The sequence below is a fragment of the Emys orbicularis genome, chromosome 21 (genome assembly GCF_028017835.1).
Source record: "Emys orbicularis isolate rEmyOrb1 chromosome 21, rEmyOrb1.hap1, whole genome shotgun sequence".
Lineage (NCBI taxonomy): Eukaryota > Metazoa > Chordata > Testudines > Emydidae > Emys > Emys orbicularis.
The window spans coordinates 15,071,493-15,142,643 of record NC_088703.1 but is presented as its reverse complement, the minus strand read 5'-3'; the positions used below and the strand labels follow the sequence as shown (position 1 = coordinate 15,142,643).

Genomic DNA, 71,151 nt, shown 5'->3' with positions numbered 1-71,151 from the left:
GAGGATGAAGATAATGGAGAGAGCTCACAGCAGCAAGGAAGCGGAGAAACCTGTTTCCCCAACAGCCAGGATGTGTTTATCACCCTGGACCTGGAACCAGTAACTCCCGAACTCACGCAAGGCGTGCTTCCAGACCCTGAGGGCACAGAGGGGACCTCTGGTGAGTGTACCTTTGTAAATATTACACATTGTTTAAAATCAAGCGTGTTTAATGATTAATGATTAATTTGCCCTGGCAGTCACGGCCAGTACAGCTACTGGAAAAGTCTGTTAACGTGTATGGGGATGGAGCGGAAATCCTCCAGGGACATCTCCAGAAAGCTCTCCTTCATCTACTCCCAAAGCCTTTGCAAAAGGTTTCTGGGGAGGGTTGCCTTATCCTGTCCGCCATGGTAGGACACTTTACCACGCCAAGCCAGTAGCACATAGTCTGGAATCATTGCATAACAAAGCATGGCAGCGTATGGTCCCAGTGTTTGCTGGCATGCAGACAACATCCATTCCTTATTGCTCTTTGTTATCCTCAGGAGAGTGATATCATTCGCGGTCACCTGGTTGAAATGGGGTGATTTTATTAAGGGGACATTCAGAGTTGCCCGTTCCTGCTGTGCTGAACAAAAATGTTCCCCACTGTTAGCCACGCGGTGGGGGGGAGGGGTGAAGTGATCATCCCAGAGACTTGGGTGTGTGTTTGTGGGGGGGGAGGGGTACTAGGGTGTGTGCTGCATGTTAACCTGGAAACCGCAGCCCCTCCTTTTACATTGCAAACCCATTTTAAATGGCCAACCCAACGGGTGCTTGGTATGGGAAATGAGGGCGCTACTGTTTGAAAGCATCCCCACATGTTAAGAAGGTTAAAAAAGCCAAAAGACTGAGGCTTACCATGGCTGCCTGCAAACCGAAATCTGTTGCCTGGCACTGCGTGAGTGATCTCTCACAACAAACCGGCAGGCCCTCAATATAAGAGGAAAAATGCGACCTTGTAACGAAAGCACATGTGCTGTGTAATGTGAACATCAAAATGTAACGTGAAAGAGCGTACCCATTGTTCTCTAAAATGTGTCTTTTTTTAACCACCTCTCCCTTCTCCTCCACCAGTTGCAAATGTTTCTCCTTCGCAGAGGCTAGCGAAGATTAGAAGGAGAAAACAGCGGACTCGGGATGATATGTTCTCGGAGCTCCAGATGTCCTCCCACGCTGACAGAGCAGAGCAGAATGTGTGGAGGCAGTCAATGTCAGACTACAGAAAAGTACAATATGAACGAGAGGAGAGGTGGCGGGCTGAATCGCGGGATGAACAGAGCAAGTGGCGGGCTGAAGAGAATAGGTGGCGTCAGCTTGCATACAGAACTCAAGAGTCGATGCTCCGGCTGCTGGAGCATCAAACTGATATGCTCCAGCGTATGGTTAGCTGCAGGAAAGTAAGCAGGAGCAGAGACCGCCGTTACAGCCCCTGTCTAACCAACAGCCCTCCTCCCCAAGTCCCATTGCCTCCTCACCCAGATGCCCAAGAACATGGTGGGGGGGCCTCCGGCCACCCAGTCACTCCACCCCAGATTATTGCCCGAGCACGGGAAGGCTGGCCTTCAATAAGTGCTAAAGTTTTAAACTGTAGTGTGTCCTTTTCCTTCCCTCTTCCCCCACCCATCCCGGGGTACCCTGGCAATTATCCCCCTAGTTGTGTGATAAATTAATAAAGATTACATGAATGAGAAGTAACAATGACTTTATTGCCTCTGCAAGCGGTGCTCGAAGGGGGGAGGGGAGGGTGGTTGGTTTACAGGGAAGTAGAGTTAACCAGGTGGGGGGGGGGGAAGGTTTCATCAAGGAGAAACAAACAGAAGTTTCACACCGTAGCCTGGCCAGTCACAAAACTCGTTTTCAAAGCTTCTCTGATGCGCACCGCGCTCTGCTGTGCTCTTCTAACTGCCCTGGTATCTGGCTGCGTGTAATCAGCGGACAGGCGATTTGCCTCAACCTCCCACCCCGCCATAAATGTCTCCCCCTTACTCTCACAGGTATTGTGGAGCGCACAGCAAGTAGCAATAACAATGGGGATATTCTTTTCGCTGAGGTCTGAGCGAGTCAGTAAGCTGCGCCAGCGCGCTTTTAAACGGCCAAATGCACATTCCACCACCATTCGGCACTTGCTCAGCCTGTAGTTGAACAGCTCCTGACTACTGTCCAGGCTGCCTGTGTATGGCTTCATAAGCCATGGCATTAAGGGGTAGGCTGGGTCCCCAAGGATCACGATAGGCATTTCAACATCCCCAACGGTTATTTTCTGGTCTGGGAAGAAAGTCCCTTCCTCCAGCTTTCGAAACAGATCAGAGTGCCTGAAGATGCGAGCATCATGTACCTTTCCCGGCCATCCGGAAGTCGACGCTTGCCTCGGTACTGTGGACGCGGTCCGCCAACTAGAGCACTTAGAGCATTTTATGTGGGGACACACACAATCGGCTGTATACAACCGATTTCTATAAAACCGGCTTCTATAAATTCGACGTAATTTCGTAGTGTAGGCATACCCTAAGTAAAGTTTAGATTTAAGTAAAAGCAGTCTTGTGTTGTCCTGTTTGTGCCAGCCATCTATCGGTTGGACGGCCGTGTCTCCCCTGATTTATTTCCTAATAGCACCTCGCACAGAGTAAAAGTTACCGAGAACTTTGGGTTGAAAGAACTCCAGGTAACACTGGGGGCTGGACTTGATGACATCTTGAGGTCCCTTCCAGCGAGACAATTCTATGATGTTCCCATCTCCCAGCTGCCAGGGGTGAGCAGTCTGAGCTGAGATGAGTGAAACGTGGGGTGGGGGAGGCAGGGGCAGTTCCCTGTGACAAACTTTGAACAAAGACAGGTTTCAGAGTAGCAGCCGTGTTAGTCTGTATCCGCAAAAATAACAGGAGTACTTGTGGCACCTTAGAGACTAACAAATTTATTAGAGCATAAGCTTTCGTGGGCTACAACCCACTTCTTCGGATGCAAATTTGTTAGTCTCTAAGGTGCCACAAGTACTCCTGTTATTTTTGAACAAAGAGATTTTATTAGAAATTTTTGCTTTCGGATTTTGAAAATCGATGACTTTCAGCATTTGGATTTTCAGAGGGGTTTCATTTAATTGTTGTTCTCACTGTGCCATTCACACACACACACACACACACACACACACACACACACACACACACACACACACACACACTGCCTGTCGTATGATGCTTAGTTGCTGGGCAGGGCTGAGCTGGGACACAGACACAGACACACACACACATCCCTTACCAGTGAGGCTGGGGTGCTGGGCAGGGCTGAACTGGGATTTGGTCACCTGGTTGTCGCTGTCCTTAATCTTGTACCCACAGGAGTAATTCCTGGAGCTGCCCCTGGACACTGCATGGTGATAGTTGTAGATGACTTTGTTCTCCAAGCCCTTCTGGGACGAAACCTCCTCCCAGTCCTGAGAGAAGATGACGCGGGTGGCCCAGAGCTGGGAGAACACGGAGCACTGGAGCAACACGGAGTCCCTCTCTCGGGCAGACGTCTGGCTCAGGTAGAGGGAAGGGCCATGGAGAGCACCTGGGAAGGGAAATGGGTCAGAGCTGTCAGTGGGGCAGGAGGTAAACAGTGAGTGGGTCTGTGCCACGTCTCAAATGGAGGCTCTGATTCCAGTCCAGCTGGGCTGATGGGGGGACAAAGCTTTCTCTGGTGACCGGAAGCTTTATTAAGTGGGATGATTTGGGTTGTGTAAGAGCCTAAGGGCTCAGTCAGGCTGGGCTGGGCTGGGCTGGGCTGGGCTGGGCTGGGCTGGGCTCCCATTGTCGGCGGTGCTGTCCACTCTCCTAGAACAAGAGGCCTGGCGTGGGCACCCCGCTGACCCAGAAAGGCGAGGGGTTGGGATCTGGGACCATGGGAAAGTAACTCCCTTGGGGTCAGAGCCATGGCATTCTCTGCTTCGCAGGGACAGTGCCCTGGGGGTGAGATGGGCCAAGGACGTGTCACACTGGCACCAGGTCAGTGCACAGCTGAGAGGTAGCAGGCCAAGTAGCAGTCAGGTGGGAAACTTGCATACCCCACTCGGGGCTCACACAGCCCCGTCCGCCTTCCTGTGCCATTGCCAGTCCCCTGCCCTTGTGTGTAAGCTGTGCCCTGCACGGGCACTGGGAGGTCACTGCCAAGATGGTGGCTGTGGCTGTGTGATGCCTGAGGCCATACAGCCACACCTCGGGGCCACACGCTGCTGACTCCGGGGAGGTGGCACTGTCCAGTCCCCAGGTGTTAGGGGAGCTGGGCTCCATTCCTCTCTGCTGCTCCCTCATGGGGATGCTTAGGGCAGCCAGTGCCCCCCTGTACAGCCCCCCTTGGCGACAGGCTCTGAGCTCTAGGGCTGACAATGCTACATCAGAGCTGAGCCCACAGCCCAGGGCGCCAGTGACTTGGGGCTATTCACCTAAAGTTCCCACCTCCCACAAACACTCCCTCATCACGTCCCTCCCCCTTCTAACGCTGGGAACAGGCTGAGCCTTGGGGAGCCTGGTCCCAGCTGACGCCAGACAAGTCCCAGTGAGAACTGAGGGGCCAATTTCTATCCAGGCGAGTGATTAACCCTGGGACAAACCACCCAGGGCAGGGGGGATTCTCCATCCCCTGACGGTGTTAGAGCCAGGCTGGAGCCTTCCTGGGAGAGGCTTTGGTCCCACATGAGCTATTGGCTCAATGCAGGGGGTGGGGGGAGTCTCTGCGCTGAGTAATGTCCCTTCTGGCCCTGGAAGCCAACGCACAGGGGCTGTTTGTGTCTCTCCCACCCTGCAGGGGATATTGTTGTAGCCAGATGCTATGGGACTGGAGAACGACTGGCTGCTGCTCAGAAGAGGGAAGGGAGAGGAAAGTCAGTGCCATGAGCAGTGACTCTCTGCACACACAGTCCAGCTGCACCTGCAGGATGAGCCAACAGGGCCCTGAACATCTGCAGAGTCCCCTGTGCAGATGCCTCTTTCCTGGCCCAGCAGTGAGCTCTCCCCAGCCTGACGCCAAGCTAGCAGTGCAGCGGGGCGGGGGTGGGGGGGTGTCACAGGCTGTGATGTGGGATTGAAGAACCTCTCACGCTGTGATATTTCTGGCCCAGCCGGTATCTCTGTGGCTCCTTCTCTCCGTCTCTTACATTCTCCAGGGGAGCCTGGCTCTGAAGTCCAGGAGCCGGGGGTCTTAGCAGGGAAAGTGAGCAAGTCCCACCGGGCTCAGACCAAAAGCCCCTGGGCGTCTCCTGTTGTTATGACACCTGAAAAGGATAAAACATGAGGTGTTTGTGGACTTTAGGAAAGTAAACCCTATCCCTAGCCTCACCCATACCTCACCCCCCGGATAGGGGACCTGCTATAGGCACCGACTCTGTGGGTGCTCCGGGGCTGGAGCACCCACAGAAAAAAATTAGTGGGTGCTTACTGCTTAGCACCCATTGGCAGCCAACTTCTCCCTTTCCCCCAGTATCTCCTGCCCGCCGGTGGCCCCATCGATTAACTCCTCCCTCTCCCTCCCAGTGCCTCCAGTCCGCCACAATCGGTTGTTTTGTGGCATGCAGAAGGCTCTGGAAGGGAGGGGGAGGAGCAGGGACCGGGGTGCGCTTGGGGGAGGGGGTGGGAAGAGGCAGGGAAGAGATGGAGCGGGGGTGGGGACTTGGGTGAAGGGGTGGGGTGGGGGGTGGGGCTTGGGGAGGAGCAGGGACGGTAAGAGGGGGAACAGGGATGGGGACTTGAGGGAAGGTATCGGGTGGGGGCAGGGCCTGGGGCAGAGCGTGGGGGTTGAGCACCCTCCAAGCCCAGAGGAAGCCAGCACCTAGGGGACCTACTGGATTGTTGGGGGGTGCAAAATTTCTAAGCCCTCTGGACTTGACTCATGGGTATTGGCAAATTCCCTGGCATGCTGATGCCCAAGAAAAATCACCTTTTATAGTGGAATCTGCCAGCTGTACAGGGCCGGGGTCTGTAAATCACCAGGTCCCCTTGGGCTGTGAGGCACTAATCCCTAATAACAACCAGCTCACTGTGATTATCCCTGCACCAGCACCCTGGGGGAATTGCCTTTTGTCCTACATGAGGCCCCTGCGACCTCCGGGGTTAACGGGTGTTGGCCAGACAGGCTGTGAGAACTTTTCCCCTCTGTCCAGGAGGATGCTGGATTCCCAGTGACACTTGGGAGGAACCTTGAACTGCTGTTCTGGGGGCAGATACGGATGGAGGCAGGTGTACATGGGGCCCCATGGGATGCTCACTCTCTGGGCTGTGTGCTGGCCACAGATCAATTTGTAAAGAGATCCCAGCGCCTCTGTTCCCTGTAAGCTGCGTGCTTGGGTGGCCGCCCAGGAGAGAGTCAAGTGCCGTGCAGTTGATTAGCAGCACATCCAGCCGGCAGCGTGTGTTCAGGTGCCCCTCCCCCCCCAGTGCTTTGCAGCCACCCTGCTCCTGCAGCTGCTCCTGGAACCCTCCTGCTGGCTGTGCAGAGTAGGGGGTTGGGGAGTGCTGATGTCAGGGTGTCCCCCTGCCCCTCCCCCAGCCCCTGTACCCCATCTCCACAAAGCAGGAGAGAAGGGACAGGGTTAAGGACTTGCAGCGGCTCTGAGGTCTGAACAAGCCTTCAGATGAGTGAATGCCTTAAAGAGACAGCCCATGGTCTCTCAGAGACTTCCCCAGCAGCCAGCACACTCTGTCTCTGTCTGTCTGTCTGTGTCTCTCTCTTTCTCTCTCTCTCTCTCTCTCTCTCTCACACACACACACACAGTGTCACACACTTCCCAACACTGTTGTTGTTGTTACTTCTTGGTATTTCCTTCAATGCACATATATTCTCTGTAATTTTATTCTTTCAAAGTGCTGTTATTTTAGTTTTTTGACTGGTCTGTGCATTTCATAATTTTTATTTCTCTCTTACACTTAAAGTTAATTCTTTGAGTAGTGAGTTCTAAAATGGCTCACTTGCTCTGGTTGGGGTATATTATATCTAGTTTTTTTTGTTTCTACTGGTGGTGCACATCCGCACATTACCTTGGTGCACATAACAAAATTTATTCCGCACATGGGTGGAAAAAATTAGAGGGAACATTGTCCAGCGCTCCCACTGGCTGACCCCCAGAGCCAGGCGAGGTCCTGCAGAGCCTCCTTGGATGGTTCAGATGCTTCATTCCCCCCCCCCCCATTTCCCCAACAAAAAGAACAGGAGTACTTGTGGCACCTTAGAGACTAACAAATTTATTAGAGCATAAGCTTTCGTGGGCTACAGTTCACTTCTTCGGATGCATAGAATGGAACACACAGACAGAAGATATTTATACATACAGAGAACATGAAAAGGTGGAAGTAGCCATACCAACTGTAAGAGGCCAATCAATTGAGATGAGCTATCAGCAGCAGAGGAAAAAGCACCTTTGAAGTGATAATCGAGATGACCCATAGAAGGTGTGAGGAGAACTTAACATGGGGAAAAAAATTCAATTAGTGTAATGACCCAACCATTCCCAGTCTCTGTTTAAACCTAAGTTAATTGTATCTAATTTGCATATTAATTAGAGTTCAGCAGTCTCTCTCTGGAGTCTGGTTTTGAAGTTTTTTTGTTGCAAGATTGTTACCTTCAAGTCTGTCACTGAGTGGTTAGAGAGGTTGAAGTGTTCTCCCACTGGTTTTTGAATGTTATGATTCCTGATGTCAGATTTGTGTCCATTTATTCTTTTGCATAGAGACTGTCCGGTTTGGCCAATGTACATGGAAGAGGGGCATTGCTGGCACATATATCACGTTGGTAGATGTGCAGGTGAACGAGCCCCTGATCATGTGGCTGATGTGGTTAGGTCCTATGATGGTGTCACTTGAATAGATATGGGGACAAAGCTGGCATCGGGCTTTGTTGCAAGGATAGGTTCCTGGGTTAGTGTTTATATTGTATGGTGTGCGGTTGCTGGTGAGTATTTGCTTCAGGTTGGGAGGCTGTCTGTAAGTGAGGACTGGTCTGTCTCCCAAGATCTGTGAGAGTGAGGGATCTTCTTTCAGGATAGGTTGTAGATCTTTGATGATGCGCTGGAGAGGTTTTAGTTGGGGGCTAAAGGTGATGGCTAGTGGCGTTCTGTTATTTTCTTAGTTGGGCCTGTCCTGTAGTAGGTGGCTTCTGGGTACTCTTCTGGCTCTGTCAATCTGTTTTTTGACTTCAGCAGGTGGGTATTGTAGTTTTAAGAATGCTTGATAGAGATCCTGTAGGTGTTTGTCTCTGTCTGAGGGATTGGAGCAAATGCGGTTGTATCTTAGAGCTTGGCTGTAGACAGTGGATCGTGTGGTGTGTCCTGGATGGAAGCTGGAGGCATGTAGGTAAGTATAGCGGTCAGTGGGTTTCCGGTATAGGGTGGTGTTTATGTGACCATCGCTTATTAGCACAGTAGTGTCTAGGAAATGGAACGCTTGTGTGGATTGGTCTAGGCTGAGGTTGATGGTGGGATGGAAATTGTTAAAATCATGGTGGAATTCCTTGAGAGCTTCTTTTCCATGGGTCCAGATGATGAAGATGTCATCAGTGTAGCGCAAGTAGAGTAGGGGCGTTAGGGGACGAGAGCTAAGGAAGAGTTGTTCTAAGTCAGCCATAAAGATGTTGGCATACTGTGGGGCCATGTGGGTACCCATAGCAGTGCCGCTGACTTGAAGGTATATATTGTCCCCAAATGTGAAATAGTTGTGGGTGAGAACAAAGTCACAAAGTTCAGCCACCAGGTTAGCCATGATATTATTGGGGATACTATTCCTGATGGCTTGTAGTCCATCTTTGTGTGGAATGTTGGTGTAGAGGGATTCTACATCCATAGTGGTCAGGATGGTGTTTTCTGGAAGATCACCGATGGATTGTAGTTTCCTGAGGAAGTCAGTGGTGTCTCGAAGATAGCTGGGAGTGCTGGTAGCGTAGGGCCTGAGGAGAGAGTCCACATAGCCAGACAATCCTGCTGTTAAGGTGCCAATGCTTGAGATGATGGGGCGTCCAGGATTTCCAGGTTTATGGATCTTGGGTAGCAAATAGAATACACCTGGTCAGGGTTCTAGGCATGTGTCTGTACAGATCTGTTCCTGTGCTTTCTCAGGGAGTTTCTTGAGCAGATGGTGTAGTTTCTTTTGGTAGTCATCAGTGGGATCAGAGGATAATGGCCTGTAGAATGTGGAGTTAGAGAGCTAGCAGCCTCTTGTTCATATTCCAACTTATTCATGATGACGACAGCACCTCCTTTGTCAGTCTTTTTGATTATGATGTCAGAGTTGTTTCTGAGGCTGTTGATGGCATTGTGTTCAGCATGGCTTAGGTTATGGGGCAAGTGATGCTGCTTTTCCACTATTTCAGCCCGTGCACATTGACGGAAGCAATCTATGTAGAAGTCCAGTCTATTGTTTCGACCTTCAGGAGGAGTCTATGCAGAATCCTTCTTTTTGTAGTGTTGGTAGGAAGGATTCTGTGGGTTAGTATGTTGTTCAGAGGTGTGTTGGAAGTATTCTTTGAGTCGGAGATGGCAAAAGTAGGATTCTAGGTCACTGCAGAACTGTATCATGTTCGTGGGTCTGGAAGGACAAAAGGAAAGGCCCCGAGATAGGACAGATTCTTCTGCTGGACTAAGAGAATAGCAACAGTCACCCAGAGACATGGAACCACCCCAGAGGCATATGACCAGCAGGTTCAGGGAGCCGGAGGGGGCCTGACACACACAGGGAACCCAGCTCCCTTGGCATCACTCCTGCTGCTGCCTTCAGGGCCGAACATGAGAACAAGGGGAGAAACAAATTTCCAGATTTTTTTGTTTTCATAGCCCAAATCAACACCAACCATTGTTCTGGGCTGGAATTTCCTGTTGAAATGTTGAAAGTGTTTCTTCAAAGAAAAGAAAAAAACCCAAAGTCCCCCCCCCCCCATTTCTGATAAGCCTCCACTTTTCAGCAGGGATATTATTCCTGGGGCAAAGCCTTTGGAGAAACTCTTCCCATGAGCCTCTGGGGTGAGTGCCTGGACCGGACACAGGTGACCTTGGATACAGGCCATATGGTGCTGATGGTCATGAGAGGAGTTTTGGAGGATGTGATGGGTTTTCCCAGGGTGCAACCTGGACTGTGTGCCACTGAGCCTTCTGTCCCACCAACCTGGGTTATCCCTCTCACACTGTGATGCTGTGACAAGCTACAACTTTCTGGCAGATACTGCACGTACACAGCCTTCCACAGGTAAGGGCACACCCAGCTGTGTTACATGAATGCTTCTCCCAGCCATTCATGAACCAACAATAGAGAGGCTCAAGCCAATTCCCCCCAGCTCCATAGGCGCAGACTCCATGGGTGCTCTGGGGCTGGAGCACACATGGAAAAAAATAGTGGGTGCTCAGCACCCACCAGCAGCCCCATGGATCAGCCCCCCCCAGCTCCTTCCACCCACCGTGATCAGCTGTTCAGCAGCATGCAGGAGAGGCTGGTAGGAAGGGGGGGTAGAGCGGGAGCAAGACAAGACAGGGGAGGGGGCAGAATGGGGCAGGAAGGTGTAGGAAGGGATAGAGCAGGGGCAGGAAGAGTCGGGGTGGGGGCAAGGGCTTGGGGGAAGGGATGGAGTGGGAGTGGGGCCTGGGGTAGCGCTGGGGGTCAAGCACCCCCCTGGAACTGGAGAAGTCAGCATCTCTGCCCAGCTCCCCAGCCTTGCACCCCCAGAATATACCATTTTGTCCTCATCAGAAGCCTGAACAGTGTAAACTTATTACCCAGTCTACCCCTCCCTTGATGTGGAGAGGACACACACCAGCCTTTGTTAACTGAGCTGAGATTTCCCAAGCACTTTGAGCAAAACACACTGTTTTAGGTAAAATATAAAACAGATTTAATAACTACAGAAAGATAGAAGTTAAGTGACTATAAGTAGTGAGCATAGAGATCAAAGTTGGTTACCCAAGAAATAACAGTAAAATCGCAATCTGAGTTCTACAAACTAAACAGGATTTGAATCAAGCAGTAGATGGTACAAACAGGTCACAGTGATGATGTCACTTCCCCTCCTTAATAGGGGATGCTTCCCCTCCTTAATAGGGGATGCTTGTGACATCATCCCAAGGGGTGTCCGCCCCCATTGGTCAAGCAGTCTCCATTGTCTATGTGCCCTCTCTGAGAAGTCTTCTGGGATGTTCATTGGGAGTGTGGATTCCTCTTAATGGGCCATCAGCACATCTGGCTCCTCCATTGTTGCACCTGAAAGGCTGGTTGTGGGTGTTCCCAACCTCACAACATATTTCAGTAACACACACATAGCAAAACTTCCTAACCTCACATACAGTCATAGCACACATAATCCAACAAGATATTAATGTTCAACAGACCAAGCCTTTTAAAATGATACCTCACAAAGCAGACTTTGTACAAAACATACCATAATTATATAACAGTGGTGAATATAGGGGTTACAGGGTGCTGCTTTGAGGTACAGAGTGCCACAGAGGGGAAAGAGGGGGAGTTGCTCCCCCAAACTTTATACGTTGGTGGAGTTGCAGCTAGCAATGGCCCCTGTCTAGGGCCAGAGGATCCCAGCACCCCGGCAGGTGGCAGAGGGCACAGCAGGGCCACCGGGCAGTGGGCAGAGGGTGAGGAGAAGAGGCTGCCCCCAGAAGCAGCAGCTCCCAGGGCAGCTAGAGGGTTTGCAGCCATTCTCCCTCTGAGCTGCTGCCTCCTATGATCCATGGCTGTTGGGCCCCCTGGAGGATCATAACCTCACATACAGTCATAGCACACACAATCCAACAGGATATTAATGTTCAACAGACCAAGCCTTTTAAAATGATACCTCACAAGGCATACTTTGTACAAAACATACCATAATGTGGTCCCCCAGGGACCTGGGCTGAGCAGTGCCGCTCTAAGAACAGGAGTACTTGTGGCACCTTAGAGACTAACAAATTTATTAGAGCATAAGCTTTCGTGGGCTACAACCCACTTCTTCGGATGCATTCTGGACAGCGCCGTGATCAGGGCTGTGAAGGTGATGGCCAGGCTTGGCCTGAGCTCCTGCCTCTGCCTATCACTGGCAGCCCCCGAGCCCTTCCCTTGTTCCTGGGCAGCGGGTGCCTGTGAGGCGTGCCAGGATTCTGGGTGTGTGACTGGGGCAGGGCTGCCAGGTGATGAGCTCAAGGCACTCAGTGGGCTGCTGAGGTAGAGGGTGTCAGCGGGGGCTGGCTGTAGCACCTGCCTGGATCTTTCACCCTCTCACTGGCTCTGGTCCCTGCGGAGGCGAGGGGTCGCACATGCCCCATGATGCTCCTCTCCCTGACGGACATGTGGTGGCCTGGGGAGGCCTGGCTGTGTGCTTGGCAGCCCCTTGCCTGGTTTCCCATTTGATCAGCCTGAGGTGACGATGGCTCACCTGCCTGGTGGGAGAGGTGCCAGGGGCCCTATCAAACTGTGTACATTGATAGGGGGCACAATTTAAAGGTTTGGATGCCCCCAAACAGCTCCAGTGTTGGCCCCCACTGGGCAGGCCCCCCCAAGCTTACACTCTGTCTCCCCTCCTGTAGTGCCCATCTGTTGTTCCTGCCTTTCCCCGTGGGGTGCAGCTCGCAGCTTGCACAGTCTCAGAGGTCATTTGACTGGCTTGGCTCTGTAGGGAGGGGGCCTAGCGGCACCATATTGTGACCAAGTGTGGGGCTGGGTTTGAGTCAACAGGAAACCCATCTGCAGGAGTGGGGCAGTCCTGGCCCCGCCCTAAGCCCCTGGACACTGGGTGGTTTCCAGCTGTGGCTTCCAAGGCCTTCCTGTCTGGGGGCTCCTGCGCATGAGAAACCCTGTGGCCCTGGTCCCTGTGTGAGACCTGAACAAACACCAGGGCAAGCGCCCAGCCCCATGGACCAGCAGTTGTGTTCCCTCTAAGGTGTGCACCTGCATGGCTGCACACGAGGCCATCAAGGGCTACACACAAGCCGTGCAGGCATGCACACAATTGAGTGTGGAGAAAGTGGAGGGTGGGGCAGTGGGTGAGGTGATGTGGGTTTGGGGGAGCTTAGGGCATCCAGGGCTGGGGGAGGAGAGGTGCCTCTCTCCCCTGGCCCCAGCTCCAGCTATGGCTACAGCAGGGATGGGAGAGACGTGCCTCTTTCCCCCGGCCCCAGCTATGACCGGGTCTGTGATGGAGACGGGAGAAACACCTCTATCCTCAAGCCCCATTGGCTGCAGTGGCCGGGGAGAGATGCCTCTCCCCCAGCCTCGGGGCTGCAGAGGGGAGATGTGTGTGTGTGTGTCTCTCTCTCTCACACACACTGTCTCACACACACACATATAAATTGTCTCTGTGTCTCACACACATACAAACTGTCTTTTTGTCTCTCACACACTCACTGTCTCTGTGTCTCACACACATACCCTTTGTGGCTCTCTCACACACATACATGCACAGTCTTCCACACTCACCACATAGTGTATTATTGTTATTTCTTGATACTTCCTGCAATGCACATATATTCTCTGTAATTTTATTCTTTTAAAGTGCTATTTTATTTTTTTGACCAGTCACAATTTCACAATTTTTATTTCTCTCTTGCACTTAAATTTAATTCTTTGAGTAGTGAGTTCTAAAATACCTAACTTATCCTGGCTGGATTAATGATCCCTACTGTAACTTAAAAAATATATATATTCTATCTAGGTTTTTTGTTTCTACCTTTGGTGCACATCTCATTACCTCGGTATTGGTACACATAACAAAATTCATTCCGCACTTGGGTGAAAAAAATAGAGGGAACATTGGCCAGCAGTTACCCCATGTCAGGCCCAGCCCTGGAAGCCTTGGGCAGGTGCAGAATTTGCCCCCCACGTGTGGCCCTGTTGGCCTGGCTGGAGCTGCCTCCCCAAATATAGAAGTCAAACTGATGCCTTTGCTGATGGGGCCTGGAAGGAGCCTTCCTTGGAGGGTGGATCCAGCCTGGAAGGAGCTGAAGGGAGATGGGGGCAAAGTGGGAATGGCCCTGCAACTCCTCCTACCGCCCCCTAAATGTGTCCAGCTCCTACTGGTTTCATTGTATCCGCTAGTTGCACTGGGAGAGGCTGGGGTGTTGGCTGCTGTTCCTGGGAACACAGAACAGCCCAACTTGGGTGATCTCTCTCCAGCGCTTGGTGGAACGCCTGCTGGGCTGGGAGTAGCCTGAGCAGAGCATGTCAGACTGGATAGATAGACAGGGCATATTTCCTGCCCTGCCAGCTCCCCGCAAACAGACAGCAGCTGGGGGCATTTCCCCATCACTGCTCTCCCATTTCAGCTCCTGCTCAGGTCTAGTGACAGAGGCAGCAGGGCACCAATTCCAGCTTATCAGAAATCGGGGCTGGGCTGAGCAGCAGTTGGGGGCAAGAGAAGCTGCCCCAGGGGTGCCGTAGGGTGAAGGATGGAAGGGGAGATGGTCAGTGCCATTGAGGAAGGGGCCATAGACGTTCTCTCTCTTTAGCTGTGGAAAGACGCTCAGACTCCAGAGTTAGTGGCTGGGGTTAGAATCTGGTGGACAATTGTTCCAGTGGAAAATCAGGTTTCTCTGAATTCAGGATTTGCCGATGGTAGCTGGGATTGATCCTGTGGGAGAATTCCCGAGTGTGAGAAAGTGGGGAACACAAAACGCTGCCACCCCTTCTTCCTGAGACAGCTAGAAACCAGTAACCAAAGTGTGAGAAAGTCATTATGCCCCCACCTCCCGGAGTAATATGGAGAGTCCAGTGGGAACATCTCACATGAGAATTGTTCCTGAAAAAAATTTCCCAGGAAAATTCCCCTTTCCTGGCAGCCCTCACCGAGTTATTGCACAAACATTGTGTTATGATTATAACAGCTGGCTGCTCCTCTGTGCCCTCTCTGAGTGAACCCTCAGGCCTTCCCCTCTCTCAGACCAGCCCTGGGCTACAACCCCCAGTGGACTGGCCATGCTGAGCCCCAGCAGGTCTGACTGGACTCAATACCTGCAGTTCTACCACCAGGAGCTGTGACCAGCCATGACTGCAGTAACCCAAACACCTTCTTAGACAAAGTCTTGTTTGATCTCCATAGCATGAGCCAGGCACAGCCAGAGAACAGGGTTGCCCACAGTAAAAGGGTTCCCTGCACATCTATCTCATCCCTAGAGCTAGGCAGCCTGTCCTACCCCAGGCCCTCACCTCTGGGGCTGGGGCCATCTGGTCCCCACAGTCTCTGCCTGCCCCCTCCCCCATCCTTCAGGGCATCTGTCAGTGCAGTCCAAGGTCTCTGTTCCCTCCTGTATCCCTGAGCCTTGTTAATGGCGGGGTGGCTCAGCAAGTGGCATCACAGCAGATGGCTCTGCAGTGTCTCTTAACACTTTCAGTGTTGGGGGGGGCACAGCCAATCCCCCACTTGAATTAACCCCTTGTGGCATGGGCAGTGGTGTAATAGGCCATGGGAGGCTAAGCCTCCCTGGTGCAGCCAATGCCAACCTGCCGCTGGTCACCTGGGCCGTGGTGGCCCCTCCTGCACTCCGCCTCTTCCCATCCCTGCTCTGCCCCTTCCCTGAGGCCCCCATCACCCGCCACTGCCTGGCTGAGTCCCTCCTCTCCCCTCCTCCACTCCACCCCCCCTTCTCCAGAGGGCCCCGCCGCAGCCCTCCTCTTCTCCACCTCCCGAGACTGCACCACTGACTGTGTCCCTCCTCATCCCTCCGCTCTTGCAGGGGAGGAGGTAGAGGAAAGGTGGGACATGGAGAGAGTGAGCAGTGGGGGCCTCACAGAGGAGGGGGGTGGAGGAGGAGGGATGCAGTGAGCGGCTGCAAGGGTGCTGAATGGGGACAGGGCCAAGTGGGGGAGAGGCGGGGCCTGGGGTGGAGCAGGGGTGGAGTGTGGGTGCTGCCGTGGGCAGAAGAGGTGGGACAGACAGCTAGCATCCCCCAGGGGAAGCTTCACTCGCCAGCCATGCCCTGTGGTCATGCAGCGACCCCTGCAGAAGAGTCAGTCAAATAGAGCAGACAAAGTTCAGAGGTTATTACAGGGCAGCTCCAAACTCATAACACCCAGTGATTGTCATTTCTTCCCCAAACATCCATCTGCCCCTCCCCACGCCCACCCATGGCAGCCAGTGTCCTGCCTGCGCTGGGAAGCTGATTGCCGGCTGCTACCAGGGTGGAAATGGCTGGTTTGGCTGCTGCCTGCACCAGAAGAAAGGTGTTTTCACACATAACACCTCCCTGGGGTTCACCTCCACCAGCTACAGGCAGGTAAAATGCCCATGGCACCGAGGTGGCCCAGTCTCCGCTAGGATCTGATGGTGAGAGCGCTGTCTGGTCCAGCCAACTCATTGCACTCACACCTTTCACCTATTGTAGATTCAGCTTCTTTGGGCAGTGCTGCCCAGGGCTCCCTGCCCCCCATTCACTGCTAGGTCCCATCACAACCTGCAGTAAACTGACAGTCAGGCCATAGGGTTTAAATGCAGCACACCAAGCAGCAAAGCTAGACACGGTGCACAGAGGCATTGAGGTCACACTTTACAGCTCCACACCACAGCCACAGGCTAGAAACTTACTTTTATTTGTTTTAAACCAAAGCTGAGATTCTCCCACAATCCCAGGACTCCAGGAGCTGGGGCTTTATCGTGGGCCTTGGCAATGCTGCCACTGGCAGCCTGTTCCCCTCCTGCACCACACCCCCCCTCACTACAATTTCCAACCGTGTCTGAACTTCCCCACGTCCTTGTTCCATGAGAAGCTTCTGCAGCATTGTCCATCGTCCCTGCTCCCAGTGAGACCAGCCAGCCCTGCTAGAGCCCAGGGGAGGACTCCGGGTTTGGGCAGGGGGCGGGGTTCAGCCCTCGGGGTGCTGCTCAGTGTGAAGCTATCACAATCCAGTCTGATACACAGATTCTGTCATTCACTTGCACTACCTGAGGCTGGCAGGAGCAGTGTGTGTGTGTCTGCAATGGGAGTGAGTCAGTGCCACTGTGAGACCCTTCCCCTCTGCATCCCCCGACCGACCAGTGTGTTTTGAATTTCCTACATTTAACAAAAAGAACAGGAGTACTTGTGGCACCTTAGAAACTAACAAATTTATTAGAGCATAAGCTTTCGTGGGCTACAACCCACTTCTTCGGTCCGAATTGCATCCGAAGAAGTGGGCTGTAGCCCACGAAAGCTTATGCTCTAATAAATTTGTTAGTCTCTAAGGTGCCACAAGTACTCCTGTTCTTTTTGCGGATACAGACTAACACGGCTACTACTCTGAAACCTACATTTAACAGTCCTGTTAACGCAGTTCCCACCAATTAGCACATTCTGATTTAACAAGGGATTGGTTTAAAGCATTATCATGAATTGCTATGGTTCTCTTTTGAGTTTGGGGTGGGGAGGAAACATCTGACGTGTTGCCATTTCCCCACTTTCCCATTAGAGCGAGGTTCTTTCCCAGGTGTCAGCATTTGTGTCTGATTCCCCCAATGTATTTCCTGGCCCTTGTATGCCTGGGAGACGAGTCAGCTCCAGAGACCCTTCTGGAGTCAAGTTCTTGGTGTTTTTCTTTCATGATTCCCTTTGCCCCATGGGAGGAGTTCGGCAGGTGGGTTTCAGACCTGGGGTGTTTGGCTGTTCTTTTTCCCCTTCTGTCTGGGAGGTGTTTCCAGTTGTTGATGCACCTGCTCTGTTTCATCCCCCGTCCTCGTGGGCAGGAGCTTTTGGAAATATTCTCCCACAGATGGCCTTGCCCTGTTTTTTTTCACTTCCTTGTCTCCAGGGGCTGGGTGCTGTCCAGGCGATGGGGCTGTTTTTCCTGTGGCAAGTAGTTCTGTGTTGTTTTCTGCCTCTTTCCTGTCATTCGGGGCAGAGGTCTGTGCAGGGGCTCTGGAATCTCCCTGACTAACAGACCCACTAACTCTTAATTTCTGGGGGAAATCCCAGTCGCTGCAGGGGCAGATGCTGAGGGGTTTCCCCTGGTCCTTCCCCACAGCGAGACCAGGGCTGAGGAACGGGAACAATCTCTCAGAACCTTCTACAGGAATCTTCAGAATAAGGGCCATTGAATTGACACTATAAAATGAGAGACTCTCCTCTTCTAGATCCAGATAGACCCCAACCACTGTCGGTGTCACACCCAAGTTCTGGATCACATTATTGGCCTCGCTGGGGTGATACTGCACCCCAGATCTCCCCAGAGCCCAGAACCCCCCCTCAGGGGGTTTCTCCAGCCTCTCCTGTCTCACTCTGCCCCTCACAGTCTTACTCAGCACCCCCAGCTCCCACTCCGGGCTGTTCCCCACCTCCACCTCCCAGTACCCCTGGCAAGCCCCTCCCTCCCCATCATGAACCTTCCTGGCCACAAACCCCTCCTGCCCCACAGCAACCAGGGCCCCAGGGGGGGTAGCCAGCCCTAGGGAGGCAGGGTCGTGTTGGATTATTCGGCCATCCTTAGAGATGGTGAGCTCGGGGTGTTTGAAATCTGGATCCAGGGTGATGGGAACTGGGGAGAGAAAGCAGAATATCCCCATTAGCCATGGGTCAGTGGGGGACCCCACGATCCGACAGAAGAGAGATTCCAGCCAGCACAGCTGGAAAGAAGGACAGCCTAAGGGTTGGGGTGGCTAGTGGGACTGGCACCGCTAGCCTGGATCCAGCCTTGGGCTCCAGAGAGTTCCAGGGTTGTGATTGGGCCTGACCCCTGAGCTGGTGGAGAGGTGTGGAGAGCTGGAGTGAGGGATTGGACTTCTTGTATACTCTCACTCCCCCCTGCACAGGATCTGTGCATGAGAGGGGTTAGGGATTCTGGGCAAAGTTCCCTCTAAGCTGCGTGACTGCGCAACAGGCGATCAAGGGCTGGGCAGGTGGGGGAAAGGCACCTCTCCCCCAGCCCAGCCCAGCCCAGCCCCGGAGCTGCCATGGCCTGGGAGAGGTGCTTCTCCCCCTGCCGGGAGCTGCTGTGGCAAGAGAGGGGTGGGGGGAGTCCTCTCTCCCTGCTGCAGCCCCGGGGCAGCCTGCACCCCAAACCCCTCATCCTCATCCCCAGCCCCACCCAGAACCCTCACCCCCAGCCGGAGCCCTCACCCCCCGCACCGCAACCCCCTGCCCCAGCCCTGAACCCCTTCCCACACTCTAAGCCCCTCATCCCTGGCCCCACCCAGCACCTGCACCCCTAGCCAGAGCCTTCACACACACACCCCGCAACCCAACCCTCTGCCCCAGCCCTGAGCCCCGTCCCACACTCTGAACCCCTCGGCCTCACCCCCGCCGCACATCACCTCCATATTGGTGCACATAACAAAATTCATTCTGTACATGGATGTAAAACATTAGAGGGAACATTGCTCCTGGGGGCCTATGGATTGTGTCCAGGGGGGGTGAAGACTCTGCAGGTTGCAGAAGGAGGGCTGAGTGGGGCTGTCGAGGGAGCTGACAGGGTAGGGATGGATCATCACTGACAGGCCAATGGGAGATGGGGTGAGGTCAATAGGACTAAGGGGTAGATTGTGAGGGAGCTGCCCGGGTGTGAGACTTACAGTTCAGGGCAGCATGTTCAGGATCATTCACGGCATCCAGCCCCATGGCTCTGCAGCCAGCGCACGCCCTGCCCCACCTGATGCACCTGCCCCATGGGGACTGCACACCTCTGACAGCTCAGTGACATACCCCAGCACAGAATCTGCTCAGCCCCTCGCAGCCCCACTCACCCATGTAGCTCCGAGCCCTCCTGAAATCTGAAAGGGAAGAGGAACAAACATGGTCAGGGGCACGGCAAATGCAGGGAACTCGCTCCCACAGGAGATGCCATTCTGGGAGAGGGGTCATTGGCAGATATCAAGGAAACGTGTGATGTGAAATGTGACATGACAACACGTCCTCTTACCTAGCTCTCTGCCCGCTTTGTCTGAAATGGAAAGAGATGGAGTTATTCCCTGTCATTTAGGCAGAGGACTCAGTTCTGGGTGCTGCTCTGTGACGATGTGATCACTTTATACATTGTTCATGGTCCCTCACTGCCAAAGGAGAAATGTCCCAGTTCATCCCAGGGACCAGAGATTTCTGGTAATTTCAATGCCCATCTCTCAGAGATGTCTTTATATTGTATCTTAGTATCAGGGACTGGAACAAATGTTGTTCTCAGTGATGCTGCTGTAAATCCAAAATAACTGCATGTGCTTTACTGGAACGAATCTGGATTTACACAGGTGTCACTCAGAGCAGAACTCAGGCCTGTAAGAAGCTGTGGTGGCTTCCAGCAGACTGGGGATTTTAAAGGCAGACTGACTGGATAAAATTCCTGGGTGGGACTTGCAAAGCATCCAACCTTGATGGAAGGTGCGTGTCTGGAGACCTCTATGGCTTTGACATTGTCCACTCTTCCATCTCAGGAGAATTTTTTTCCTGTGTTACTAACAGCCCTTTGGAGCATCACTACTACACACTCCAGCTGTAACTAGGGGATAGACATGCAGATGATTGGAGCTTAGAGCTAGGATTTCGTCTTGGCAACAAAGCATGGAAACGTGAGCCACGTTGTGGGAAATGGCCTAGAAGAGCCTACACTCCAGCAGTCATCTATAGAAAGCGGCTGGCTCCCTCCTGCTGCATCATAACAATGTGATTGGCATTGGATGGTAAAGGCAAGGTGACACCTGTCTGTTTAACCTAGGGTGACCATATTTCCCAAAGGGAAAACAGGACACCGTGTGGGGCTGGCCCAAGGTCTCCTCCCCACAGGGCAGGCCTCAGCTGCTTGCCTGAGGCATTCCTCCCCCCCACCCAAGACTGTCACTGGTTGCTTGAACCCTGTCTGCCCCCTACTCAAGGCTGCCACTGGTCACTGGAACCCTACTTGCCCCCCCACGCACTGGAACCCTTCCTCCCCCCTCCCTGCTCGGGGCTGGCATCTCTGTTCACCCCCCCCCCACCACATGTTCCTCTGCACCACACCACACTTTTCTGACAAAAATGGGCATTTGTCCCGTTTGCTCTTCCCAACTGATCAAGTTGGCAAGAGCAAACGGGACAAATGTCCTCTTTTGCCAAAAAAGTCAGGATGGCTGGGACAGGGCTTAAAAAAGGGATTGTCCCAGCCAAAACGGGACGTATGGTCACCCTAGTCTAACCAGGCACAAGGACTGGTAACCCTGTGTCTGCTGCAGAGCTCACAGTGATGCCGTGGGACTGGAGTGACTAATGTGACTCAGATTCAGTATGGGTCGTTCCAAACAGAGTGACATGGGGCTGTTCCAAACAGTGGGTACATCTACACTGCAGCTGGGAGTGAGCTTCCCCGTTTGGGCAGGCAGACACATGCTAGTTCAGCTGAAGCTAGTGAGCTAAAAGCAGCCGGGTACCTCAGGTGGTGACTTGGGCTAGTACAAATCTGCCCGGATCCTCTGTGTATATACTTGGATGGTTACACTGAGCCGCTGCACCTGCTATCCGTAACCACACTGCTATTGTTAGCATTACCTCAAGCAGAACTAGCCTGTTGTCTGGCTACCCAAGCTGGGAAGGTTGCTCCCAGCTGCATTCAGGGTGGATTTAGGGGGCAGCGACCCAGGTGACCACCTGAGGTGCTGGGATTGGGGGGGGGCACCAAGTTTGGGGTGTTGTTTTTGTTGTTAGCAACAAAAGGGAAAATAGAATGTTTGAAGTAACATGTTTCAGGTATTCCGTATGAGGATTCATTTTTCACTAACCTACTAGAATGTTCTAGACCTTTGTAGAATCTTGTGGAACCTTCCAGACTTTCTGAGAACTACATTTATCTTGAACCTTCTAGAATCTTGTCAGCCATGCCCCCACAGGCATATAAAGGAGGGGGTGTCACCAGTCAGTCAGTGAGATATAAGAATGAACTGAAGTGAAGTGAGAGCCCAGATGCGATATTGCGAACCTTGTTTTATTGTGTAATTGTGGAAGTGTACTTGTGTTTTAAGACTTCAAGAGTGTAAGTAGTGACTAATGAAGGACATATTTAAGGAGACACCAGAGATATCTATTGAACCCCTATGTACTTAACAATATAAACAAAATACTCTTACTTCTTTTACCATTTTTAACACGTAATGTTTGACGACTTTCTAAGAATGTGGAACACAGATTTTTGCTCTCCCTAATACTGTCTGTCTTCCCCTATAGAAAATAAAATATGCCCCCGAAGAAGCCTTCAGGAGCTTAGTAAAGGAAGCAAAAAGCTCAGTTGCAATCTAGTTTGCAGGAAGGGAAAAAATTGATTGGAAAATATCTGAAACAGAACAACATAGACTGGGCTTTAGGCAGTAATGATTGTCCCACTGCAGAAGAAATTGAGGTGCGAAGTATAAATGATGGAAATCCTGTTTCTAAGGAATTATCAGATTTACCTGAGGAATGGAAATGTGAGGAAAGTGATGCAGAATTGGCCTGTTTTCCTGGAAGCATAAAGGAGAGTGATGATAAAGAAGAATGTGGCTCACACGAAAAGGAGAGAAATGATAAATGTAACCCTTCTGCCAGGTGGAGCCAGCAGCAACCAGGGCCAGGTTCAGTATCTAGGGGTTCCTTTTCAACAATACAACACAGAACCAGATCGAGTCCCCACCCAGTAACCTGGGAAAATTACACACCACCCCTGAGCACGTCTGAGAGGCAATACCTCCCCACTTGGAAGCAGAGTCTGAGTCTAGAAAAGAAACTTTTAATGAAAGGAGGGAAGTCACCTGAAATTAATTAGGGAAAATGCCACAAGCAGGATTCATAACCATAAAACTATGAACAGGACACCCACCCCACAGTGTGTGGGGCAGTGCCTTCTGCCTCATGTTCTTGAGTTCTACAACCAAAAGTTTCTTTTCTGTGCCCCTCTCTGCTCCCTCACCATACGCCACTCACAGTGGTTGTCCTTGGTCAGTGAGGACCCAGGGTTCAGAGGTGCATCTGTGTGACTTAACCTCCCACCCGGGGAAGGTTGCTTGCTCCACCCTCTGAGCACTTGCTCTGGCTGGCTGCCTTTCCAGCCACCTGCTCACCACTCCCAGTGGCCGCCCATCAGCCACCTTCCACTGCCACCTACCTCTATGCCGTAACCTCTGCAGGTCAGTCTCTTAGTGATTGTTAGCTCTTAGCAAGCAGGGCAGAAACCACCACAACTGATTTCAGCTCTGATTGAGCATTTAAAATAACAAAGAGGCTCCTAATAAAGCCTATTTAGCTCTTTCTTTGAACAGTGGGGAGGAACAGACTAACCAGACTGGGGACCCATAGAGAGAGTCATAAGAACATAAGAACGGCCATACTGGGTCAGACCAAAGGTCCATCTAGCCCAGTATCCTGTATACCAACAGTGGCCAATGCCAGGTGCCCTAGAGGGAGTAATGATCAAGAGATCTCTCTCCTGCCATCCATCTTCACACTCTGAAAAACAGAGTCTAGGGACACCATTCCTTACCCATCCTGGCTAATAGCCATTAAGGGACTTAACCTCCATGAATTTATCCAGTTCTCTTTTAAATGTGAGTATAGTCCTAGCCTTCACAACCTCCTCAGCCAAGGATAATAATATATGGAGATATACCTATCTCATAGAACTGGAAGGGACCCTAAAAGGTCATTGAGTCCAGCCCCCTGCCTTCACTAGCAGGACCAAGTACTGATTTTGCTCCAGATCCCTAAGTGGCCCCCTCAAGAATTGAACTCACAGCCCTGGGTTTAGCAGGTTAATGGTCAAACCATTGAGCTATCCCTCCCATTTAACACCTTCTGGTTGGGACACCTCTCCCCACCCCTCTTACTTTCACAGGGCTCTGGCATTGAAGCCCCTGGCTTAATGAGGTCCTTTCAGCTGAGGTAAGCCCCTCATTTGGGACAGGTTAAGCACAGTTCTGCTCCCCTTTATTCATACAATAATGACAAAAACATTGGTAACAGCATTTCACTATCCCAGCATTCAGTACTAAAGTGATTTGTAACCTGTCACCAACCAACATTGATCACTTTGAGTAACACAGCTCGATCTGGTGGATATCTAGGCAGAATAGGTGTGTTCATGTAAATACAAGTATCAGGGGGTAGCCATGTTAGTCTGGATATACTGTAAATACAGTTTGCTCCTGAAGTCTCTCCACCTCCCAGCTAGCTGTCAGGGGAAAGCTCATTCAGACCCTGCTTACATGAAGAAGAATCAGCCTTGCATGGTGACAGAAACAGCTGTCAGAAAAACTGCACACCACAAATTGATATATCTGATCCTAATTTATGGCCAGAGATCCTAAACTCTGCCGATATTCATCATACAATTTGAATGGGCCAAGCAAAATCAAGGATATGACATATCCGATAAATGAGCAAAAATGACATATCTCAAAGTCACACTGCAAAAGAGTGCTCAAGAATGGTGAGAAACTGAATCGGCGTTGGCTAGTTTACTCAAAATCAACTCACAAAGTGTTCTGGTTTTGTTGCAAAATATTTTACAAGAATGCCAAATTGTTGCTTGCACTTTCTGGGTACAATTACTGGCATAACATATCTGATGCTCTGAAGCAACATGAAAAGTCACCCGACCATTTTACAGCCTACTCCAAATGGATGCAGGTCGAGTCCAGGCTCAAGTTGAATAAATAAACTGAACTTAACAGAAATGTCCTTGTTTTGGTAGAGCTTCTTGGGAAATACGGTGATGTCATGCGTAAGCACCTTCGTCGAGTAGTTCATAAAGAAGCTATGGACCATTACTGAAGCAAAACCATCCAAAACAAATTCATTGATCTTATGGCAAGGAAGGTGCTTGATAACATGTTGATGTGGCTTGGCAAAGCAAAGTACTACACCGTAATAATGGAATGCACTTCTGACTTTAGTCACAGTGAAAAGATGTCATTTACAGTAAGATTTGTTGACAACAAGGATGGCTGTATATAAGTAAAGGAACACTGTTTCTCTGTGGATAACTCTACTGGAAAAGGCCTAACAGAACTGTTTATGAATGTTTTGAATGAGAATAAAATAAAGCTTTGGGACTGCCATAGCCAAGGCTATGACAATGGTGCAAACAAAAAGGGAAGAAACAGCAGTGTCCAGGCAAGGACTCTTGCGCTAAATCCAAAAGCCTTCTTCATGCCTTCTGGCTACTATTCCCTCAACCTGGTTGTGTAAGATGCAGTGTCATCTTCTTTAGATTCACTCTCTCTTTGGAGTACTGCAAAGGATATACGTCCTCTTTTCAACATCAAGTATCAGGTGGAAGATCCTCATGGACAATGTTACAAATATGACTGTGAAGCTGCTAAGTGACACTCACTGGGAGAGCTGCATTGACAGAGTAAGGCCAGTGCGGTACCAAGGGACTGAGGTTTACGACACCCTCATGGAACTGGCGTAGCTGAGTAAAACTGAGGCCAGGATTCTACACGAGATGCAAAATCTGGCGAACCACATCACTGACTTCAAAATTCTGGTCTCAATTGTGGTTTGACACGATATCCTGTTCCAAGTAAACATTGTAAGCAAGGCATTACAAACTCAGTTGATGGACACCGCGCCCGCTACTACTTTGATGAGAAGCTGCCTTGATTTCATTGTGACCTAGAGAAACAATGGATTTGAAGATGCCATCACTGCTGCCAAATAAATGGTGGAAAACTTAGGAGTTGAGACTGTCTTCAAGGAAACTTGTATTCATCAGAAGAAAAAAGACAGTTTGGTTATGAGGGCAGAGATGAGATTATAGAAAGATTGGGAAAAAAATTCAAGAGGGAGATTTTTTGATCACTCGTTGACACTGCTTGAGTGTCCATTGAAGAAAGATTCAGACAAATGAAGCACCGCAAAAAGACCTGGGAGGTTTTGTATGTGACCTTAGTAAGCTGCCAGCAGACAGGAAAATACTCTTGAACAATTGTACAGACTTTCACCAGACGCTGACACATGGGGAATGTTCGGACATCAACGATAAAGACCTTTATGTTCAATTGGACAACATCCATTACATTTTGTCACATGGAAAGCACTCACCACTCCAAGTTCTCCAGTTCATTCATGATCCAGAGCTGAAGGACACTTTTCCTAATTTGTGGATAGCTTTTAGGATTCTGCTCACACTGCCGGTAACAGTTGTGAGTGGTGAACGCAGCTTTTCAAAGCTCAGACACATTAAAAAATATATTCAATCGACAGACTATTTTATTGCTTGAAAATGCCATTGGCAAGTCTTTGGATCTCTCTGACACTGTGCTTCAGTTTGCGAGGGTAAAGGCGAGAAATAAACTAAAGGACTAGGATTTACATTCTAAGGCCGTCTCCAACAGTAACACAATTTAATACTGGTCCACCTGATGTTGGTGCACAGTTCAATTTCTTAATATTAGTACATTTCAGTTATTGTTAAAATTTAAAAGTTTCTATTGGCTTAGAGGAAACAATTTTTTGTTTGTTTATATATTGCATGATTTATAATTCCTAGCATGCAAATGTATCATCTTATATGACAGGGATAAATTATGCATGCAAATCATGCATCAAAGTTGTGAAATGGGCTACAAATGCAATACAAAATAAGGTATTCAAAAGTTTAACAAATGGAGGGGGGGCACCGAAAAGACTCCTTCCCTGGGACACCATTTGGTCTCAGATTGGCCCTGGCTGCAGTGTAGATGCCAAGGATCTCAGAACTGACAGGGCATGGCAGACAAATCTGTTGTTAATGAACAACAGATGAGGTCCCATATCAGCCCTAAATACAGCCCACAAATTGCCCCTGGGCAGCACCCAAAGCTGCTGGCACGGTCGGGAAAGAGGGGAGGGAGCATCACACCTGAACATGTATCACATAGAGAGAGGCCTGCACTGCTGCAGCCTGTCACCCAGACTCACACCTCCTATTTCTGGGCCATGCAATCCCTTTGTGGTGCAGATTTGGAAAAGTGTGTAACTCTAGGGTTAATGGTTGGCAGAAGGAGCTTAGCTGGAGAAGGGTCCGTGGGGCTGTGTGGCACTGGATTTAGAGTCCACCCCTGGAGACATGGGGTCAGGTGCTGTCTCGGCTCCTAGTGGAACAATGTGGGTGGTGGGGCCCATCAGAGTGCATCTCACCAAGCCCATATAGAACATAGTAGGGTTTGAAGGTGCTATTCATCTGAGGCCCAGGCCTAGACTAGGAAGGGGGAAAACAGGACAGGACTGAGGAGCAGAGGGCTGGATAGCAGGGAAGTTGTGGGTGGGGACTGAGGGATGCCAGCAGAGCTGGGGCTGGGGGAGGAAGCCCAGGGCAGGGATAGCAGGGAGATGCAGGCAGTGGCGGTGTTTGTGTCGTGGAGACCCCCTGCACAGCTTAGCTCCAGTGCCCCTTCCAGTGTCCTGGCATGTGTGGTGTGTGCGAGGTCACGCTGTGCGGAGGACACCATTCAGAGCCCTGGGCAGCACTGATCAAGATGGAGCAGCTGACGCCTGGCAGGCCAGATCTGGCTTTCAGAGGGCCCCTCGCAGCCTTGGGGTTCCCTGCAATTGTACATGGGCGGCGGGTGGAGGCTACCCCTGGCTCCGCCCCTTCTGCCTGTGCCCCTCCGGTGGCCGGAGCCCCCAGACTCCAGACCCCCAGAATCCCCGGTGGCCAGAGCCCCCAGACACCTTGCTCCCCCCCACTCAGCTGGAGGAGCCCCGGGCAAGCCGAAGCCAAATCCAGGGCGATTACTGAGGAACCCAGGAAGCTGAATAGCACATATTGCTTCCTCAGCCACCCTGGAACCTGCATGGGGCATAATAAAGGAAAAACTTCACTCCAAACCCCACAATGTGGAAAGCCTCCACTGGCCTATTATACCCGCTGCCCATGATAGAGGTAGTGATTTTTTCTATCTTGTCATGGTGTGAAATCACAAACACACTTTTACTAGGGATTATCCAAGTACCTGATTCCAAGGCAATCCTCGCGTTATCTGAAATGGGGAAGAGAAAAGGGTTAGACACAGAGATACACTGTGTGATGCTGTGTGCCCCATAACGACTGGGGTTAGTTACAGACTCCCGACAGCCACACTCCCAGCCCCAGTGCAGGAGCCAACAGCTTTGATAGAAGCAGGGCTGGCGGTTAGTGATACGCACCAACACGCATGACCCCTGGGATTTGCAAAGCATCTAACCTTGATGGAAGATGTGGATCTGGATCCCGATACAGCTCTGACATTCTCAACCATTCCATCTAAGGGGAATTCCTTTTCTGTGTTACTAACAGCCCTTGGGAGCACCAAAGCTACACACTCTAGATGTAAGTAGGGCAGAGGTTCTCAAACTGTGGGTCAGGAACCCAAAGTGGGTTTCGACCCTGTTTTCAAGGGGTCACCAGAGCTGGCGTTAGACTTGCTGGGGGCTGGGGCTGAAGCCAAAGCCTGAGCCACACTGCCCAGGGCTGAAGCTGAAGCGCAAGGACTTCAGTCCTTGATGGTGGCTGATGGTTACAGGTCCCTTGCCTTTGGCTTTAGCTTTGACCCTCCCACCCCAGCCCTGGACAGTGGGACATGGGCTTTGGCTTTGATCCCCCCAGCCAGGGTGGCGGGGCTCGGGAGGACTCCGGCTTCAATCCATGGGGTCATGTACTAATTTTTATTGTCAGAAGGGGGTCGTGGCACAATGAAGTTTGAGAACCCCTGAACTAGGGAACAGCTGGACCTGGTGATGATTGGATCTCAGAGCTGGGATCTGGCCTTGGAGACAAAGCATAAAAACATGAGCCTGAGTCTGGTCTCTTGCTCATCTCCACATTCTCAGAAATGGCCCAGAACAACCTGCACTATTGCAGTCATCTATAGAAAGCGGCTGGGCCCCTCCTACTGTATCAGAACATGTGCTTGGCATTAGCTTGTCAATGGCAGAGTGACACCTGTCTGTCTCTCCAGACATGAGAGCAGGTGACCCTGTGTCTGCTGCAGAGAGCTCACAGTGCTGCGGTAGGACTGGGGTGACTCTAATGTGACTCAGATTTTGGCCCGAACTGTTCACTCAGCCCTGCCCTGCTGTGTCAGTGCTTCTGGATCTGCTCAGCACCATCTGTAGCTGGGAGCCTCTGCCAGGGGCTCTAATGGGAAGGTGGATGAACTTACCAATTGTCTCATGCAGCTCATATCGCTCTGGGGAGAGAAGAAAAGGAGACCATCATGAGTTCAGCAAGGGTTGTTCCAAGAACAGTGACTTGAGGTTGTCTTTGGGTACATCTACTCTGCAGCTGGGACTGAGTTCCCAGTCTGGGCAGGCAGATGAGTGCTAGCTCTGCTCGAGCCAGTGCGCTAAAAGCAGCAGGATAGGCAGGAGGAGCACGTGCAGCTACTTGGGCTAGCAGCTGAAATGCAAACCCACTCAGACCCCCTGGGTATCTACTCAAGTGGCTACCCTGAGCCGCTTCCCCTGGTACCCCAGCCACACTGCTATTGTTAGCGCACTAGCTCAAGCAGAGCTAGCATGTGTATGGCTACCCAAGCTGGGAAGCTTGCTCCCAGCTGCAGTGTAGATGTACCCAATAAGCCAAGGGTCTCAGAACTGACAGGACACGTCAGACAAAACTGATGTTAATGAACAACAGACAAGGTCCCAGATCAGCCCCTAAACAGAGCCCACAAATTGCCATGGGGGGCAGCACCCTCAGTGATGGCACTCCAGGGAATAAGGGGAGGGAGTTTCACACCAGAACATGTATCACATAGAGAGAGGCCTGCATGCTGCAGTCTGTCACCCAGCCTCAGACCTCCTGTTTCTGTGCCCGGCAATCCCTTTGTGGTACTTATCTGCACAAGTGTGTAACTCTAGAGTTAGTGGTTGGCAGGAGCTTAGCTGGAGAAGGGCTCTGTGGGGCTGTGTGGCACTGGATTTACTGTCCGCCCCTAGAGATGTGGAGTCAGGTCCTGTCTTGGTTCCTAATGGAATAATGTGGTTGGTGGGGCCCATCAGAGTGCACCTCACACAGCTCATACAGGGTGTAGTAGGGTTTGGAGTCTCTGTTTATTCGCGGCCCAGGCCTAGACTAGCAGGGAAAGAGGCAGAGGACAGGACTGAGGTACGCAGGGCTGGGATAGCATAGCGGTTGTGGGTGGGGATTCAGAGACACCGGCGGTTCGGTCGGGAGCTCAGGGCTGGAATAGCAGGAGGCTGCAGCTGGGCCCTGAAGGGCACTGGCAGAGCTGTGTGCGTGCAGGGAGCCCACCATTGGGATAGCAGGGATTTTGCAAATCAGATTTGAGATGTAGCCACAGACCTTCATGGAGGAAGTTTGCCCAGCCCCTCACTAAGGGTTTGTCTACACAGCCCGTAGTTTGGCCTACATGACTGTAATTTGCAGCACACACCAAAGTGCTGCGCTATAATAGCCCCATGTGGATGTTGGTGGTGCACACTAAACGGTACTTAGTTCACACTAACATAGTCTTCTTCAAATATGACTCTGTTAATGTGAACTAGGAACCTTTTAGTTCACACCCAGAGCATCCACATGGGGTTGCTACAGTGCAGCCCTTTGGTGAGCATAGCTATTCACACCGCTGTAATCTGAACCTTTGGGCAGCGTAGCCACAGCCTGAGTCCTTCCATTCCAGACGCATTAAATTCACTCTCTGTTGTTAAGAATGTGAGCTCCAAAATCTGCAGTGTTTGTTTATTTCCAAGTAGGGGGAGATGATCATGAAGGTGACTGAAGTGTGTACATTGTCTGTGGTCATAGGTGCCGACTCTGTGGGTGCTCCAGGGCTGAAGCACCCATGGGGTAAAATTAGTGGGTGCTGAGCACCCTCTGGCAGCCAAGCTCCCGCTTCTGCCTCCCTCCCCCACCCCGCACCTCTCACCCGCTGGTGGCCCCACTTACCAACTCCTTTCCCGCGCTTCCAGAGCACTGCGAACAGCTGATTTGTGGCATTCAGGAAGCTCCAGGAGGGATGGGGAGGAGTGGGGACAGAGTGCACTGGGGGAGGAGGTGGGGAAGAGATGGGGTTGGGATGGGGGCTTGGAGGAAGGAGCATGGCGGGGCAGAGCAGGAGCAGGGACATGGGGGAAAGGTTGGAATGGGGCATGGTGGGGGCGGAGCAGGGGTGGGAAGAGGCAGGGTGGGGGCGGGCACTTTGAGGAAGGGGTGGAGTGAGGGTGGGTCTGGGGTGGAGGGGGGGGGTCAAGCACCCCCCGGCTAGAGGGGAAGTCGGCACCTATGTTTGTGGTGATATTTCTATCTCAGTATAGTATGAAAGCACAAACACACGTTTACTAGGGTTTAGCCAAGTACCTGCTTCCCAGGTCTTCTTCTCAGACTCTGAAATGGAGAAGAGAAAAGTGTTAGACCCACAGAGTCATAGACATCCCAGCGCCACACTCCCAGCCCCAGAGCCAGAGCCAGCAGGTTTGACAGGAGCAGGGCTGGGGGTTAGTGATATGCACCAACACACAGGAGACCTGGGGAGTCTCTCACTCCTTAGCCCTTGTCTACACACACACTTGCACCAATGTAACTAATTAGGTTTAAAAACATGCCTTGAATTAAACTGGGGCAGGGCTGCGTGTAGCGCAGGCCTTGGACTGGTGCAGCAGGGCTAGTAGAACCATTGGGATGGGGTCACTTACTCCACAGCGACCCCTGTGGCTGGTTACAGAACAGCACTGATTGCTAGGGGAGTCCCATGCAGCCTTTCCCAGCTGGAGGAGTGGTGGCCACAAGGGGGCATGGCAGAGGGCAAAGGAAATGAATTGCGGGGCGGGATCCTCAGGGCTCTTCCATGCTGTGATTGCCCTAAGAACCCCGGTCACCGTGCTGGTATGTTCTCTGCACCTTTCATCTATATTTCCCTGCGTGTCTGAGCACTGCCCAGCAGAACAGGTCAGCACCACTCTGCACCATCACAGTGCAAACCAATATCATTATTAAATATAGAAAAGTTCACAGTGGAATAAATTAGACATGGGGACTTTTTAAAAAAAGGTACTTCTGTGTCTATTACCACAGCACAAGTGAGTGAATGTCACAGATTCATAGAGTTTCAGGCCAGAAGGGACCATTAGGTCATCTGCACTAACCATCTGCAAAGCACAGGCCAGAGAATCTCACCCAATTCCCCTTGCACTGAGCCCAATAACTTGGGTTTGGCTACAGCAGCTTCCAGAAAGGTGCCCAGTCTGGATCTTACGCCATCAAGAGATGGAGAATTCACCACTGCCCTGGGAGCTTGTGCCAGGGCTTAATCACCCGCCCTCTGTCCTGTGCATTCGACAGTCACAGGGATTGAATCATCTCACAGAGCGTCCCGTGTCATTTCCTTTAAGGAGAATAGAACGACCGAGCAATTGTCCAGGGTTAGTGGGACAGAATCTGACCCAGATTTGTTACTGCAGGCCTGTGTCCCTGCCCCACCCACATGCAGGGAATCTTACAAGCACAGAGCCTTGGGTATCCGCTGTGAAATACACATTTGCCAACCTGTTATCATCAGGGTGTGTGAGAACATGGGGGAGGTGAGGGATCACTGGGCAGAAACCTTCTGGCTCCATCCCTTTCATTGCATTGAGCCCACAGAAAACACCAAGCAGTCATAGAGCTCACACATCTCAACGGACAGAGCAAGGGCTAGAGCAGGAGACCTACCAAGAAGTAACAGAGCCTCCTCTTTAGAGCGTTTCTTCTGAGAGGCCTTTCGCTTCGCTGTAAGACAGACAATCAAACATTGCAGTGAGACAGGGAAGGAAGGGGAAACACTGAGCAATACACTAATACTGGTGGGAGTGGGGACCCAGTGTGTTTGTTAGTTTGGTTTATTTCCTAAAACCAACCAAAGGTCAATATCTGAACAATAAGACATTCCCATGCCCCAGCCCAGTGTCCTCTAGGGCTGGGCTCTGAACATGCAAATAACACATCCCCATTACCTGTGTATCCAAGATATGCACACGCTCCAGCAGCAATGAGAACCAGAGTGAACAATACCCAGAATGCAGCCAGCCAAGAGGAAACACGGGGGAAGATATCACCTGGCAAACAGAGAGCGCAGTGTGAGAGGAGCATTGTCCCATCCTAGAGCTGGAGAATGGGGTTTGCCACTTGGGTTGACAGCTGAGTCCTGGCTCAGGGATCCCAGAAATCCATGGGAATGAAGGAAACGTCCCCTCCACACTTAAATCACAGTCACGTATGGAGCCATTGAAACCAGAGAAGACAGCGCAGCATCAGTTGCAAGAACCAGGACTCTGCTCTACCCAAATCCTTCCCACTGCTACAAGCCAACAGCCAGCGGCTCCGTGCCCAGCCTGCCCAGCCCTGCCTGCACCAGCTGGCTGCTCGGATGGTCACTGTCACACAGCTCCCAGTTCTCAGTCACCACGTCCAGTCCAGATAAGTTCAGCAGAGAACATTTTTTTCCTAGTTGGCCCCAGTGTGTTATGAGTTGATGAATGCATAGATGTTAAGGCCAGAAGGGGGCATTATGACCATCTAGTCAGACCTCCTGTATAACCCAGGCCAGAGACCCTCCCGCAGTGATCCCTGCATCCAGTCCAGAACTTCTGGTTCCAGCCACAGAGGATCTTATAGAAAGAGACGCCTAGTTTGGGTTTAAAGATTCCAAGTAAGGGATAATCCATTACATCTCTAGGTCACTTAGTCCAATGGTTAATTCCCCTCATTGTTAAAAATTTGCACCTTATTTCTAGTCTGAATTTGTCTAACTTCAACTTCCAGCCATCAGACCTATCAACTGTCAGAAATCTTCCCCCTGTGTAGGTACTTACCGACTGTGATCAAGTCACCTTTTAACCTCCGCTTGAATAAGCTCTATAACTTGAGTTCCTATGATTCTAACTATGAGGCAGGTTTCCAGACTTCTGATTGTTCTTGTAGTTATTTTCTGAGCAATTTCCAATTTGTCAGCTTCCCATATGAAAGTGTGGTCACCAGAACAAGACACAGTATCCAGTAATGGTCTGGCTAACACCGTGCACAGAGGTAAAGTTACTTACTTTTTCCCCACTAGATATTCTAATTTATACATACAAGGATTGTGTTCACCATCTTAGCTCCAGCATTGGTCTGAGAGCTCAAGTTCAAGTCCTTTTCAGAGTCACTGCTTTCCAGGATACAGTCTCCCATCCCGTAAGTGTGACCTGTATTCTTTGTTCATAGACATGTGACCTGACATTTGGTCATGTTGAAATACATGTTTGACAAAATGGGAATTTTTGCTCGGGCCATTGCACTGGTCCTGTGGATCCATGACAGCATGTTGTTAGTGTGAACACACCTTACCAAGCAATCCAGGTCAGTCTGTAGTACTGACCTGTCCCCATCATTATGTATCACTCCACCAATTTTGTGAACCCAAATGTCATCTGCAAATTTTACCAGCAATGATTTTATATTTCCTTGCAGCTCATTGATAAAGCTATTGAATAGCATAGGCTCAGAACAGATCCCAGTGGAATCTCACTAGGAACATCCCCATTGGAGGATGATTCGCCATAAAAATTACTTTGAGATCTATCAGTTAGCCACTTTTTAATCCATTTAATATGGGCTACCTTGATTTTTTACAGTGTTAATTTTTGTTATCAGAGTTTCATGCAGAACTAAGCCTTGCCCCTTACACTACAAAGTTAGATTGGATTAATTACAGTGTTAAGGGCTGTGAAAAATTTCTCTCCCTGTACAATGTATTTAAGCCAAACTAAAATTGGGAGACACAACTAGGAAGATGGAAGAGTTCTTCTATCAGCCAAGCTACTGTCTCTCAGAGAGGTGGATTTATTACAGCCACAGAAGGACCCCTTCTACCACTGTAATAAGTGTTTACACTACCGCATTGCTGCTGTAGTGTTTCTAGTGTAAACACACCCTGAGTCTATGTCAGCACAGTTACCTTTATCAACCAAACGCACCATCTCTTCCAAGAACGATATCAAGTTCATTTCATAGGACTCAGCCCAGCTCTTGACAGGCAGTTTGTCCAGATCACAGAAATCTTCATCACTAATGGTCCCACAAATCAGGTTAGAAGGACATTTCCTGTCTCAGTACCAGAAATAGACCCTAGCTGAGTCCAATTCTCAAGTGACTCAGGCCCCACACTCCCGTGGTGACCCAGCCTTCCTGAAGCCCTAGCTATAACTAAAAGTGTGAACCAAAGGCTGTGAACCAGAGTAGACTGAGCCTTGGAAAAAGAACAACACATTAGGTATTGGATAATACCAGGTAAGCACATTCCTGACTGGAGAGGATGGTTCAAAAACATGACAGATCTCTCAAGTAACTATGTAAACACTTTCCTAAGAGATGGTACAGGAACACACTGACCCCTTCTAGGATAACAATGGGATGACAGGATAATGGATAAGGGTTGGTCACCAACCACATCTGGATGAAATAAGTAACTTGTTTGTATCAATGTATAAAAGAAGAAGTCATAGAAGGAGCATCTTTGTACTAGTTCAGGGGACAGCATCCTGGTGCACTGACTGAGCAGGTACCATGTCCAAGCACACACATGTTAGTGTAACTGTAACTCCGATGAGCCACTAGTACCATGTTTTGTTGACCATAAACCTGGCTGAGCACCTTCAACACCAAACGGAGCCTGTGCTCTATCGGATGAATAACACTGATGTCTATTGAAATAACATGCTGCTCCAAGAGCATCCGTGGAGCTCCAAGAACAGCAACACTGACAGCCAAAACAATTAGCAGCCTTAACAATGCTAGGCAGTACTAGGGTGACCAGTTGTCCTGATTTTATAGGGACAGTCCTGATTTTTGGGTCTTTTACTTATATAGGCTTCTATTACCCCCCACCCTGTCCTGATTTTTCACACTTGCTGTCTGGTCACCCTAGGCAGTACTAACAACCACCCCTTCTCCATGGGGGGGGGGCAGGGAGGGAACTCACTTGAGAGGTGAATGGCTGATTGTCGCTCGGGCTCCAGCAGGCCATTCTGCACTATGCAGCTGATGTCTCCATTGTCTTCCCCTTCTGTGACAGTGACGTGACTCACAACACTATACAGGTTCTCCCTGTCCTGAGTCACGTTGGTCACAATCTCCATCACCAGGTTCTGCCGGTTCTTTCCAACCCACTGGAGTTCAGGTTTGGGGAACCAGCCCGTGGATCTACAGGCCAGCCCGATCCCCTGGCCCCGGGGGCCCAGCACGTCAATGAACACTGGAGCCACAGCTGCAGGGAGAGACAGAGAGTGTGTGTATCAGGAAATCGTGTCTTTGGTAGCATCATGTGATTCCCCAGATACCGCTGGGTATATGGGGCTGTGACTGGAAAGTTCCATTCCCATATGTGTAAAGGCTCACTGGGATCCCTCATTCTGATGATTGGGGAAATTAAATAATACTGTCTTGCATTTCCAGAGAGTTCTGTGCCCTGAAATCTCACTGAGGAATATTCAGGGTGAAACAGCTACACAGAGATCACTGCACCAGCTGCTGAAATGCAGCCACTTCTGGGATGGAGCCCAGCAGCTGTCAGGATCACTGCAATTCGGTACAGAGCAGGAAGTAGGGGATGGTGACACTGCCTACATCACTGCTTCAGCTCCTCCTGTGCCACCCTCTTAATACCATCCCCTCTGGTGTCCTTCTCCCGCACTGGTAACAGTGCCGCAGGCCATGCCACCCTTCTTGCTTGGATTTCCCTCTCCCTGTGCTGCACACAACCACCCTCCCCTCATTTAAATCTCTCCCTAAAAGCACACGTCTCCTGCAGACCCTTTGTACTAGGAGCCACCAAAGATGGGAGATGATTTAAAACAACCTCAGTGCTCTTCATATCACAGGAGGGCCCCTCACCTGGGGCTTGATGTTTCTGAACTGTACTGGTTGGGGCTAGGTTATTTAGTGAGCTGAATGGGCAGAGACCGTCCCTTACGCTGCCCTTGTGCAGCACTGAATGCGGGGTCAGTGTCCAGGAAATAAAAAACAATATCCCAGCCCTTAGACACTGCAGGGGGAGTTTCAGGGAGGCCAAATATAATGGTCACCTGAGCTGGGATTTGGGCAGAACATGGGGGTAAAGGTCCCACTCTCTCGAACAGCACTACAATGAGCATGAGAGCTGAGGACTGTAGCTTTACATCTAATTGAAAAGAGGTTGTTTAATGCAGCACTGACCCAGCTAGTACCACAGTGGGGTCAGCACTGAGTGCGAGGGGAAAACACCCCCTACTGAGCCCTGCACACAGCTCCCTGCAGCACAGGACCCTAATGCCATGCTGGGCTCAGTGTTGGGGTGCCCCCAGAAGTACAGGATACTCTGGCTGCCCAGGCTGAGTATCCCCTAGTGCTAAATCTCACCTGCAACCCTTAGCTCAGTGGTGGCTTCGCGACTCCATTCTGGGTTCTTCACAAAGCACTGGTATTTCCCATCATCCGCCACTTGGAGCCGTTTCAGCTTCAGGGAGACGTTCCCACTGCTGAACTCCTGCAGGAACAGCTCTGTCCGGTTCTGGTAACTCTCCCCCGGCATGTCCTGGGAACCCTCATCTGAGTACTCATGAACTGAGATAAATCCTGATCCAATTTTCCTCCACCGCACGTCCATGCTGGGCAGCCGGGCTGTGGGTGAGAGCTGGCAGGGTAACACCACATCCTGGCCAACTACCCCCACCACAGGGCGCGGGGAGCCAACCAGGGAGAACCTCGCTGGAACAGAAAACCCCAGGATAAGAGTGAGTGAAGGGAAGAGGAGAGGGCGTTGCTGAGCCAGGGCCCAGCCGTACAGACACGCAGTGAGTGAGAGGAGATGGCGTCACTGAGCTAAACAGAATTCCCTCAGTTGTGCATTGCTCATAGCAGAAGGTTCCCAAGGTTGAGTCGTGGTAGCTTAACTGAGCTACTCTCAGCGTGGACACAGGGCAGTGCAGTCATTCCACAGCTGGCACAAACTAGTCCTCCAATGCTGTCCTACAATTCTCAGAAACTCCTCCAAAGGTGCCTGTCTTGCAACCTGCCCAGTATATTGGCAAGGGATGGCCCTAGCTGGAAGCCACCTGCCAATTCATAGTGCCCTTCACAACCCCATGGCACCCAGTTATGAGCTCTTTCCACTGTTAGCAACTTCTTTGATGGTCCGGTTTCAGATCCACATAGCCCCACAATGGCTGCTGAGAGGCTACCTCAGAGGGCTTCTGCCTGGCCTGAGGGTATCAGGTCTTTGATGGCCCTTTAGACCGATGCACGGCCTTTCCATGGATTCTATACCCAAAACAGAAACTGGCTCAGATGGGGAGTCACCGTTCTGGAGATCAGTGTCTGGGGGGAATTAAGCATCTGACGGTGATTTATGTCTGCACAATATCTGTATCTGAAGCAGTGGTGCCCAAACTTTTCCTGTCGTGCCCCACCTACCAGTAATGGAAACTCTTCACACTGCTCCATTACTGCACAGCCAAGACTTTCTCAGCTTGGGCTGAAGGGTGAGCTGGGGGCAGAACTGGGGGTGGGGATGGAGCTGGGGCTAGAGGTGAAGCTGGTCTCAGGGTGGAGAGGGAATGATGGGAGAGTCGGGCTGGAAGCAGAGCAGGGGGTGGAGTGGAGCTGCAGCTGGGCCTGGAGCTGGCCTAGGGCTGGGGCCCAGAGCTGCAGCTGGGGGCAGAGCTGGGCTGGGGGTGGAGCCAGGCTGGGGGTGGAGTGGAGCTAAAGCTGGTATCGGAGCTGGGCTGGGAGCAGAGCAGGGAGCATAGTGGAACTGTAGCTGGGGATGGGGCAGAGGGCGAGTGGAGCTGTGGCTGAGGTCGGAGCTTTTCGGGGGGCAGAGCAGGACTGGGTGGCACTCCCTCCCCATCCCCCATGGGGGCCGACCTGAGCCCCGCTGCCCCTCCCCGAACGTTCCTTCCTGCCCCCCTATGGGACCATGCCCCACAGTTTGGGAATGACCGGTCTGAAGGGTCTCCACACTCATCTGTCCCACCATGGGTCAATTGTAGAGCAATTGGTACCAAGCTGCATCACCTGACACTGTGTGGCTACAGGGGGAAAGATAAGGGTGAGATTTTGAACGCCCCCAAGGAGATTTTCATACTAAGTGTTGCCAGCTCTGGGGCTACCATGTGTGTTTCATAAACCCTAGCTCCTGGAGGCATGGGATTCTATGAGGATCTCAGCTTTCATATAAAACCAAAGTCAGTTTCTAGTTCTAGTGGTTGCAGAGAAAAGCTTGAAAATGTGACCCAGTATGACCAAAGGCTCAAAAAAGCAAGGGAAATAAGAACCAAGGGAGGAGTCACTGGGCCTCTGATGCCCCTACCCAGCCCTGCAAGGGGCAGCGTACATGGGGGACAGGGAGGGAAATAATTGGGATTCAAACGCTTTTACCAGAGAGAGAACACGGCGCCAGGAGGAGGATCCCCAGGCTGCACACAAAGAGCCTCCACCACATTGCCATGGGGACACCCCAGGCAGGGACCTGTAAGGAGAGAGCAGGGGATGGTTAACACTCCTCAGACTGCATCTGACCTGACCCACTCTGCTCCCAGGCAGAGCAGCTCCCCAGGGACAGGAGGGGATTTCACCCCACCCAGGCTGCTCTGCTGCCTGCCCAGGCCTGGCACTAGGAATTTCCACCCCCAGGCAGTGCCAGGTATCCACCCCCATTTCCTCCCCTCGTCGGTTTTCTGACTATCCACTGGTGCAAGTGCCCCCGATTCCAGTGCAGGGGAAGCCTGCAGCAGAGCAGGGCCACTTCTGAGCTAACCCCCATGGTACCCAGACCGTTGTCCCACTGCAGAAGGGGCCTGGCTGTGCCTACCTCCAGCTGGGACAACACAGCCAATGCGTGACCCGGGGCTCTCCACAGCTCACTGCATGGGGCTCTACAGTGTGAGCTAAAGAGCCAGGCTGTGCAACTGGGGCTGTGACAGACTCACGTGCTGTGTGGATCAGGCCCAGAGAGGCCCGTCTCACACCCTGGTCAGTGGGTGACACCTGGGCACCTTTCTATAGATCAGCTTGCCCAGAAGCCACCAACCTCTGTAAGTGACGCTGCTAAGTGACAGGGACAGGGCTGGCAGTGGCTGTGACAGACACCAGGGGGCGCTGTCAGATACCTGCTCCCCCTCCTCTGACATCAACAGAAGACCATCACATCACTAGACATTACAAGAAGATACACTGAGGATCAGCATGGGCCGTCTCAGTTCTGCTCAGAGCCTCAGACATTCTCCCCCCAATTCTCCAGCCTTTGTACACAGGGTCAGATTGGATGGACACAATGGGCTCTTCTGCCCTTAATGTTTGTCAATCTATTTCTGTTTCACTTCCAGCTCCCTCCAAGCCCATCCATCATGCATTGAAATCTTCAGAGCCAGTGCTAGGCATAAGCAGACTAAACAATTGCTTAGGGACCCGAGTAGCTCAAGGGGGCAACCTATTTGCTTTTTATTATAAGAACCTGCCTGTTTTAGTATGGGGGGGGTTATTCCTTCTTGGGGCCCCCAGTGTGCTAGCATCGGCTTTGAAAAACTATTGGAATTGTAAGCTGTCTCTGTAAATGGAGGTTTTCCTGGTCCTGTTGGCAGGCAGGGGGCTATGTAGGGAAGTGTGTGATCCAGGTCTAGCAGCAGACAGATGTAAACAACAGCCTAGAGAAAAGCGGGGTGACCTGGGCCTCTCTGCTTTGTCTCTCTTTGTTTTGGGTCCTTGTGTGTTATCGTTCTGGATTCTAAGCATTAAAGCCATGTTGTCTGCAGCCTTCCAGCCAGAGAATCTATGTTTATATCTAACTCCTCTGTGTGTGTCTCCCTTCTCAGCCCATCCAAGTCACTTGGGAATATCATGAACTGTTGGAGGGAATGGTTAAGGCCTAGGCACTATAGGCCTGTGCCCAGGGGCCAAGCAGACTCATGTCTTGTGTTTAAAAGAAAATGTAAGTTTCCTGGTTTTATGTGTGAGGAGAAAAGCTCAGAATCATGCCCTGGATTTAATGGTCCCAGCAACTCCTGCCTGAGTCTGCAGAAAGCTGGGGGCCAGAGCTCCGAGAGGGGAACTGCCCCATGCACCGCAGAGGGAGGTTTATTGCCAACCCCACTGCTCTGGAGGCCCTGCCAACCCCACCCACCAGGGACTGTGTGTTTGACAGGGAGGAAGAACTCTGAGGACCCAGCCCCCCACTAAGCACTGCTATAATGATCTTGGAGTTCATTAAACAACAAACCAGTGAATGAGAAAGAAATAAAACGTTGTTAAAAACAAACTAAAGAGCTTCTGTGGTGACCTGCTGTGCACTGTTGTGCACCCTGCTTCCAGACACAGCTCAAAATTCCTATATTCATAATACTGACACTTATGAGGGACTGTCTCTAAATTATAATCTTCCACAAACATTTCTCTACATCTTCCATCCTAAAAAAAACATTAGCTCTTATATACCCATATATAAACACCTAACAGCTATCTAATGACACATACTTTAAATTCTCCACCCATCTAGTACATTTCCATAAACCCAACGTGTCAATTACCTAGAGAGGAGAAGTTACCAGCACATCACTCTGGAGTGCGTCTTTACCACTCATGTTCCTCAATTACCCCTTCTCCAGGCAGGTTAGCAAGTCTCTGAGTTTTTCGGGTTGTTTAATCTTCCTCTCTGAGCTACTCAGTATCAGCCTTTCATTACATAACTGTCTGGCCATAAATATATTGATTGAATCTCTCACAGGCAAACAATATTCCTAAAAGTGCCTTCTCAATCTGTGCGTAACTGGTTTCTGCAGTGATTAGGATGTGTACCCCACTGGTTGCCAACAATCCTCATGTTTCTGTAAAATCACTGCACCTAACCCAGACAGTGAAACACCTGCTGACATTTTAATAGGCCTGCCTGGTGCATAGAATTTCAACACTGGCTCCTGTATCAGTTGTTGTTTCAAACTGTCCCATGATTCCTCCTGTTCTGCACCCAAGTACCATTCATTTTTATTCTCTAGCAGTTGCCTCAAAGCCTCTGCTTTTATAGATTTGGTATGAATTTTCCAAGATAATTAACCATTCCCAGGAACCTCTGGACATCTTTCTTTTACTGGTGGCATTGCATCATTTAAATGGCTGAAACCTTCCTCTCATCAAGTTTTACACCTTCCTTCAAAATAGTATCTCCAACAAAAGTCAGTTCTGTAACCCCTAAAACATGTCTCCCCCTATTTAGTTCCACGTTTGCAGCTCTAATTGCATCCAAGTCTTCCCAAAGTCTACAATCATGCTCCTCTTTAGTTGGGCCCCAGATGGTGATGTCATCCATTGAGGCGTCAAAACCGTTAATATGTTCATAGATCAAGTGTACTTCTGGTGCTGAAGCTATGCCTAAGGGCGAGCGTAAAAATCTATATCTTCCAAATGGGGAATTAAATGTGACAATTTTGAGGTTTCTTCAATATTTATAAATAAATAAATAAATAGTTGGGGATTAGGTCCTGCTTTGAGCAGGGGGTTGGACTAGATGACCTCCTGAGGTCCCTTCCAACCCTGATATTCTATGATTCTATGATTTTTAGCTGCCAAAATCCTGAGGATGCATCCTATATACTCAAATATTGTGCATTCACAAATTGAGTCATAATGTCTTCTCTGGTTGGCAGTTTGAAATGTTTTCCTTTTACAGCCTTGTTGAGGACACTGGATCTAAGCATATGCGTAACTGGCCATTATTTTTCTCTACAACGACTAGGGAGCTTACCAATTCCACTGGCTCTTCAATTTTTTGTGTTACATGCATTGCTTCCATTCTTATGAGTTCAGCCTTCAGTTTATCTTGGAGTGCAAATGGCACCTTTCTATATGGATGGATAACTGGAGGGAACTGCTTGTTTATCTGGATTGTATGTTCACCTTGCAAGCAACCCAACCCTTGAAACAGATCATGATATTCCCAAATGATTGCCTCATAGCCAGGTTCAGTATGGTCTTGGAGTGAAAATACCTGTTTTATCAGATTGAGTTTTTCACAGCGGCCAGGCCTAAAATTGGTGTCACCTCCTTTGGCACCACAATGAATGGGAGCCTGCACAGGAGTTTTTATAGTTAATGCTAGCAATGCACTTCTCCTTCACTGGTATATTTCTTCCAGAAAAAAAACAGTTTCTTTCATTTCTGGACTTCAGAAAAGCAGACTTCCTCAGGGAACTGATGGGCAGGATCCCCTGGGAGAATAACATGAGGGGGAAAGGAGTCCAGGAGAGCTGGCTGTATTTTAAAGAATCGTTATTGAGGTTGCAGGAAAAAACCATCCCGATGTGTAGAAAGAACAGTAAATATGGCAGGCGACCAGCTTGGCTTAACAGTGAAATCCTTGCTGACCTTAAACGCAAAAAAGAGGCTTACAAGAAGTGGAAGATGGGACAAATGACCAGGGAGGAGTATACAAATATTGCTTAGGCATGCAGGAGTGAAATCAGGAAGGCAAAATCACACTTGGAGTTGCAGCTAGCAAGAGATGTTAAGAGTAATAAGAAGGGCTTCTTCAGGTATGTTAGCAACAAGAAGAAAGTCAAGGAAAGTGTGGGCCCCTTACTGAATGAGGGAGGCAACCTAGTGACAGAGGATGTGAAAAAAGCTAATGTACTCAATGATTTTTTTGCCTCTGTCTTCACGAACAAGGTCAGCTCCCAGACTGCTGCACTGGGCAGCACAATATGGGGAGAAGGTGACCAGCCCTCTGTGGAGAAGGAAGTGGTTCAGGACTATTTAGAAAAGCTGGATGAGCACAAGTCCATAAGGCCAGATGCATTGCACCCAAGGGTGCTAAAGGAGTTGGCGGATGTGATTGCAGAGCCATTGGCCATTATCTTTGAAAACTCATGGCGATCGGGGGAGGGCCCGGATGACTGGAAAAAGGCTAATGTAGTGCCCATCTTTAAAAAAGGGAAAAAGGAGGATCCTGGGAACTACAGGCCAGTCAGCCTCACCTCAGTCCCTGGAAAAATCATGGAGCAGGTCCTCAAGGAATCAATTCTGAAGCACTTAGAGGAGAGGAAAGTGATCAGAAACAGTCAGCATGGATTCACCAAGGGCAAGTCATGCCTGACTAACCTAATTGCCTTCTATGAGGAGATAACTGGGTCTGTGGATGAGGGGAAAGCAGTGGATGTGCTATTCCTTGACTTTAGCAAAGCTTTTGATACAGTCTCCCACAGTATTCTTGCCAGCAAGTTAAAGAAGTATGGATTGGATGAATGGACTATAAGGTGGATAGAAAGCTGGCTAGATCGTCGGGCTCAACGGGTAGTGATCAACGGCTCCATGTCTAGTTGGCAGCCGGTTTCAAGTGGAGTGCCCCAGGGGTCGGTCCTGGGGCCGGTTTTGTTCAATATCTTCATTAATGATCTGGAGGATGGCGTGGACTGCACTCTCAGCAAGTTTGCTGATGTCACTAAACTGGGAGGAGTGGTAGATACGCTGGAGGGTAGGGACAGGATACAGAGGGACCTAGACAAATTAGAGGATTGGGCCAAAAGAAACCTGATGAGGTTCAACAAGGACAAGTGCAGAGTCCTGCACTTAGGACGGAAGAATCCCATGTACTGTTACAGACTAGGGACCGAATGGCTAGGAAGCAGTTCTGCAGAAAAGGACCTAGGGGTTATAGTGGCTGAGAAGCTGGATATGAGTCAACAGTGTGCCCTTGTTGCCAAGAAGGCTAACTACATTCTGGGCTCTATAAGTAGGGGCATTGCCAGCAGATCGAGGGACGTGATCGTTCCCCTCTATTCGACATTGGTGAGGCCTCATCTGGAGTACTGTGTCCAGTTTTGGGCCCCACACTACAAGAAGGATGTGGAGAAATTGGAAAGAGTCCAGCGGAGAGCAACAAAAATGATTAGGGGGCTGGAGCACATGAGTTATGAGGAGAGGCTGAGGGAACTGGGATTGTTTAGTCTACAGAAGAGAAGAATGAGGGGGGATTTGATAGCTGCTTTCAACTACCTGAAAGGGGGTTCCAAAGAGGATGGATCTAGACTGTTCTCAGTGGTACCAGATGATAGAACAAGGAGTAATGTTCTCAAGTTGCAGTTGGGGAGGTTTAGGTTGGATATTAGGAAAAACTTTTTCACTAGGAGGGTGGTGAAGCACTGGAATGGGTTACCTAGGGAGGTGGTGGAATCTCCTTCCTTAGAGGTTTTTAAGGTCAGGCTTGACAAATCCCTGGCTGGGATGATTTAGTTGGGAATTGGTCCTGCTTTGAGCAGGGGGTTGGACTAGATGACCTCCTGAGGTCCCTTCCAACCCTGATATTCTATGATTCTATGATTCTATGATTTTTGTTGGTTCCAATTTGGATCTTATTTTCCGTGTCTCATAATCTTGTTCAGACAGAACATTAACCTCAGCTCCTGTGTCCAGTTTGAGTGGAATAATTATTTCATTCACTTTCAGAGGCAGTCTCCAATCACTCTCATCAAGTTTGCTTGATTCCAGAATGTCTATGTAAAACTCCTCAACCAGGTTGTCTTCAACTGAGTACACTTGACTTTTCTGAATTTGGGAACTGCAGCATTTTGCAAAATGATTATTTCCCCACATTTTTGTCAGTTTTCCAAGTCAAAACACTTTTTGAACCATGCCGTGAGCCATACCTTCCACATAAATGTCTGTATTCTGTGTCCCCACTAGCAGAAGTTTTCATAGTGAGTGGTTCCACTTTTTGATTTGACCCTTTCTGGCTAAATTCTTTTGCGCTTTCATAGTTGATGCTGCCCTGCAGATCTGGAGAGCTTTTTCTGAAGTAAAATCTTCACAGAGCAGTCTCTCTCTCTTAGCATATTGTCTTTAATGCCGCAAATTATTTCTATTTCTGACCAGAGACTGTCAGCGCACCAAAGTCACAGGTTTAACTGAGTCTTCTTAATCGATTGTTCTATGGTGTCGTAAGTTGTTTACATGCATGTAAAAAAATTGTGTTTCTCGAAGGTCTTATTTTGTTTTTGGCATGCAATGTTCCTCAAATTTAGTCAGAATACTTAGCTTCACATTTCACCTTCTTCAAACTTAAAGTTATTATAAAGATCCTATTCTTCCTCCCCAAAAACATGCAAAAACATTGATGATTTCACTTTATCATTTTTTCTCCTTTGTCCTTATAGCTGCTAAATACAATTCAAATCTCTGTCAGAATTTCTTCCAGTTCTGTGCAACATTGCCTGACAATCACAGACTGGATGGAGCTTGCAACACATCCATATTTGGCTTTCTTCCCTTCTTCAGGTAGTTAAGCTATACTATGCTCATCATACAAAAGCTTTTGTTTGCTCTCTGGCTGCTGCTCCACCTGCTCCCCCGGCCTCTGCTTTCAGTTTCAAACACAGGAGTTAACCTCAAAATGTCTGCTGCAGACTCTCTGTCACTCAGCACTTCTGGCACCATGGAATGATCTTGGGGTTCATTGAACAACAACTCAGTGAGTGAACGAGAAAGGAGTAAAACTTTTAATAAAATGAACTAGAGAGCATGAGTGGTGAACTGCTGTGCACAGCTACACTGTGTTCTCCACGCCTGCTTCCAGGGCATGGCTCAAAATTCCTGTATTCATAATACTGTCGCTTATGAGGGAGCCTCTCTAAGGGCTTGTCTACACTGGCACTTTACAGCACTGCAACTTTCTCACTCAAGGGTGTGAAAAAACACCCACAGAGCGCTGCAAGTTTCAGCGCTGTAATGTGCCAGTATAGACAGTGCACCAGCGCTCCAGGTGCTGTTATCACTCAGCCCAACAGCATGGGGAGCCCCACACACCCAGCTAGGTTGCATGAATGCTCCCAGAGCCACTCACAAACCACAGAGAGAAAGGTACCAACCAATTCCCTCCAGCTCCCCAGCCTTGCACCCCAGAGACAGAAGAGGGAGCGTAGCAGGGAAGCAGAGTCCCAGCTGGCCCCTAGCCTAGCCAGCGCCAGAGGGCAGCGCTCAATAGGCCCCATGGCAGAGGTAGGCTCCTAGGGGGGATTTTGAGGACGGGATGATAGTGACTTTGTGAACTTTGGCAGGTAGCTGTTCCCGTACATGGTGGCAGTGTGGGAGAAAGCGCGGAGGTGCTCGAGAGGACAGGCCGACATTCAAGGCTGCTATTGTTGGCAGAGCGTGAGCTGATGGCTCGATGAACTGCTAGGTCTGACAGTTAATACGTTATCTAACACCACACATCCCTCCAGCACAGACCAGGCCTGTGTGTTCAACATCCTATGCTGGGTTAACTCATATTCCAACACAACGCAATGTCCCATGGAGAAGAGGCTTGAAAGGGTCTGAGTCCAGCTAGGCTCAGCTACACCTGATTGCCAGACTGAGAGCTCTTTGCGCCAGGGATGATCTCTCATGGCCTGTATGTGCAGCACCCAGCACAATGGGGCCCTCATCTCAGTCAGGGTCTGTGTATCACCTGGTGCAGTGGGGCTCTGACCTCATTTTGTGATCTGCACAGCACCCGGTGCAATGGGGGCAGAGATCTCATCTGGGGCCTGTAGGTGCTACTGAAATATACATAACAATAACCAGGGAGGCACCTTCCATTTAGATCTCTGAGCCAAATGACCGCCCCCTCCCGCCCACTTCTGGCCTGGCAGCCTCTCCTCTGAAGGGCATCAGCAGGGCAGGGCTGTGAGGCCCTTTTGAAGAGGCACCAAATCACCCATGTGCCCCATCACACCCTCCAGGGAAAGGACACAAGGAACCCCAGATGATCACTCGAAGCAGTGAGGGGATAATGGGCTGAGCGGTAACTCACACCCACCATCGGGGTTTGTCTAGCACTGGGAGGTGGGAACAGGCCATGGCAGGGGGGACGTGATCCCTGGGACAGGAGTGTAAGCAGCCCTAAGAGTGAAGGAAAGGTGGTAATAACGGGGAGGGACCTACCTTAAGGATTCAGTGTGTCCCAGGAGATGCCATGCAGCGAGCCAGGGGTCCCAGCCCCACACGAAACGCCCAAGGAACTGAACTGACGTGTTGGGGCAGATAGGGAAATGGATCCTGGAGCTGTGTGTGAACTCTGAGCGGGGGAAAAGTGAAAGCACCAAGGCACCTGTCAAATATTAACCAGGGTGAGGCAATATCTTTTATTGGACCAAAGTCTGTTGATGAAAGAGATGAGTTTCTGAGCATTCAAACACTGCAACCAACACATTAACCTGGCAGAGGTATGATCTGGCCAGAACCCAGGACAGGTGTTCGGTTACCTGCGGAGACAGAGGGAGCAGTGAGGAGTTTATACACCGATGGGTTCCTGTTCTTCCTCCCATCCCATGGGAGGCCCATTACAGGTCTGCACTGAGTGCTGTTACACCCCTGCCCTCGATCCACTCCCCATCCCTGGGGACTCCATGGCTCTGAAACTGGACTTTGGGCAACTGTGATCCCTGCCTCTCTCCGTGGCTCCCTGCAGCAAATCCAGCCCAGTGAGACCCCTGCAGGAAGCATTGTTCCTTTGGGGTACCATGCTCTCAGGAACGGTGTGCAGTGACCCCGGGCTCTGAACCTCCCCCCCCCCCTTCCTGGGTTTCAGAGCCCAGGCTCCAGCCCAAGCGGGAATGTCTGTGTGACAGGTTGGACCCCTTGGAAGTCACCTGATGTGCTGAGATACCACTGTGTCTACCTGTTTTGCCAACATGGGCCCCCTTTAACCTGTCTTGCTGAGACAGGCTCTTAAAACCTCCTCTAACACACACACAGGCAGGGCCACACCCAACTGCAGACTCAGCTTAAGGGACTTGCTCCAGCACTCAGATGTCCACCTCCCTTGGAGTACTCACCCAAAGATATATTATATTATATTTGCCTCTTCCCTCCTTCACTTTGACCCTGCATTGCAGTGGGTCCCGGGCATGGCCCCTTACTGTCATGCATCGTGAAATCTGTCCGTAGGTATCATAATTCCTATGGCTGGAGCGGAGCTGGGACTGGACAGCCTCCTCTCCCCAAATGCTGATGAGATCCAGCAGCTTGGCATTGCTCCAAGCAGGGGATCGCCTGGTGCGTGGAGCAGGCATGGTCACCTGGAAAGATGCGCTGAAACCACTGCACGCATCATTGAGCAAACAGGAAGGGGACTTTAAAAATTCCAAAGGAATTTACAGGGTGGGGATGACAGCTGGTCACCTGAGGGCAGGGCAGTACAGTTCAAACCGATGACCAGAGAAGCAAGAACAGGCATTGTGGGACACCTCCCGGAGGCCAATCACAGCACTGTAATTGACCAGGGTGCCTACACTGGCACCACGGCATTGTAGCTCCGGTGCAGATAGGGTGACCAGACGTCCCGATTTTATCGGGACTGTCCCAATATTTGCTTGTTTGTCCCGCGTCCCGACCGATGTTAGGTCGGGACACTGGACAAACAAGCAAATGCTCCGGAGCCCGGAAGTGCTCGTGCCCCCACCCCGCCCCGACTCCACCCCCTCCTTCCCCCATTGGCTCCCTCCCCAAATCCCTGCCTCTTCCCCAGGCTCGCCATTCCTCCTTCCTCCACAAGCGCTGGAGGGAGGCCCCGGAGACACAGGGGGAGCCCGGGGCTGGGGTGAGTGAGAGTCTGGCCTGGCCCCGAGCAGGCAGGACTCAGTCGGGCGGTAGGGAGAGTAGGGGGGCGGCCCGCAGGGCCAGGCGGCGGCTGTTCTTCCCCCCTGGGCAGCGGGACTTGGGAGCAGCCGCTGCTGCAGCTCCCACTGCTGCGGGGGGGGGGAAGCGGCCGATGGCCAAGCTCGGCGCCTGCGGCTCTAGGGCCCAGGACCGAAACCCCCGAGCCTGGGCCTGCTGCAGGGACCCAGCAGCGCGTACTCTGGGCCCAGCCTCTGGCCAGTCATGTCTGGGCTGCTGCCCAGCTGGTGCAATCCTGCGGCGGCCCCGGGGCGGAGGCATCAGCAGCCCAGGCCCGTTCGTTCCTCTGCGGGACCCGAGCAGGACAGGGGGGCTGGGGCCTGCTGCCCCCACTCCGGGGCTGCCGCGGGATTGCACCAGCTGGGCAGCCAGCCCAGATGCGACTGGCCAGAGGCTGGGCGCAGCGTGCGCGCTGCTGGGTCCCCGCAACAGGTCCGGACTCCGGGGGTTCGGTTGGATATTAGGAAAAACTTTTTCACTAGGAGGGTGGTGAAGCACTGCAATGGGTTACATAGGGAGGTGGTGGAATCTCATTCCTTAGAGGTTTTTAAGGTCAGGCTTGACAAAGCCCTGGCTGGGATGATTTAGTTGGGAATTGGTCCTGCTTTGAGCAGTGGGTTGGACTAGATGACCTCCTGAGGTCCCTTCCAACCCTGATATTCTATGATTCTATGATTCTATGACCTGCTCTGTCCCCTCCTCAGGTCTGATGTTCATCACCACTCCCCATTTCCTGCCTGGCGCTGCCCCCCTTCCCTGCCCCAACCATAGTATCCAACCTAAACCTCCCCAACTGCAACTTGAGACCATTACTCCTTATTCTGTCATCAGGTACCACTGAGAACAGTCTAGATCCATCCTCTTTGGAACCCCCTTTCTGGTAGTTGAAAGCAGCTATCAAATCCCCCCTCATTCTTCTCTTCTGCAGACTAAACAATCCCAGTTCCCTCAGCCTCTCCTCATAAGTCATGTGCTCCAGACCCCTAATCATTTTTGTTGCCCTCCGCTGGACTCTTTCCAATTTTTCCAGATCCTTCTTGTAGTGTGGGGCCCAAAACTGGACACAGTATTCCAGATGAGGCCTCACCAATGTCGAATAGAGGGGAACGATCACATCCCTCGATCTGCTGGCAATGCCCCTACTTATACAGCCCAAAATGTCGTTAGCCTTCTTGGCAACAAGGGCACACTGTTGACTCATATCCAGCTTATCGTCCACTATAACCCCTAGGTCCTTTTCTGCAGAACTGCTTCCTAGCCATTCGGTCCCTAGTCTGTAACAGTGCATGGGATTCTTCCGTCCTAAGTGCAGGACTCTGCACTTGTCCTTGTTGAACCTCATCAGGTTTCTTTTGGCCCAATCCTCTAATTTGTCTAGGTCCCTCTGTATCCTATCCCTACCTCCAGCGTATCTACCACTCCTCCCAGTTTAGTGTCATCTGCAAACTTGGTGAGAGTTCAGTCCACGCCATCCTCCAGATCATTAATGAAGATATTGAACAAAACCGGCCCCAGGACCGACCCCTGGGGCACTCCTCTTGAAACCGGCTGCCAAATAGACATGGAGCCGCTGATCACTACCCGTTGATCCCGACGATCTAGCCAGCTTTCTATCCACCTTATAGTCCATTCATCCAATCCATATTTCTATAACTTGCTGGCAAGAATACTGTGGGAGACCGTATCAAAAGCTTTGCTGAAATCAAGGAATAACACATCCACTGCTGTCCCCTCAACCACAGACCCAGTTATCTCCTCATAGAAGGCAATTAGGTTAGTCAGGCATGACTTGCCCTTAGTGAATCCATGCTGACTGTTCTTGATCACTTTCCTCTCCTCTAAGTGCTTCAGAACTGATTCCTTGAGGACCTGCTCCATGATTTTTCCAGGGACTAAGGTGAGGCTCACTGGCCTGTAGTTCCCTGGATCCTCCTTCTTCCCTTTTTTAAAGATGGGCACTACAATAGCCTTTTTCCAGTCATCCGGGCCCTCCCCCGATCGCCATGAGTTTTCAAAGATAATGGCCAATGGCTCTGCAATCCCATCCGCCAACTCCTTTAGCACCCTCGGATGCAGCGCATCCAGCCCCATGGACTTGTGCTCATCCAGTTTTTCTAAATAGTCCTGAACTACTTCTTTCTCCACAGAGGGCTGGTCACCTTCTCCCCATACTGTGCTGCCCAGTGCAGCAGTCTGGGAGCTGACCTTGTTCGTGAAGACAGAGGCAAAAAAATCATTGAGTACATTAGATTTTTACACATCCTCTGTTACTAGGTTGCCTCCCTCATTCAGTAAGGGGCCCACACTTTCCTTGACTTTCTTCTTGTTGCTAACATACCTGAAGAAACCCTTCTTGTTATTCTTAACATGTCTTGCTAGCTGCAACTCCAAGTGTGATTTGGCCTTCCTGATTTCACTCCTGCATGCCGGAGCAATATTTGTATACTCCTCCCTGGTCATTTGTCCCATCTTCCACTTCTTGTAAGCTTCTTTTTTGCTTTTAAGATCAGCAAGGATTTCACTGTTAAGCCAAGCTGGTTGCCTGTCATGTTTACTGTTCTTTCTACACACTGGGATGGTTTTTTCCTGCAACCTCAAGAAGGATTCTTTAAAATACAGCCAGCTCTCCTGGACTCCTTTCCCCCTCATGTTATTCTCCCAGGGGATCCTGCCCATCAGTTCCCTGAGGGAGTCAACGTCTGCTTATCTGAAGTCCAGGGTCCGTATTCTGCTGGTCGTCTTTCTTCCTTGTGTCAGGATCCTGAACTCAACCATCTCATGGTCACTGCCTCCCAGGTTCCCATCCACTTTTGCTTCCCCTACTAATTCTTCCCCGTTTGTGAGCAGCAGGTCTAGAAGAGCTCTGCCCCTAGTCGGTTCCTCCAGCACTTGCACCAGGAAATTGAATATGTCTGTAAGCAGCCGAGGTCTGCAAGGGAAATCTGACAGGAGTACAAGGCAGAACAGTTTTGGAGATCAACTTTGCAGAGTATAATTGATGCAGGAGTGGATTGTCCTGAGATGGTGGCTGGGCACATTTCACCACTGGGATGGAGTCAGCTCTGCAGACCAGCTAGACGGGGATATTTGGAGGAGCTCAGATGCTCAGGTGAGGGTCAGTCTGAGACTACCTGTTATAACCAGTGCCCAGAAAACAGCAAGGTGGAAAAGGGTAAATATTTTTTGAAATTGTTTTAAAATAATTTTTTCCCATTTCCCCCCCCCCCTTTTCTTGATGGGAAAATGGAAAAAAGGGATGGAGAGGAAATCCAAAATGTGAAATCTTTAAAAAAAAATCATGTGAAAACATGAAAATGTTCAATTAAAAAAAATCCAATTGTTGTTTTTAAAAAACAAAACAAAAACATTTTAAACTTTTCTTTGAATAAATGGAAACTTTGGAAAAAATGAAAATGTTTCATAAAACCTCTCACTTTCTAAAAATGGTCATTTTTAGATCACAAAATATTGATGGCTGTAATCCCGAGTGATCCCGGGTGCTGTAGTCTGACCTGCTGGCACCCTTGGATTTCAGCCATGCACTGCTTGCAGCTCAGACAATGAAGAAGAACAGGGAAAATCCCCACCACGGGAGGGTGAAGGGGAGGTTGATGACGGGATCATGAACTGTGCATAGCAGGATGTGAAGAAGAGGAACTCACCTCGCCCCACCTGAGCCAGAGCTCCAAAAAGAGATATGTAAAGCAAGAGCATCCACAGAGTAAGTTCCTCCTGCTGCACAGACTCCGCAGCTGCCTCACTGCACAGACCCTGAAAGGAGCAGAGAGACGGCTCCACACAGGGAAGAAATGACCAGGGCTCCTCTCTATGCTAGTGCTTTAAAAAAGACTTGAAAGGAGTCAGCTGCACAGAGCCCGCAATAGAGAGAGAGATATAGATAGATCCATAGATAGATAGATAGCTATGGCAACTGAGTTAGATTATTAGGGGATAGCCCAGCCAGTTTTGGCTGGTTTTTGGTTAGTTCAGTGTGTGGCAATAAATGGCTGCTTTCAAGGTTTACAGCTCTCTGTGTCTCCAGTGATTTCTTCCTAAAACTGTTGCCCCCAAGGATCTATCAGTTATGTATGTGGATAGACAGATCGATAGAGGATATATATGGAGCTTGTTAGACAGATAAGCATAGAGACCAAGACTTTCAAAAACAATTAAAGATTTTGGGTGCATCATTTAAGCCACCTTAAAGGGGCTGATTTCCAGCAAGGGGGGGGGGGGGGGCTCAGTGCAGTCTGTCTGTCACTCCTTAAGGTGCCCCAAGTTGGGCTTCCAAAATCACTGGCCATTTTGGAAGGTTTGGCCAGAAGTGCTTCTGCCAATTGTGCATGTGCTGAATCTGTGTTTGAGACCAGCTGTAGGGTGCAAGGGGCTGTGTCCCCGCGTCCCATTCTATCCTTGGCCCTTGGATGAGACTGCAATCAACGGTGATCAGTGCCAGCTGCGATGGGGATTTTGTGATAAAGCTCCTCTGGCACAACCACGCTGTGCGGACGCTGAGGGCCAGTCCAGTTCTCAGCTGCCCCAACCTTCCCTGCAGGGTGAACATTGATCATTTCCTGCTGAGGCACCTATCTCGATAAACCACATGGCCCCTGCTGCTATAGTACTTCCCGGGAAGTTGTCTGGTATCTGCTAAGGGGTGAATTTATACCACTCCAGTTTTACCTGTGTAAGTCCCTGTGCACATCTGGGTCTGGTATAAGAGCCTTTTTCTGGTTTATCTTGTCTTGTTTTGGAAGTCATAAATTTTCAACGGTGAGGATAATTAACCATGGGAAAAACTTACCAAGGGCTGTGGTGGATTCTTCATCACTGGCAGTTTTTAAATTGAGCATGGATGTTTTTTTCTGAAAGGGATGTTCAAACAGGAATTATTTGGGGGCAGTTCTCTGGCCTGTGTTATACAGGAGGTCAGACTATGTGATCACAGTGCTCTCTTCTGGCCTTAGAATCTATGAATACATCTGTCAAGGCTGCTTCCCCACTCTGAACTTTAGGGCACGGATGTGGGGGCCTGCATGAAAACTTCTAAGCTTAACTACCAGCTTAGATCTGGTCCACTGCCACCACTCCCGATGCTAGTCCCTTCCCTGGGTAGCCTTAAGAGACTCTTCACCAATTCCCTGGTGAATACAGATCCAAACCCCTTGGATCTTAAAACAAGGAGAAGTTAACCATCCCCGCTCCTCTCTTCCACCAACTCCTGGTGGATCAAGATCCAACCCCCTTGGATCTAAAAAACAGGAAAAATCAATCAGATTCTTAAAAAGAAGGCTTTTAATTAAAGAAAAAGGTAAAAATCATCTCTGTAAAATCTAGATGGAAAATAACTTTACAGGGTAATGAAACTTAAAGAGCCCAGAGGAATCCCCTCTAGCCTTACGTTCAAAGTTACAGCAAACAGAGATAAACACTCTAGCAAAAAGGTACATTTACAAGTTGAGAAAACAAAGAGAAACTAACACACCTTGCCTGGCTGTTTACTTACAAGTTTCAAATATGAGAGACTTGTTCAGAAAGATTTGGAGAGCCTGGATTGATGTCTGGTCCCTCTTAGTCCCAAGAGCGAACCCTTACCAAAACAAAGAGCACAAACAAAAGGCTTCCCCCCCCCGCCCAAGATTTGAAAGTATCTTGTCCCCTTATTGGTCCTTTGGGTCAGGTGTCAGCCAGGTTACCTGAGCTTCTTAACCCTTTACAGGTAAAAGGATTTTGGAATCTCTGGCCAGGAGGATTTTTAGTACTGTACACAAGAGAGCTGTTACCCTTCCCTTTATAGTTATGACACGCCCCCCAAATCACAGATAGTGTTGGACAGCCGGTTCCACACTGGCTGTGATTTCTTCCTGGAGCTCTAGGAGAAAACAGAGTTAATAAGACACATGCACCTTTAGACATACTACTGATTATTTAAAAACTAACAATATGTCCCACATTCCAAGAACAATTTTTGACCAGTTGATTCTGGGAAACTTTCCCGAGAGAGGGCATCAGCCACTTTGTTAGAAGCTCCTGAAATGTGTTGTATTTCAAAATCAAAATCTTGGAGAGCTAAACTCCACCGAAGAAGTTTTTTGTTATTCCCCTTGGCGGTATGAAGCCACTGTAGCGCAGCATGGTCTGTTTGTAGTTGGAAACGCTGTCCCCAAACATAGAGGCGTAGCTTTTCCAGCGTGTGCACAATGGCGTAGCATTCCTTTTCGCTGATTGACCAGTGGCTTTCCCTCTCAGACAGTTTCTTGCTGAGAATCACGACAGGATGGAATTCTTGATCCGGTCCTTCCTGCATTAAAACTGCTCCCACGCCCCGCTTGGTTACTAGGAACGCATCTGTGGTTACTAGGAACGGTTTGTCAAAGTCTGGGGCCCTTAGCACAGGGTCATACATGAGTGTCACCTTAAGCTGCTTAAAGGCCTTTTGACACTCATCAGTCCACTGAACTGCATTTGGCTGTTTCTTTCTGGTTAGGTCTGTCAGCGGGGCGGCGATTTGGCTGTAGTGTGGTACAAATCGCCTATAATATCCGGCCAAGCCTAAGAAGGATTGAACCTGTTTCTTTGACTTTGGAACCGGCCACTTTTGGATAGCATCCACTTTGGCCTGTAGGGGATTTATAGTTCCTTGACCCACCTGGTGCCCCAGGTAAGTTACTCTGTTTTGGCCTATTTGACACTTTTTAGCCTTAACGGTTAGTCCTGCCTGCCTGATGCGCTCGAAGACTTTTTCCAGGTGCTCCAGGTGTTCTGCCCATGAATCAGAAAAAATGGCCACATCATCGAGGTAGGCAACTGCAGATTCTCTCAATCCCACTAGGAGACCATCTAGAAGTCTTTGGAAGGTGGCGGGTGCATTTCGCAGCCCGAAAGGGAGTACATTGAATTCATACACCCCTGCCTGGGTGACGAATGCTGACTTTCCTTGGCGGGTTCATCTAGTGGTACTTGCCAGTACCCCTTGATTAAGTCTAAAGTAGAGATGAATTGGGCATGTCCCAATTTCTCCAATAGCTCATCTGTGCGTGGCATTGGATAGTTGTCAGGACGAGTTACAGCATTTAGCTTATGGTAGTCCACGCAAAAGCGTATTTCCCCATCTGTTTTGGGAACTAGAACCACTGGAGATGCCCATGCACTGTTAGAGGGGCAGATTATACCCATCTGTAGCATGTCCTGGATCTCCCTTTGTATAGCAGCTTGGGCATGAGGTGACTCCCGGTAGGGTGGGGTTCCAATTGGGTGAGCATTACCTGTGTCAATGGAGTGGTATGCCCGTTCGGTCTTTCCTGGAGTGGCTGAGAACATTGGTGCAAAGCTTGTGCACAGCTCCTTGATCTGCTGTCGCTGCAGATGTCCAAGGGTTGCGGAGAGGTTCACCTCTTCTAGGCCACCATTACTTTTTCCTTCGTAGTAGACACCTTCAGGCCACTCCGCGTCATCTGTTTCCTGGGCTGTAAACTGGGAAACCTTTAATTCTCTGGAATAAAAGGGCTTAAGAGAATTAACATGGTATACCTTAGGCTTTATGTTGGAGGTGGGGGAGGCTATGAGATAGTTAACAGCTCCTAGGCGCTCCTGGACCGTGAATGGTCCTTCCCAGGATGCTTCCATTTTATGGGCCTGGAGCGCCTTTAAGACCATGACTTGGTCTCCTACTTTGAACGACCGTTCTCTGGAATGCTTATCATACCAGGCCTTTTGCTCTTCCTGAGCATCCTTTAGGTTTTCTTTAGCAAGGGCTAAAGAGTGTCGGAGGGTGCTTTGTAGGTTGCTTACAAAGTCTAGAATGTTAGTTTCTGGAGAAGGCGAAAACCCCTCCCATTGTTGCTTCACCAACTGTAATGGCCCCTTAACCTCATGGCCATACACAAGTTCAAATGGTGAAAACCCTAAACTGGGATGTGGTACAGCCCTGTAGGCAAAAAGCAACTGCTGCAACACTAGGTCCCAATCATTGGAGTGTTCATTTACGAATTTACGTATCATGGCCCCCAAAGTTCCATTAAACCTCTCCACCAGGCCATTGGTTTGATGGTGGTAAGGGGTGGCAACCAAGTGATTCACCCCATGAGCTTCCCACAGGTTTTTCATGGTCCCTGCCAGGAAATTAGTTCCTGAATCTGTAAGGATGTCGGAGGGCCAACCTACCCTGGCAAAAATGTCTGCTAATGCCTGGCAGACACTTTTAGCCCTGGTGTTGCTTAAGGGTACTGCTTCCGGCCATCGGGTAGTAAAATCCATGAAAGTCAGTATGTACTGCTTTCCTCTGTGTGTCTTCTTTGGGAAAGGACCCAGAATATCCACAGCTACTCGCTGAAATGGGACCTCAATTATGGGTAGTGGCTGGAGAGGGGCTTTAACCTGGTCTTGGGGCTTTCCCACTCGTTGGCACACCTCACAAGACCGGACATAATTAGCAATGTCCTTACCATTCCCTCCCAGTGGAAGGACTTCCCCAACCGGTCTTTGGTTCTATTCACCCCAGAATGGCCACTGGGATGATCATGGGCTAAGCTCAAGAGCTTTACCCGGTACTTAGTGGGAACTACCAACTGTCTTTGAGGATGCCAGCCTTCCTGGTGCCCACCAGAAAGAGTCTCCTTGTATAAAAGTCCTTGTTCTACAACAAACCAGGATCGGTTAGAAGAGCTGAGAGGCGGTGGGGTGCTCCGTGCCGCCGCCCAAGCTTTCTGAAGGCTGTCATCTGCTTCCTGCTCGGCCTGGAACTGTTCCCTTGATGCTGGAGACATCAGTTCCTCCTTGGACTGTGGACCTGGGCTTGGTCCCTCTGGAAGTGATGCAGGTGCTGGGGCTGTTTCTGTTGACTGTGAACCGCTGTCCGCAGGTGCACTATGTGGTATTTCAGGCTCTGGCTGAGCCTCTTGGGTAGGGTTATCTGCTGCTTCTGCCAGTTCAGGCTCGCTGGTGCCCTCTGGTGTTGGAGTTGTAGATGGGTTTGCAAATGCTGTATTCAGTGCTGGCAATGGTTCTGGAGCTGGTTGTGTTGCCAGTTCCGGTTCTGGGACTGGCTTTGGCTGGGTCTCTGGGATTGGATCCACTACGGCTGTTTCAGTCATTGGCAGGGGATCCGGTTCCACCACCTTTGTCTGGGTCTCTGGTAACGCAGACGGGGCCCTGGTGGACAGCTCAGGAACAGGGATGGGTGTGAAAGCTTGCTTAGCCCGGCTGCGGGTGACTATTCCCACCCTTTTGGCTAGCTTCACATGGTTGGCCAAGTCTTCTCCCAGCAGCATGGGGATGGGATAATTGTCATAGACTGCAAAAGTCCACATTCCTGACCAGCCCTTGTACTGGACATGTAACTTGGCTGTAGGCAAGGTTACAGAGTGTGATATGAAGGGTTGAATTGTCACTGGAGCCTCCGGGTTGATGAGTTTGGGGTCCACTAAGGATTGGTGGATAGTCGACACTTGTGCCCCAGTGTCCATCCACGCGATAACCTTCTTTCCGCCCACTCTCAAGGTTTCCCTTCACTCCGAGGGTATGAGAGAGGCATCTGGGCCTGGGGATCCTTGGTGTGATGGTGGTGTAATGAACTGTAATCGGTTGGGGTTCTTGGGGCAGTGGGCCTTTATATGTCCCAGTTCATTACATTTAAAACATCGCCCGACTAAGGTATCAACGGGGCGAGCATGGAGCCTGCTCAGCTCAGCTCACCGTCACCATATGTCATCTGGGTGCCGGCAGACGTGGTACTGCATTGCTACACAGCAGCAGCTATCTGCCTTTTGGCGGTAGACGGTGCAGCATGACTGGTAGCCTTCATGGGGCGATCTGGGTGCTGGCAGCTGTGCGGCTGGCAGCCGTAGGGCTGCATTGCACCAGCCCCTTGCCTTCTGCCTTTTGGCAGTATATGGCTTATTACGACTGGTATCGGTCATCGTTGTACAGCAGTGGCTGGAACTCCGTATGTCCCCCAATCCCTCATCCCCCCAGTCATATTCTGCTGTCTTCACAATGACGATGATGGCTATCAGTCATAGTATGCCATTTTCTGCCAAGCGCCCAGTATTGTCTGCTAAGCACCCAGAAGATGCCGAGGGCGATCTGGGTGCTGGCAGACATGGGGCTGGCAGACGTGGGGCTGCATTGCTACACAGCAGCAGCCCGTTGCCTTTTGGCAGTAGATGGTGTATTAAGATTGATATCCATCGTCGTCATACTGCGGTTCGATCAGAGGCACCTGGGCAGACATGCTCAGTCCTATTGAACCGTCTTGATGATGATGGCTATCAATCTTAGTACACTATTTTCTGACAAGCGCCCAGTATTTGCTGCCAAGCACCCAGAAGATGCCGAGGGCTATAAGTCATGCTGCACCGTCGTCCGCCAGCTAAAGATGTAAAAAATAGATTTGTATTCATTTGCTTCCCCCTCCCTCTGTGAAATCAACGGCCTGCTAAACCCAGGGTTTTGAGTTCAATCTTTGGGGGGCCATTCTGTGTGACAGTTGTTTGTGTTTCTCCCTGATGCACAGCCACCTTTGTTGATTTTAATTCCCTGTACCTGTACGCCACGTCGTCACTCGACCCTCCCTCCCTCCCTCAGATACTCGTTTCTCGCCTTTCTTCAGACCAGAAGCCATAGCACTGGGATCATGGAGCCTGCTCAGATCACCGCGGCAATTCAGAGCACTATGAACACCACGCGCATTGTCCTGCAGTATATGCAGAGCCAGGACATGCCAAAGCAAAACCAGGGCCAGCCGAGGAGGCAATTGCAGCACGGCGACGAGACTGATGAGGAAATTGACATGGACATAGACCTCTCACAAGGCACAGGCCCCAGCAATGTGGAAATCATGGTGTTACTGGGGCACGTTCATGCCGTGGAACGCCGATTCTGGGCCCGGGAAACAAGCACAGACTGGTGGGACCGCATCGTGTTGCAAGTGTGGGACGATTCCCAGTGGCTGCGAAACTTTCGCATGCGTAAGGGCACTTTCATGGAACTTTGTGACTTGCTTTCCCCTGCACTGAAGCGCCAGAATACCAAGATGAGAGCAGCCCTCACAGTAGAGAAGCAAGTGGCGATAGCCCTGCAGGGCAATGAAAGACCTGGTGATATCAAGGGTAGTGACTCTGGGAAACGTGCAGGCCATAGTGGATGGCTTTGCTGCAATGGGATTCCCAAACTGTGGTGGGGCGATAGACGGAACCCATATCCCTATCTTGTCACCGGAGCACCAAGCTACCGAGTACATAAACCGCAAGGGGTACTTTTCAATGGTGCTGCAAGCCCTGGTGGATCACAAGGGACGTTTCACCAACATCAACGTGGGATGGCCGGGAAAGGTACATGATGCTCGCGTCTTCAGGCACTCTGATCTGTTTCGAAAGCTGGAGGAAGGGACTTTCTTCCCGGACCAGAAAATAACCGTTGGGGATGTTGAAATGCCTATCGTGATCCTTGGGGACCCAGCCTACCCCTTAATGCCATGGCTCATGAAGCCATACACGGGCAGCCTGGACAGTAGTCAGGAGCTGTTCAACTACAGGCTGCGCAAGTGCCGAATGGTGGTGGTATGTGCATTTGGCCGTTTAAAAGCGCGCTGGCGCAGCTTACTCACTCGCTCAGACCTCAGCGAAAAGAATATCCCCATTGTTATTGCTACTTGCTGTGCGCTCCACAATATCTGTGAGAGTAAGGGGGAGACATTTATGGCGGGGTGGGAGGTTGAGGCAAATTGCCTGTCCACTGATTACACGCAGCCAGATACCAGGGCGGTTAAAAGAGCATAGCAGGGCGTGGTCCGCATCAGAGAAGCTTTGAAAACGAGTTTTGTGACTGGCCAGGCTACGGTGTGAAACTTCTGTTTATTTCTCCTTGATGAAACCTCCGCCCCCCCCCACCCGGTTCACTCTACTTCCCTGTAAACCAACCACCCCACCCCCCCTCCCTTCGAGCACTGCTTGCAGAGGCAATAAAGTCATTGTTACTTCTCATTCATGTAATCTTTATTAATTTATCACATAACTAGGGGGATAATTGCCAAGGTAGCCCGGGATGGGTGGGGGAGGAGGGAAGGAAAAGGACACACTACAGTTTAAAACTTTAGCACTTATTGAAGGCCAGCCTTCCCATGCTCGGGCAATCATCTGGGGTGGAGTGACTGGGTGGCCGGAGGCCCCCCCACCGTGTTCTTGGGCGTCTGGGTGAGGAGGCAATGGGACTTGGGGAGGAGAGCTGTTGGTTAGACAGGGGCTGTAGCGGCAGTCTCTGCTCCTGCTGCCTTTCCTGCAGCTCAACCATACGCTGGAGCATATCAGTTTGATGCTCCAGCAACCAGAGCATCGACTCTTGAGTTCTGTATGCAAGCTGACGCCACCTATCATCTTCAGCCCGCCACTTGCTCTGTTCATCCCGCGATTCAGCCTGCCACCTCTCCTCTCGTTCATATTGTGCTTTTCTGTAGTCAGTCATTGACTGCCTCCACGCATTCTGCTGTGCTCTGTCAGCGTGGGAGGACATCTGGAGCTCCGAGAACATATCATCCCGAGTCCTCCGTTTTCTCCTTCTAATCTTCACTAGCCTCTGCAAAGGAGAAACATTTGCAGCTGGTGGAGGAGAAGGGAGAGGTGGTTAAAAAAAGACACATTTTAGAGAACAATGGGTACACTCATTCACGTTACATTTTGATGTTCACATTACACAGCGGGGAACATTTCTTTTCAGCAGAGCAGGAATGGGCACCTCTGAATGTCCCCTTAATAAAATCACCCCATTTCAACCAGGTGACCGCGAATGATATCACTCTCCTGAGGATAACAAAGAGCGATAAGGAATGGATGTTGTCTGCATGCCAGCAAACACCGGGACCATACGCTGCCATGCTTTGTTATGCAATGATTCCAGACTATGTGCTACTGGCTTGGCGTGGTAAAGTGTCCTACCATGGCGGACGGGATAAGGCAGCCCTCCCCAGAAACCTTTTGCAAAGGCTTTGGGAGTAGATGAAGGAGAGCTTTCTGGAGATGTCCCTGGAGGATTTCCGCTCCATCCCCATACACGTTAACAGACTTTTCCAGTAGCTGTACTGGCCGCGACTGCCAGGGCAAATTAATCATTAATCATTAAACACGCTTGATTGGCATGGTAAAGTGTCCTACCAGTCTAGATTGGGTTCTGGCGGGTAGGGGTTAATCAGGAGCCCTTCTCGTTCCTGCCAGGGCTTGAGGATGTTGACGTGGTACCGCTGTATCTTCTTCTTCCGGTCGGGCTGGTCGATCTCATATGTAACCGGGCCCACCTTCCGGACCGCCTCATACGGCCCTTACCATCGAGCAAGAATTTTCGACTCGCTGGAGGGGAGGAGGAGTAATACCCGGTCTCCGGGTTGAAAGTCCCGCGTTTGTGCGTCCTGGTTATAAGTCTGGGCTTGCGTCTCTTGGGCGACTTTCAGGTTCTCTCGCGCCCGGGCCCCAGCCTGCTTAAGATGCTCTTGGAGCTGGAGCACGTACTTTAAGAGGCCCTGGGCTGGTGATGGAGTTTGCTCCCAAGTTTCCCTCATTAGGTCCAATAGGCCCCGGGGTCGACGTCCGTACAGCAGTTCAAATGGCGAGAACTTGGTCGACGACTGGGGAACTTCCTGGACCGCCAGGAGCAAGGGTGGGAGCAGCTGGTCCCACCGGTGAAGGTCTTCCTGGGGGAACTTACGGAGCATATCCTGCAGGGTCAGGTTGAACCTTTCGACCAGCCCATCGGTCTGGGGATGATAGACTGACGTTCACAGTTGCTTGACCCCTAGGAGCTCACACACCTGCCGAGCAGCCGCAAAGTAAAGTTGGTCCCCTGATCCGTGAGGATCTCGTGGGGCAGGCCGACACGGGTGAAAACCTTCACCAGTTCATCGGCGATGGTGCGGGCTGTGATGTTCCGGAGGGGGATCACCTCGGGGAACCGGGTGGCATAGTCCAACATCACTAGGATGTACTGAAACCCTGCACTGCTCTTGGGAAGAGGTCCCACCAGATCCATGACCATGCGCTCGAAGGGGGTCTCGATTAGAGGCATCGGGATCAACGGGGCCTTGGGGGTCCGTGCTGGGGCGGCCAACTGACACTCCGGGCAGGAGTTACAGTAGTTCTTGACTTCCTGGTACACCCCCGGCCAGAAGAAGCGCCCCAGGATCCGGGCCAGAGTCTTCTCATGACTGAGGTGTCCCGCCGCGGGGACGTCATGGGCCAGTTTCATGACGGCCCGCCGATGACACCGGGGAACGAGGAGTTGGGTCCGGGTCTCCCCCGTGTGGGGGTCTTGTTCGACGCGATACAGGTGCTCCTGCCGCAACTCAAAGTGTGGCCACTGGGCCGCTCAACCGGAGTCAAGGACCGTCCCATCCACAGTGGCCAGCTGTTCGTACGCCCGCTTGAGGGTGTGGTCGGCCCGTTGATCCCAGCAAAAGTCCATGGGGGTCGAGGGGCCCTTCCCCGCTCCCGGGGGACCGTCATCTGGTTCTCCCGTCGAGCTGGTAGGCTCGGGGGCTTCCCTCTCCTCTCCCTCGCTCTCGGGGTACTCCCCTTCTAAGGCTGGCGTGACCCGCGGGCTGCCCCCTGTGTGGGGGTGGAGGACCGCTGGAAACTCTGGGCAGTCTCGACCCAGGATCACTGGGTATGCCAATCGCGGAGCGAGTTCCACCACGATCGGCCGGGTGACCCCTCAATCGTCAGTTGGGCCCGGGCAATCCGGTATGGCCTTATGTCTCCGTGGATGCATTGCAGCCGAATTTCTCCCAGTCAGGCATCAGCCTCGGGGCCTAAGTGTCGGCGGACTAGCGTCTGTCCGCAGCCCGAATCGAGGAGGGCCATCGTCAGGTATCCCTCAATGACAACAGGTACGGTGATCTTCGCAGCTTGTGAAGGACGGGCACGAGCTTCCGCTGAGCAGACCTGGCCAAAGGTACACTCCAGTCCCGGGCACTCCCGCTGGAAATGGCCGTACTCCCCGCAGGAGAAACAGGGGCCCATGGCTGCTCGTCCCGTCCGGGGCCGAGTCCCGGGGTTGCCTCCAGGAGGACTCCGGTGGTCTCCTCGCGTCGCGGGGGCTGGGGTCCGAGCGGGTTGCCCGGGTGCCACCGGGGCGCGAGTCCAGGTCTCGGCCCCCCGGGAGGACCCCTGTACATCCACTCGGGCGGGCGCCCCCTACTTTTCAGGGTTAGGGCGCTCCGCCCGTGGTGGGACTACTCGGACCGCTGGACCTATTGGCGTTTCAGCCGCAAGGAAGTCCTCCATTAAGGTAACAGCAATGGCTAGGGTCACCGGCCTGTGGCGGAGGACCCAGGCTCTTCCTCGGGGTGGGAGAACATGGGTGAACTGCTCCAGTACCACCTGTTCCAATAGCTCCTCCAACGTTCGGTGTTCGGGCTGCAACCACCGCTTGCAGGTCTCCCGGAGTTCCTGGGCCACCCTCCGAGGCCAGGCTCCGGTGGGATAGGCCAGACTCCTAAACCGCTGACGGAACGTTTCCGGACTCACATCCAGAGCGTCCAGAATTGCGGCCTTTACTTGGCTGTAGTCTTGGGCTGCCTCCACCAAGAGGCCTCGATAGACTGTCTGCGCAGTCCCAGTCAAATACGGGGCCAAGATGGAAGCCCATTGGTCCTGGGCCCAGCCCGCGACGACCGCCACCCGCTCGAAGGTGACAAGAAAGGCTTCGGGGTCGTCGCCGGGTACCATCTTCGTCAACCGGATCGGGGGGTTGGGCCGAGGGGTCCCAGCTGAGCCTCCTGGCTGGGCCTCCCCAGGTCGGGCCAGCGCTGCTGCGAGCTGCTGGAGACATTGCCGTTGGATGTCCTGGTGCTGGGTAACTAGGTCTTGAACGAGCTGACTCTGTTGAGTGCCTAACTGCTCCATGAGCTGCTGCTGCTGCAGCAGCTGGGCGGCCTGCTGCTCCTTTTGCTGTTGCTCCTGGGCTTCCATCACCAGGGCCAAGAGCTGGGACAGATCCATCCCTCTCTCCCCGGGGTCGAGAGTTCGTGCCCACATCCTGGGCGGAACTCGTCAGAGAAGGCACCACGTGTACAGGTCCGGGGTGGGGCTCGTCCCTCCCAGGGGCGACCAGGAGCCAGTCCACCTCACGTCACGAGGCTGGGTAAACAAACAGTCTTTCAGGGCTCAGGCCCTCAGGCAGGGCTAAGCAAACAAACTCTTTCAGGGGCTCAGGCCCTTAGGCAGGGCTGAGTCAAACAAACAATCGTTCAGGGGCTCAGGCCCTTAGGCAGGGCTGAGCCATGGTCGGAAGTTTGGGGAGGGGAGAGACTGCCACCCGAGTTGGGGTGGCAGCGGGGACATAGGCCCACCCACTCCACTGTGTTCCAGCCCGGGGCCCTAACAGCAGCAGTCCGACTGCCGCTGGGTCAGTGGGGATCCTGACCGTAACACACTGACATGGGCTCGGGGTCTGCTACAGCCAGATCTGGGTCAGCTATCCCCGGTCCACTTCCAATCTCCCCTTCCATTGGTACCTGTACGTCCCCAGCCTCCTCCACCGTGTCCCAGACCATGGGCTCCTCAGGGCAGTGAGCGCTGGGTAGGTTGGGCGGCTCCTCCGGATCCTCGGCGAGGGGAAGCGCAGGCCGCTCTTCAGGATACCGGGCTCGGGGCAGGCTCGGCCAGTCCTCCTCAGGATACCGGGCTCGGGGCAGGCTCGGCCAGTCCTGCTCAGGGTACCGGGCTCGGGGCAGGCTCGGCCAGTCCTCCTCAGGATACCGGGCTCGGGGCAGGCTCGGCCCAGCAGGAGCTCGGGCACCAGCGTCTGTCCTCTCCAGCGGCCGGCCTCTAACTGAGCGCTGGGGCCGGGCCTTTATACTTCCTGTCCCGCCCCTTGACTTCTGGGGGCGGGGACAGGCGGCGGTGACTCCGCCCACTCCGGCGGCTGTTCTGGCTCATCCCTCGCAGGGGCGACCGGGAGCCAGGCCACCTCACTACAGGAGGGTACTTCAGTCAGGCTGAGAAAAAGATCCTGGCTGTTGGGGAGAATGGAGTGCTGTGTGCTCTCCGCAAGCTCGTCCTCCTCCTCCTCCTTCTCCTCCTCTTCACCATCCGCAGAATCCTCAGGTGTGGCTGATGAGATTACCCCCGCCTCGGAATCCATGGTCAGAGGTGGGGTAGTGGTGGCGGCCCCCCCTAGAATTGCATGCAGCTCAGCGTAGAAGCAGCATGTCTGCGGCTCTGACCTGGAGCGACCGTTTGCCTCCTTTGTTTTCTGATAGGCTTGTCTGAGCTCCTTGACTTTCACACAGCACTGCTCTGAGTCCCTATTGTAGCCTCTCTCCATCATGCCCTTGGAGATTTTTTCAAAAGTTTTGGCATTTCATCTTTTCGAACGAAGTTCTGCTAGCACTGAATCCTCTCCCCATATAGTGATCAGATCCAGTACCTCCCATACGGTCCATGCTGTTGCTCTTTTTTGATTATCAGCCTGCATGGTTATCTGTGCTGATGAGCTCTCTGTGGTCACCTATGCTCTCCTGTGCTAGGCAAACAGGAAATGAAATTCAAATGTTTGCGGGGCTTTTCCTGTCTACCTGGCCAGTGCATCCGAGTTCAGATTGCTGTCCAGAGCAGTCACAATGGTGCACTGTGGGATAGCTCCCGGAGGCCAATACCATCGAATTGCGGCCACACTAACCCTAATTCGAAATGGCAATATCGATTTTGGCGCTACTCTGCTCGTCGGGGAGGAGTACAGAAATTGATTTTAAGAGCCCTTTATTTCGAAATAAATGGCTTCGTTGTGTGGACGGGTGCAGGGTTAATTCGATTTAACGCTGCTAAATTCGAATTAAACTCATAGTGTAGACCAGGCCACACACTCATGCCGGAGGGGTTTGTTTTGATAGAAAAGGCTTCCAGCTACAGAAGATTATTGTTAATTATTTTTATTTCTGTGGCCCCCAAACACCCCTCTCAGGGATCAGGGCCCCATCGCGCCAGGTGCTGCACACCCCTATGTGAAGCTTTGGTCCCTGCCCCCAAAGAGCGGACAGTCTCAGATCTGACATTATCCCTCTGTTACCCAGATGTGCTGAAATAAGAGGCTGCTCCAGAGACTTTGTGAAGACCCCACAGCCCTTGAGCAGGGTGAGCTCCTCCTGCCCTGCCCCAAAAAGAGCTAACTGCATTGTGCTCCATGCACATGGGCTATCCCACCCATCGCTCGCATAGGGCCATGCATCCCACACGGCATTCACACCCCACTCAGCACGGTCCCCGCTATGCCCTTCCTGTGTTCAGTCACCTTAGCAGCCGTGCCTTCCCAGAGTTCCCTGGTACGGCTCCCAGGGATTCTGGATGATTGCACAGTGACCTTGCAAGGGCCCAGGAGGATTGTGGGAAGAGATGCCAAACCCTCCAGACTCCCACAATCCCATGGTCCCTGGGGGCTATCGCACAACTCCTCTGTGGCCCAGGAGCCACCTAGCAGCTGCGAGGTGCTTCCATGGCAACCAACTTCTTTTGGCAAACTGCTCCCTGGGCTCCCCATGAAACAAGCACCACTTACAGCCCCATTAATGGTTTTCACCCATTCCCCTTCCTAGGAACTCTCCCTGCCCCCATCCTCTATCTGAGCCAGATGTCTGCCCAGAAGGGAGACTCTGTGCTCCTCCAGTGCTCCATGCTCTCCCAGCTCCCACTCCCAGCTAACAGCATCATCTTCTGTAAAGAAGGAGAGGCGATTTCATCCCAGTGGGGCTTAAAGGAGGTGGTCACCTAAAACCATGACCATGCGGTGTCCAGGGGCAGCTCCAGGAATTACTCCTGTGAGTATGAGATCAAGGACAGTGACAACCAGTTGTCCAAATCCCAGCTCAGCCCTGCCCAGCACCTCAGCATCACTGGCAAGGTGGATGAACAGCAGAGTGAGTACAATTGTCCATGCAAAGGCAGAGAGAGAATCCAAAGGCAGATAGCTGAGCAACAGGGTGATAGGCAAAATTAAGTTGTTATTCTCCACCACACCTGCTTTGTTGGTGGGTCACACAGCTGTTAGTGAGACAGCAGTGGGAGGTTTGGCTGGCTCTTGGAGCAGATAGTGGTTAGAGTTACAGGAGACATATCCACGTACATAAATCTGGCACAATCTCTCTGAAAGGCAGTGAGACAGTGGATGAGACCAGCGCTTCCCATAATAGAGATCTCTGCTCTATTCCCAGCTCTGTCTCAAGTGACCTTGTGCAACCCTCTGTTGTCCATACAAGGAGTGAATGACCGCTGTCACCTATACCATAGGGGCATGAGCTCTTGGCTAGTACCTGGGACTGTGAAGAGCACAGAGAAGTTGCTAACAGTCAGTGGAAGAGCTGGGCCTAGAGCACAGGGTCTCCTGGCTTGTAGCTGAGAGTCACCCCCAGGCTCCAGGACTCCGTGTGGGGAGTCCATGCCCATACACAACTATTATGCACATGGGACAGGACTGTAAATGCCCATAATATGCCTGACACTTGGCAGGTCTGACAGAGCCAGGGTGAGCCCCTCTGGGGAGGTTTCCATTCGGGGAACAGTCATGTCCTATTTGACTGGTGCAGGGGGCTGGGCTCAGCCATTGCAGCCACGTTTCTCACACACTGAGTGTCACCCGGAGGCACTGACAGGCCCAGATTCTCCTTGTCCCCATTGCACAGGTCAAGCGAGCAGCAGTGGAGAGGAGTCAGACCCCACAGCTCACGGAGATGCTCTTGGGCCAGACCCCGGGGATCCGAACCCGACTCTGTCCCCCAGCTCTCCCCTCGCTGCTTAGAGACTTTGAGCCAAACTCACCCTTGAGGTAACTCCTCTGCCTGCAGCACTTACACCGGGGCAGACCCAGCTCTCTGCAGTGTAACCCGGCCTGTGCAGAGGGGCCAGAGCCAGGGTCAGGCAGCACTTAACTCCCCTGAACCCTCAGCACTGGGCGTGAGCAGGGCCTAGGCCTGGTGCTGCTCCAGGCACAGGGTGGCTGGGGAACGTCGCCCGTGCACACAGCCTATCACACAACCCTCTCTGCCCACCAGGTGAGCCCCGGGCTGTCTGAAGGGTGCAGGGGTCTCCAGCACATTCAGGTCCCCGGGGGAGCTCCGCAGACAAGAGCGTCTGATTGGGGGACAGGGAAATCCTGGCTCAGGGCTTCCTGGGGCATTTTCACCCCTGTGAAGCTTCCATCTCAGTGCCAGGTGCCAGGGATCAATGAAATGTTGGTTTGTTAAATGGACAGTGATGTGCTCGTTGAGTCTGCAGTGGGGAAACTCAGTGTGAAACTCAGAGCAAGAGAGAGAGTCCAGGGACTGGCTCCTCGGCTGTGTAAACTGGCAGAGCCCTATGGATTCCAATGGAGGGACACGAATTTGCACTACCTGGGGATCTGGGCCCAGTGACTCCAGCAGAGTGATGCTGATTTACACCCGCTGGGGATCTGGCCCCAGTGGCTGGCAGAACCGCTCTGTCTGTCGCTGGGAGGCGCGTCCCTGTGGAGGCTGCAGGCCTCTCTCCCACACGGTGCGATTCTCTTTGCCCTTGTCCCACAGGCAACACGAGTAGCAGCGGAGGAGGGGAGGAGCCGACCCGCACAGGTAACGGGCTTTTGCTCTGTCACACCCTGATTATCAGAGCCCGGCTCTGTGCCCCCAGCTCTGACCTCAGGGGATAAAGTCTGGGTCAAAAGCAACAAAGGGACCTGTGGCACCTTTAAGACTAACAGAAGTATTGGGAGCATAAGCTTTCGTGGGTAAGAACCTCACTTCTTGCATCTGAAGAAGTGAGGTTCTTACCCACGAAAGCTTATGCTCCCAATACTTCTGTTAGTCTTAAAGGTGCCACAGGTCCCTTTGTTGCTTTTTACAGATTCAGACTAACACGGCTACCCCTCTGATACTTGAGTCTGGGTCAAATTCACCCTGGGGCAGGTAACTCCTCAGCCTTCAGCAAAGTCACCACCGGCTCTGCTGGTGCAATTCCCCCAGGGCAAAGGGGCAGCACAGCCCCATGGCATCATTTATGTCCCACTTGCACCCTCTCCTGAGGACACAGCTGGTGCAAAGGCCTTGTGCTGCCCCTCTGCCCAGGGCGGGGTCACCCCTGCAGTGAACTGCCAGCCACACTGGAGAGGGGTGACAGGATCTGGCCTGCTGGATCTGTCGCTGGCTCTTGTGAGGCCTTTGCACAGAGTCCCGGTGCAGCCTGAGCAAACCTGGACCATTACCTGCTCCTCCAACCCTTCAGGGCTGTGCTGGGGCAAAGGGAGGAACCTCAATCACTTAGGCCTCCCGTCGGGGGAATGTTTCCCTCTGCAGCATGATCCCACCTTAGATCTAGGCCTCTGGGAGCTCACACGGGGTCCCTGTTACACAGCAGCTGCTCTGTGACTAGTGCTGGCACTGCAGTCCCACAAGCTGCTCTGCAGATGTCTGTCACCACGTACCTTTCCATAGATTCATAGATTCTAGGACTGGAAGGGACCTCGAGAGGTTATCGAGTCCAGTCCCCTGCCCGCATGGCAGGACCAAATACTGTCTAGACCATCCCTGATAGACATTTATCTAACCTACTCTTAAATATCTCCAGTGATGGAGATTCCACAACCTCCCTAGGCAATTTATTCCAGTGTTTAACCACCCTGACAGTTA

The 71,151-nt window shown here is 51.5% G+C and overlaps 1 protein-coding gene across 1 annotated transcript; it reads right to left on the bottom strand.

Moving 5' to 3' along the window:
- Positions 1-17,562: 17,562 nt before the first annotated feature.
- Positions 17,563-39,327, bottom strand: LOC135893245 (butyrophilin subfamily 3 member A1-like). The gene is made up of 11 exons (XM_065421046.1): positions 39,258-39,327; positions 37,239-37,586; positions 35,824-36,108; positions 32,819-32,920; positions 32,538-32,594; positions 31,188-31,214; positions 29,029-29,055; positions 27,841-27,867; positions 19,833-19,853; positions 19,657-19,683; positions 17,563-18,452 (listed from the first exon to the last, which is right to left on the bottom strand). Exons 1-11 carry the CDS (start codon positions 39,325-39,327, stop codon positions 17,563-17,565), a joined length of 1,881 nt encoding a protein of 626 aa, XP_065277118.1.
- Positions 39,328-71,151: the final 31,824 nt, after the last annotated feature.

Excerpts from the sequence above, each read along its gene's own strand:
- LOC135893245 (XM_065421046.1), bottom strand. The coding sequence starts at position 39,327 with ATGGCAATGTGGTGGAGGCTCTTTGTGTGCAGCCTGGGGATCCTCCTC. Across the intron at positions 31,215-32,537 it reads GGAGGCTCTGTTACTTCTTG|AGTCTGAGAAGAAGACCTGG; the intron begins GTAGGTCTCCTG and ends TCTCCATTTCAG. Across the intron at positions 29,056-31,187 it reads GAAGAAGACCTGGGAAGCAG|AGCGATATGAGCTGCATGAG; the intron begins GTACTTGGCTAA and ends TTCTCTCCCCAG.